Below are 72,089 nucleotides of genomic sequence, written 5' to 3' on the forward strand. Positions count from 1 at the left end.
ACACACACACACGCACGCACGCACGCACGCACGCGCGCGCGCGGCAGGACAGTAAAGCAAGCAGATTTCCTCCGTCCACTGATCCCACCAACCGAAGCCGGAAGGAAAAAGTGAGAAGCACCATCAGAGAAAAAACTATGATGAATATTTGATGTAGGAATGAGAGGGCAATATAGGCAACACCCTTTCTTAACCTGGGGAAGGGGGAGAGTATCAATGTCAGCCCAGATTTTTCGGTCTGCAGAGGACAATATTCGTGCTTGCTATCCCCAGACGATTTTATTCAGCTGGGGATAGACTGTTCGAAGTGGAGGGGTTTGATGCAGCCTCCGTAAACCCCCTCACTGCACGAGTCATCCACCAGAATCTCAATAAAATCGTCTTACGGCGGCAGGAACAATGGCAGTAATACGTCCGCGGGGTGAAGGGGTTGACGGTGTTGCACTACGGATTTGTCCGGTATGGTGTGGATTAAAACAAAGATTATTATTATTATTATTATTATTATTATTATTATTATTATTATTATTATTGCTATTACTATTATTATTATTATTATTATTATTATTATTATTATTATTATTGAGTGTGTGAGGAAGCTATAGTAGCCGCAGCGAGAAATGAACGCTGTGGTGGGGCAGGCGGGATGACCTGGGATTCCCCCACTGTTGCCATATCCACATGTCACCGACCATAGAGGTAGGATGTCACCGACCATCGGCCATCGCTGCAGCCCCGCTCCATGATCCTTACCCTGTGTCTCTGGCTTTCTCTTTCTCTCTCGGTTTCTATATAAAATGGTTTATTTCCGAAACTAATTATGAAATTATTATGACTTTTGTTCCACACCACCACTGAGGTAAAAATCAAGGAGAGTTTTCTGTATAAAGGTTTCCCCCCCCCCTTGTCTGAGGGCAGGTCAGTTCTGGCGAGTGTATAATTATAGGTCAGGCGGAGGTATCGGCAAGGCCGCACTCCCCCGCTCATATGCCACATTTAGGAGGGGGGGGAAACCTTTATACAGAAAACTCTCCTTGATTTTTACCTCAGTGGTGGTGTGGAACAAAAGTCATAATAATTTCATAATTAGGTTCGGAAATACACCAGTTTATATAGAAACCGAGAGAGAAAGAGAAAGCCAGAGACACAGGGTAAGGATCATGGAGTGGGGCTGCAGCGGTGGCCGATGGTCGGTGACATCCTACCTCTATGGTCGGTGACATGTGGATATGGCAACAGTGGGGGAATCCCAGGTCATCCCGCCTGCCCCACCACAGCGTTCATTTCTCGCTGCGGCTACTATAGGCGTGGAGTCTGGTGTGGCTGGGGAACTGACAAGGATAGTATGGCTTTGATAAGATTACATACAGAGGCAAACATGTTAAAAATTTAGCATCCCACCTTTTTTTAGATTGTTACTCGAACTGATTATTATTTGACAGATTTTTGTGAAGCGCAATTAGAATATATATATATATATATATATATATATATATATATATATATATATATATATATATATATATATATACAGTATATTCTTTTTTTTCAGTACAGGTCCCTCGTATCAAACAAAGAAAGCCTTTTTTTAATTTATTATTCCAACCACCAGGCGATTCTGTTGAGCTTGGAGGAAGGGGGAGAGAAGGAGGGAGAGAGGGGAGGCAGGGAGGAGGAGAGGAGGAAGAGGAGAGGGGGGAGGGACCTTAGTATAGCCTGTTTACTCTAACCTGACAAGGCGGGTATTCTCATCGGCTGAGGAAGCTCCGTAACACATCTTCGTAATCAATTTATTTTGCTTAGTACACCTTACGCCCCTCTTCTGTGTAACATAAATCCTTCCAATATCGCCATACTCTGATCAAATAACGTACAAGAGGATATTACCCAGTCACACCCAAAAATAAATCGCGATGGAAGAGGTGTCAGGTAGCCTCCTTCGCCCCTGTGTAGTCAGATTAGAGTTACGAAGCTGTTTATAATTCATCCCGAGGACATTTTATTCACAGTTTATTCTTATGCTGACGAGGAGTGTGTATGAGTGAGGTGGAGGGGGGGAGAGGGAGGGGGAGGCCGAGGATGAGATGGAGGGAAGGGGTGGTTAGGTATATGAGAGAGGGGTGTGTGAGTTGGGAGCAGGGCAATGAAATGGCGGGAGACAGGGCGACGTGGAGGCGATTTGTTTGTGGCCACCCCGTACGGAATTGAGGCGTCTGGCAATAGATAGATAGATTTTTGGGGGGATATATGTAGCAAAATAAATTAAGAAAAAAAAAAAAATAGTCTCCATTAACCCCTTTCACTGCCCAATGTCTTTCCCTCATCTTAGCGAAAACCGCTTGAAAGTAGCAAAAAAAAAATAGCGGGAACAGCTTAAAAGTAGCGAAATTTTTAAAGTACGTCCTCGGGCTGAAGGGGTTTAGAACTTCAACCTATCATGTTTTTTTTTTTCATATTATTGTCCATGTTTTATTTTTTTATTATTTTTTTTTCTTTCTGCCACCAGACGATTTTCTTCAGCGTAGGGCATACCTCAAGTGGTGTAGGAGGGGGAGGGGGTTGAGGGAGCCTGCGTCTAACCCCTCCTGTTCGGAAAATCCCTCTCCTGAGCTGAGTAAAACCGTCTGTAGGTGGCAGGAATGGAGCCACAAAACGCGTCGTCGGATTGAAGGGTTTGATTCCCCGGGGGCCTCCTCTCTCTCTCTCTCTCTCTCTCTCTCTCTCTCTCTCTCTCTCTATCTATCTATCTGTCTATCAATCTATCTATCTGTCTATCTATCCATCCATCTGTCAGTCGATCTATATCTGTGTCTCTCTCTCTCTCTCTCTCTCTCTCTCTCTCTCTCTCTCTCTCTCTCTCTCTCAAACCTCTCGGGGATTCAACTCAACCCCCCTTCACACCTCCTCTTATCCCCTGCCGTTATGCGATTTAAACTGAATTTGAAATCCATCGTAAACCGACACTCGTGACAAATGTGGCCGCGGATGGGTGATTGGATTTAATCGGACGCGTGTGGTGGAGGGTTGGAGGGTTGGGTGGTTGGATGGTTTGTTGGGTGAGTGGATGGTTATATGAGTGGAAGGTTGGATGGTTGAATGGATGGTTGAGTGGCAGGTTAGATGGTTGAGTGGAAGGTTGGATGGTTGGTTTGGTGAGTGGATAATTATATAAGTGGAAGGTTGGATGGTTGGTTGGGTGAGTGGATGGCTATATGAGTTGAATGGTTGGCGGAGCTCTGTCCTCTTCCTTCCACACACATTGTGTGTGTGTGTGTGTGTGTGTGTGTGTGTGTGTGTGTGTGTGTGTGTGTGTGTGTGTAGTGAAAATACAACCACATCCGCACCGCACCCACAGAGAACTTAACCGCACCCTCACTGCATCCATAAGGATGTAAAGGATGTCCGATGTCCCTCAGGTTGCGGTTTACCGCAGCACCGCGGTACTGTGGTGTGGTTGTTCCCGCACAGAGCTCTGATGGTTGGATGGGTGAGTGGATGGTTAGTGAGAGGCTGAGAGGATGGATGGATGGAGGGAGGGAGGGAGGGTTGGTTGGATGGATGGATGCATGGATGGATGGTTATATACTTGAAAAATTTGGTGGATGGAACGTTGTATGGAATGATGGATGGATGGATAGATGGTTGTGTTTGAAAACTGAATGGGAGGATATATGGTTGAGTAGTTCATTAAATGATTAATTTTTTGTTAATGAGTTAATGGATGGTTGGATAGACAGTTGGATGGCTGGCTGGGTGCATGGATGGTTATATAGCAAATTATGTGGTTGGATAGCTGTATGGATGGTTAGGTAGGTGGATGGATGGAAGGATGTAGTTATATGGATGTCTGGCTGAATGGACACGAGCAAATGGTTAGTTGGAATGATGGATGGTTGGATAGATGGATGGATGGATGGTTAGTATGGTTAACTGGGTGAGCAAGTGTGGCCCCAGTGAGGTAATGGGATTGAATTGTACTTGTGTGGGCTTGGGGAGGGAGGGTTGAATGGATGGTTGGTGTGGAGAGGTGGTTGGTTGGCTGGATGGACGATTGGATGGTTGGATGGATGGAATAATAGGATATATGGATGAGTGAGCATAATATGACAACCGTAGGGGAAATTGGACATAAACCAGGGCAAGATGAACAGTACACACACACACACACACACACACACACAGGCACCAGAATCTTATGTACAGTATAAACAAGACGAAGAAAAGAGACTGCAAAAGACAAAAAAGACGAAAGACGCTAAAATAATGAAAAATATTTGGAAAAGTAAAAAAAAAAAAAAAAAGAAGCAGGATATACAACAACGAAGTGAGAGCGGGAAAAACAAAAACAATAATTCTAATAAATATGAAATGCAGTTGTAGTGAAAATAATAATATGAGAAAAAAAGAGGGTGGAAGACGTTAAAATTACAAAAACTTAATAATAATAATAGTAATAATAATAATAATAATAATAATAGTAATAGTAATAATAATAATAATAATAATACACAGACAACAAGGCAGGGCGTAAAAAGAGGAACGGAGTAGGAGAGGAGACGAAAAGAATGAAATTGAAATAAAAGAAATTGATTAGGAAGTAAATAAAGGGACAAAACCGGAATGATCAAGTGTAAGGAATGACAGACAGAAAACAAGACAGGATATAGAGCGAGAAGAGGCGCCATGTTACTCGAAAATAACAAATAAAAAAAGGAAAGAAAATATATAAGGCAGGATGTCCAGAGAGAGGATGAAAAGGTAAGAACGAAGAAAAAATGAGAGATAGGAAAAATAGGTAGAAAAAGACAGAATATAATACGAAACAGTAAGAGCAAGTAAAAGCTACAAAATTACAATACTGCTTATGCTAATTTAGGCTGGCAATATAGAGGAAAGTAGGACGGAAAAAGGAAGAGAAGAAAGAAGTAGTAAGCTGTGAAAATTACAAGGGAAAAAGGGAAGGAAACAAGGGAATATCTAGAATAGAGAGTGGGAGCGAGAAAAGGCGCCGAAACGAGCATTATTTAGGAAGGAGAATGTAAGAGAAGAAAGGCGGGAAAGTTATAAAAAATACAAGAGAAAAGGGAGGTAAACAAGGAAAAGAGAAGAGATGAAAGGAGGGAAAATTATGAAAATACAAGGGAAAAGGGAAGGAAACAAAGGAATATGTAGAAGGGGAATGTGAGAGCGAGAAAAGGCGCCAAAACGAGCATAATTTGTAAGGAGAAATGACGAGAAGAAAGGCGGTAAAGTTACGAAAAACACAAGAGAAATGGGAGGTAAACAAGGAAAAAGGAAGAGATGAAAGGAGACAAAGTTATGAAAACTACAAAGGAAGAGGGAAGGAAACAAGGGAATATGTAGAAGGGGAAAGTGAGAGCGAGAAAAGGCGCCAAAATGAGCATTGTCTGGGCGCGTCGGTCGAACATAATGGTATAAGGGAGTAAACCGTCCCCCGTCCAGGATCCTCCCCCTTCCTCCCCTGGGACTTGCCCGCCGACACCCCGCCAGAATGTGAATCCCGCTCCCAGCTGGACAACGCCGCCTTATGGGATTACATTCCTTTGGAGATGGGATTACATTGGCCCAAGGAACAGTACCGGGGGAAGGATTGGCTTTATTGGCTGCCGCGCCTCAGATACAGTGTCATTTATCTTGTCTTGTTCCTCTGCACTTTTTTCTTTTTTATTTATTTATTTTTGTCATGGAGGGTCAGTTGAGAGCTTGGCACGTTAAGGAAATTCCCTAACACCTCTTCCTTAGCGAGTTATTTTTGGGTACTAGTTAAATAAGTTTGTACGTTATTTATGCAGAGAATGGCGATATTAGGGTTTATATTACACACAGGAGGACAGAAAGTTGTGATGAAATAAATCGCTTAGGAAAATGCGTTGGAGAAAATGCACAACAACTACCACGTTAAATCAGTGCCACCACGTGAAGGCCTCCCTCTCCAATACCATAGCTGCAATGTTGTCTAAGTATCTATCTATCTATCTATCCAATACCATGGCTGCAAGGCTGTTGTTTATATTTGCCATTGAGCCGCATATTGTATTCAGATATTGTAAGAGTAATGGTTTATTAATATTTTGGTGTAATATTATTTTATGGATAGATAGATGGATAGATAGATAGATGGATGGATGGATAGATAGATGGATCGATAGATAGAGATATAGATAGATGGATGGATAGATAGCTAAATAGACAGATAGACGGATGGATAGATAGATAGATGAATGGCTAGATAGATAGCTAAATAGACAGATAGACGGATGGATAGATATATAGCTAGATAGATAGACAGATAGATAGATAGATATAATGAATGACATCCACAGTATAAAAAAGAAGACTAACTTTATATGTCCTTGTTTATATACTTTAGGTACAGTTGTCAAAAAAAAGTAGTTGATGTTCGTCTTTGCATTATACTTTTGTGCCTACCTGTATATGTGCCTATTAGATTCGTTCATTACCTGTATTCCCGAGCATATTCACGTTCGATTCCCTGACCTTTCCTACGGCCGTCATTTAAGTGGGTTTTTGATATTTCGGAATGCCTCTCCCTTAGCGATTTGTTCTGATAATTACACTTGAATATTTTCTTGTATGTTGGGCGATGCAGTCCATGTCGATATTACAAGGATTTAAGAAGAGAGAGAGAGAATGTTAAGGTGTAATGTGGAACGTAAATCGCTAAGGAAGAGGAGTTACGGAATGCATAGAACTGAAAATAGGCTCTTAGATTTATTTATGCAGGAAAGACTAGGGACGTACGGGATTCTACATTCGTCTTGCCTAGTTCATCCTGGAAAAATTCACAGTTACTTAAGGAAATTCTCTCTCCTCTTGTGTCTGAGTCCCCTAACACCTCTTCCTTAGCAATTTATTTTGGGGTATGGTTGGTTAATGTCCTTTAATACTTTTTTTTCTTTTTTTTCTTTTTTAGCAGAGTATGGCAATGCTTGAAGGATTTATACAGCACAAAATGGGACAGTATGGTGTGATAATCAAAATAAGTCGCCTAGGAAGAGGTGTTAGGGAGCTTCACGCGAATCCGACCACCGTTTGATATTCTACGTCGTTAACCTTATTTAAATCCATTTATGCATATGTCAGTAGTATTTATCTTCAACTTGGCAAATTTAGCTGCCTTGCGTAGAGAGAGAGAGAGAGAGGTGGGCGTGGACAAAGGAAACTGGACTGAGGTGTCTATATGGGGTACAATTTAATGATAGTCCTGGAACAAGTAACAAAGGTACTGGTGTCTGATAATACCCTGTACAGAGGAATTAACATCATCAGTTGAGCTGCTCACAGATGCCGTAGTAATTCTTGTCACAGGCATCATCGTTGAAGAGGAAATACTCTTGGTGGGAGAGCTGGACACAATTCTCATCACTTCCTCCATTGGGCTCTTGATGTAGGTCGCCCTTGTGGCAGTATCCGGCCCAGTAAGGTGCGCCCATCTTCACCTCTGTGCCGTCCACCCACCTGAAGCTCCCCTCTACAGCAGTGTCCGCGGCACCGATCCAGTAATTGTGGTCACCTTCACCAAAAAAAAAAAAAAAAAAAAAAAAAAAAAATAGTTCAAGAGTTTTATCGTGTAGTAGGTAAGCAGGGTACACAAATGGCGCGCCCCCTCGTGAATATAACCTTAGAGCAGCGTTTCCCAACCAGGGGGGCATTTGAGATTGCAAGGGGGGGTAATTAAAGTTCAACATAGGGCAAGGCCATTCAAATGCATACAGGGCATTCCCAAATACAGTGTATGAATAAGAAACTTTGACAGGAAAACTTTACAACCGTCATTTCGAGCAACCACATGTAGTGTCGCCATCTAGCATCTTAAGTATCCGTAAGGAACAGATAAAAACATCGTTGTTTAGGCGTCAGAGGGGTGGGGGGGGGCATCATGAATACAGTCCTGACCCAAGGGGGGGCACAGTGCTAAAAAGGTTCAGAACCCGTGCCTTAGAGGGTTGCCTCGATATTGCGTTCCTCACTCCAAACATTTGTGGTTTCCTAGTTATTTGACATTGGGCCATATAAACACCAGGCAGTCACTTGGCATTCTCGTCGGTTAAGGAAGCTTCCTAACACTTTTTCCTGCTTGATTTATTTTCTTGTTATACCTTGCCCCGTCCGTGTTACATATTTCCTTCTAATATCACCATACTCTCCATAAAAAACGAAGAAAAGTATGGTAACGACTGATATCCAAAAATGAGTCGCAAAGGAAGAGGTGCTTGGTAGCCTCCTTATCCGACGAAAATAGAAGCCTTGTCCGCACACTATACAGTATAAATCTTTAAATATTTGCCTGGGTGTGGTGGTGCAGTGCATGTGGGTGACAGGACACAAAACATGGTGGACGTGGTGACTGAGGACTACAGGTGCCAGTAACAGCACACTACTTACCCTGGGCTTTGATGGTGTTGATGAGGTAGTACAAGACATTGGCATCGTCCAGAACAGCCAGGCGACCCCCTACCTGCAGGCACAAGTTGCTGATCTCATACCAAGTGCCTGACTGGCCTGTGTACACGTACAAGCAGCTGCCACCGATGTCCGTGAAGGGACTGCTGCACTGTGCTGCCACACACCAAAACAATACTGCATGTTTATACGTGATTTTTTTTTCTTTTTTTTACTTTTACAAATAACAGTAAGCTCTAAAGAGTTGTTATTTTATCCGTGTACTGGTGGTTTTATATGTAATAACGATTGTCAGGAGATTACAGTGCCCAACACAGTGACTGGGAAGTTTTTTTTTTTTTTTTTTAAGTTCTCGTGCTGTATCACACAGCATTACCACCAATATATATATATATATATATATATATATATATATATATATATATATATATATATATATATATATATATATATATAGAGAGAGAGAGAGAGAGATGAGCAGATGACTTGGAGTGCAAAACTTGGTGACTGGCGATATTTAGTGAAGAAATATGTATAAAACGGAATTTGGAATTGAAGGCAGCGGAGAGTACAGAGTTTGGCCAAGTGGAGAGAATACAGAACGAGAGGCTTACTAGGACAGTGTATGTTAGCGAGGTGGAGGGAGGAGGGGGGCGGGAGACAGAGGATGAAATGAAGGAATGGTGTGGAGAAGGTAGTGTGAGGTGGAGATCAGGCAGCGTGATGGCGTAGGACAAGACATGGAGGCGAATCATTTTAGGCCACCCCTTAAAGATTAGGGAAGTGATCATGGAAGCAGACAAATCGCTGGAAGATACGGAAAGTGATCATGGCTGCAGACAAGGCGCTGGAAAATTAGAAAAGTGACCATGGAAGCAGTGCTGGATGATTAGGAAAGTGGCCATGGAAGCAGACAAGTCGCTGGAAGATTAGGAAAGTGATCATGGAAGCAGAGAAATCGCTGGAAGACAGTAGCGTGATCTCCTTTCGTACATATAAAAGTTGAACGTGGATCTTGCTGGAAGGACGCGAGAGTGATAGGGATGGAAATGAGTTACCTGATAAACGAATGTGGAAGTGTGTGGCGAGGTGGAATGGGGATGTTGTGTTGTGGATGTGGGTGTGCTAGAAGGAGTTAGAGGTATTTTGAGATGGTTTGGCCACATGGAGAGACTGGAGAGTGAGATTTTGACTGTTAAACTGTATGTGATTGAGATGGAGGGAGAGAGGAGAAGTGGGAGACGCAAGGATGAGGAGGGGCGGGTTTGTGGAGAGAAAAATTCAGTTTAAAACGCATAATATTTTACTAGAGACACATGAATACTTGAAGAGAGAGAGAGAGAGAGAGAGAGAGAGAGAGAGAGAGAGAGAGAGAGGAAGCTTACCTCGTACCGCAGAATTGCTCTCGCCAAACACCGTGGCCGTCCCTGCAACACAAAAATCATCTCAATGTACACTCACCGTAATGACCATTTTGGCATTTTGTATTTTTCGTAAACAAGACACACTAAAAAAAAATGAAAAGTGAATAAAGATGCTAAGATTAATATCGCTTAGTTATTCTCCGTCTCACTAACAATATTTGAAACGAAGCTGAATGTGTCATATTAGTGGAAAAGGGAGAGGGAGGCCGGGGATGAGATGGAGGGATGGAGTGATGTATACGAGAGAATGGAGTGTGAGCTGGGGGAGGGCAGGGAAATGGCAGGGGACAGGGTGATGTGGAGGTGATTTGTTTGTGGCCACCCCTTACGGGATTGAAGCGTCTGGGTATAGATAGATAAATAGATAGTCAGAATATCCAAACACAAATGACCTTACCATAACTAGCTGCAAATATAAGTAGAATGATAGTGGCCAGCATCGTGTTTTAAAAGCTGTGTCGTGTGGTGGGTGTGAGAGTGGCAAGAGGAGTTGGTGGTTGCATATATATACATTACTGCCTCTTTCCCGTTTCAAGGCGTTTTATCACTTGAAGCGACCGTTCTCTCTCTCTCTCTCTCTCTCTCTCTCTCTCTCTCTCTCTCCAATAAACACCCATCAACTCGACCTTGTTTCTCACAGCTACGTAATATCATCAATTTTTTACCAGAATAAACACGATCTATAAATGACGCTCTCGTGCTGACAAGGTAAAAGAGAAACATTATTAATTATTCATTATTATCATTATTGAATGTCATTATCATTACTGAATATTCACGTAAAAAAATAAGCTTGACTGCCAAAGTAAATATTCGCTTCTCAGAACAAACTTAACTGCCAAAATAAATATTCGCTTTTCAAAACAAACTTAACCGCCAAAACAAATATTCGCTTTCCAAAACAAACTTAACTGCCAAAACAAATATTCGCTTTTCAAAACAAACTTAACCGCCAAAACAAATATTCGCTTTTCAAAACGAACGACTGCCAAAATAAATATTCGCTTTTCAAAACAAACAACCGCCAAAACAAATATTCGCTTTCCAAAACAAACTTAACTGCCAAAACAAACATTCGCTTTTCATAAACAACCGCCAAAACAAATATTCACTTTCCAAAACAAACTTAACTGCCAAAGCAAATATTCGCTTTTCAAAACAAAACCGCCAAAACAAATATTCGCTTTTCAAAACAACCGCCAAAACAAATATTCGCTTTACAAAACAAACAACCGCCAAGACAAATATTCGCTTTCAAAACAAACTCAACCGCCAAAACAAACAGACAGACAGTTTCTAGAGAAGGGAAAGAAGTTGTATGCGGCTTTCAGTTCGCACACTTGTTGAGTCCCAGGCTGATTAAAATTTCCTCTAACACCTGACTACACAGTTCCCTTTCGCAGCAGTTCAAAGAAAAATCTGCTATTGTTAACGGATTCTAGGAGAGGACGCGACTGAGGGGTGCCAGTTGGTGTCCCGTTTTTGTTTATGTATTTTGAATTTGAACCGCCGCCACAGGATCAACATATAACTGATTTCAGTTACTTTTAAACACCCCATTTATGACGTCACCTCCTTTAATTTGGTGTTATATTTACAAGACGTTTAATATTTATCATTCTGAGTGAAGGGGAAAGGGGATGGAGTGCATGGGAGAGGGGAGATACGTGGAAGGGAAATATGAGATAAGCAGGGCAGATACGGGAGTGTTGGTTGTTGCTGTGTGTGTGTGTGTGTGTGTGTGTGTGTGTGTGTGTGTGTGTGTGTGTTAAGTGTAGTGTTGGGTGTGTGGTTGATGTATATGTTGTTAAGTGTATCTCTCTCTCTCTCTCTCTCTCTCTCTCTCTCTCTCTTGCGGTCGCACCCCCTTCACGCGAGTGGTTGGGGGGCAGCTCAATCTGTTTTAATATATGTCATCGGCTGCCCCTGAGAGAGAGAGAGAGAGAGAGAGAGAGAGGGTGACAGACATAAATATGCAGAGAGACAGACAGACAGATGAAGAGAGAGAGAGACAGACAGACAGGCAGACAGACAAACACAGAGACAGATGGAGAGAGAGAGAGAGAGAGAGAGAGAGAGAGAGAGAATAGAAATTATAGGACTTAACTGAGTGAGAGGAAGGGGGAGGAGAGGGAGGGAGGGAGGATAATTGAACACACAAGGGGAGGGAGGAGGGAGGGAGGGAGAGGGGAGGGAGGAAACTCAGTGAAGGGAGAAATTATGCTACTCATTTCAATTCACTCCTCTCCCATCACTCTCCTCCCCCTCCCCCTCCCTCCAGCCTCCTCCTTTCCCCTCCCTCTCCCCTCCTCCCCTCTCCCTCAACCCTTCCTCTCCCATCGTTAGGTTATTACTATGTGGTGACAGACAATATTACAGCATTTTCAAAGGTGCTCATTATATTGCGTGTGTGTGTGCGTGTGTGTGTGTGTGTGTGTGTGTGTGTGTGTGTGTAACCTTTTCACCCTGAGCACATTTTTTACTTGCTTTTTAATTTAAGTAAAGATTAGTTCGGTGAAGAAAAAAAAAAAAGCATGGAACTGTCTTAGCCTCAACACTAACGTACAGCGGTGAAACGTGGATGGTGCTTGAGGGACAAAATAAGGAGTGAGAGTTGTAATAATAATAATAATAATAATAATAATAATAATACCGGTAATAAAATAATAATAATAATAATAATAATAATAATAATAATAAATACCCCAGAACTGCTTGTGAGGTGACGTGGAGGGACAGACGAACAAATATAAATTTTAGTAAAGAATATGGTGTTAAATAAATAAATAAATAAATAAAATACAGACTGTTTGGTCATGTGGAGTGAATGGAACTTGTGTCCGTATTCTCGTTGGAAGCTACCTAACACCTGTTCCTAAGCGATTTATTTTGCTGACTACACCTTACTGTCCTATTCTGTGTCACGTAAATCCTTCCCACGTCTCCATATTCTGCATAAATAGTGTACGAAAGAATATTAACCAGCCATGTCCAAAAAATAAATCGCTAAGGAAGAGGTGCTAGGGAGATATGCATGAGATGGTTGAAGGAGAGGGAGACCGAGAACGAGGTAGTAAAATGAATACGAGTCCAGGAAAGGATGTAAGGGAAGATGTGTGGTTGGAAGAGAGGTTGTTACTGAATAGGGACGAAAACACCCCTCACAGGATGCGCGTCAGGCGGTGGCTGAATCGGTAGAGAGGCGGCCTGCAGTCCTGATGGACCCATGTTCGAATCCCGGCTGGGGCAAGGAACAGTTTAAGGATTTGAATTTCTTAAAAAAGCAGACTTGCCTGATCTACCAGATGACCCGCCGACATGTCGTAAAAATACCCCCGCTAATACCAGTACACCAGTCCTGTATGAGACAGCCCTAGCATGTGTTCGATATGGACGGTGGGTGTTAGCGCCGAAGTGGTGACATGTGGAGGTGTAGGAGGACTACTGGGCCTTGGGATAGGCTACTGCCCTCGAGATATACCGGTAGGCCCTGAAGCCTTGGCCCAGAATCAGACGCATAAAAAAAAGAAAAAAAAAAAGAAACGGATAACAGATAACTGCGTGTGTGTGTGTTTATGTGTGTGTTTGTATGTATGTATGTGTGTGTTTTTGTATGTATGTATGTGTGTGTTTTTGTATGTGTGTGTGTGTGTGTGTGTGTGTCCGGTTCGACAGTGGATAGGTACGGAAAAGGTCAGATAACTATTTTCGTGGCCCTAGGAGGCTCCCAGGCACATCTTCCCTACCATTGCTAGTATTCCCCTATATATTAGTTTCTGTTCTCGTGGACTTAGTAGGCGCCCAGATACCCCATCCAAACCAGTGTATTTCTGTGTATAGCGCCATAAGATTTGTATGTGTGTGTGAGAGAGAGAGAGAGAGAGAGAGAGAGAGAGAGTTTATACCGTTGCAGATGATACGGAGTTGTGTGTAACTGAATGCTTCTGTATGTACACATGTGTGAATGTGTGTACGTACTGATTGAGATGCAGGACGTGTGTGTACATATATGTATGTATGTATGTATGTAAGTGTATGCAGGGAAGTGACCATTCAAACAGACCCTTGGCCATAACCCCGTGTCCGGACTCTCAGCATGGCCGTGGCTTCCTCTTAACAAAAAAATAAAATATACCCCCTCCCTCCATCCTTATCCACATTTTCTTTAACGCCATCATAAAAAACGTATCATTTTCCTTATATTCTAAATTCAAGGAACTGAAATGTAAACCGCAAAATTAATGGCAAAATAATAATAATAAAGCCGTAAAGGCGATTTGAAACGAGGGCTGATTTCCAACAGATATCAGTGCAAAACAAAAAACAAAAACAAAAAAAGGGAAAAGGAAGAGAAGATGTCCTGGTTCCCGCCTATTTTCCGCGCCGCGAGTCCCATCTCACTGACCAGTCGCTACAAATTCCAGCCAATCAGAACAGACAGACGGATAGAGACAGACGATCAGATCTTTGTTTTTGGCGAGCTGCAAATTTCGGAACTCAAGCCTGCCTGTCTGTCTATCCATCTATCTATCGCCATACGCTATAGTTTCGTAAAGGGTAGCCATTTGTCTTAGGGTTATTTATGATGATGATGATGATTATTATTATTATTATTATTTTTTACGGGGATGGGCACTAACCCTCCACCAACCCACTTGTTGACACGTAGGGAACACGTATGGATTGGCTATATGGTTACCACCCAGTGTTTATAAATGGTTTCTTGGCTTACATGAAACCTTTAGGCTTGTCACTCAATGTAAAGTCACCTGAAAGGAATGAAAAGTAATAAAGTGACAGGAAGGATGGGACAAATATGAAGAGAGGAAGACAGACACAAAAACTGAATGATAAAGGAAGATGGAGGCAGGACTACATCAAGTAGTTGATGATGGTCGCCACAACCTACCACCTGTAGTCAAGTCACCATAATTCTCTCTCTCTCTCTCTCTCTCTCTCTCTCTCTCTCTCTCTCTCTCTCTCTCTCTCTCTCATTACAGGAGTTTAGGTCAGTTTCGGCTGTTAGGGATGGGTTAAGTAAACTTAGCCTGGGTTGAATAAGGTTAACTTGTTAGGGTTAAGGAACAGTCAGTCTAGTTACGTTAGATTAGACCGTTAGAGATGGGTTAGGCTATGTAGCTGAAGTCAATCTATGAAGGTTACATTAGACTGAGAGTTAATTACGTAGGCACTTTGGGGGAGTGGACTTTCTGACCACTACTTGGTGGTGGCCAGAATTAGGAACCAAGTAAGATGGAGGAATAGAAGAAGGGAAAGACGAGAGGAAGGAGTAGTTGCAAGGAGAGTGGAAAGGTTACAAGAGGATGAGAAAAAGGTAGAGTATAAGAGAGAAGTGGAGGAACGATTGGGCAAATATGAATTGGAGCAGATGGGGGACGTGGAAGGTGTGTGCAGGATATTTACAGAAGAAATATGTGCAGCATGTGATGTGGTGTGTGGGAGGAAGAGAAGACGGAGGGGGGTGCAAGGAACAGCGTGGTGGACTGAAGAGGTGAGACAGGCTGTGGCACAAAAGAAGAAAGCATACAATGAATGGATGAGAAATAGGGGCGTGGAAGAAGTTGAGAGGCGGAAGAGAGAGTTATATGTAGAAAGAAAGAGAGAGGTGAAAAGATTAGTAAGAGAGAGTAAGAAGAGAGTGGATGAGGAATTTGGAAGGAATTTCAGTGTAAAGTGGAGGGACTGTAAGAAAATGTTCTGGAACGAGGTGAAAAGAGTAAGAAAGGGTGGAAGTGAGGTTAGCAGGGGAGTGAAAGATAAAAATGGTGGATTACTAGTGGAGAAGGGAGAAAAAGTGAGCAGATGGAGAGAACACTTTAAGGAATTGTTGAACATACAGGATGGAAGTAATGCGAGTATAAGTGGCTGGGGAATGGCTGGGAGAAGGAGGGAGGTGAGAAGACAGGAAGAAATCAGTAGGATAGAAGTTGTGGAAGCAATGAAGAAAGTTAAACCGGGGAAAGCCCCAGGAATTGATGGAGTGTGTGGTGAAATGCTGAAGCATGGGGGAGAGATAGTAGTAGAATGGATGTGGAAGATGTGCAGATTGGCCTGGGAGGAAGGTAGTGTCCCGGAGGATTGGAAGTCAGGTATAATTATTCTCTTGTTCAAAGGAAAAGGGGAAAAAGAAGTGTGTGGTAATCATAGGGGCATTTGTCTTCTTGGTATAATAGGAAAAGTGTATGGTAGGATACTTATTGACAGAGTTAGAGAAAGAACAGAGGAATTAGTTGGAGAAGAACAGGGAGGCTTTAGGAAGGGAAGAGGTTGTGTAGATCAGATATTCATTCTTAGATCTTTAATGGAAAAGTTTCTAGAGAAGGGAAAGAAGTTGTATGTGGCCTTCATGGATTTGGAGAAAGCATATGACAGGGTGGATAGACAAGGATTGTGGAAAGTATTAAGAATACATGGAGTAGATGGGAAGTTGTTGAATGCTGTGAAGAGTATGTATGATGGTGTTAAGGCTGCAGTGTGTGTGGATGGTGAACTAAGTGAATTTTTCTCTTTGAAGGTTGGGTTGAAACAGGGATGTGTCATGTCTCCATGGTTGTTCAATCTGTACATGGATGCGGTACTAAAAGAGGTACAAGATAGGGCAGTGGATGTTGGAGTGGCCCTGATGAGAGAGGATAGTGTTTGGAAACTCCCTTTACTGTTGTTTGCAGATGATACTATGTTGTTGAGTGAAGACGAAGGAGAGCTGCAAGGCTTGATGGATGAGTTTGGGAGAGTGTGTAAGAAACGGAATCTAAAGGTGAATGTAGGGAAGAGTAAAGTGATGGTCTTTGAGAGAGGTGAAGTCAGTGAATGTACAGCGAGGTTGGATGGTGAGGGTGAGGAATTGGAAAATGTGAGTACGTTTAAGTACTTGGGTAGTGTGATGAGTAAGGATGGAGGTTTGGAGGGTGAAGTGCTTGAAAGGGTACAGCAGGGAAGAAAGGTTGCTGGTTCTTTGAAAGCAGTGATAAGAAACAGGGAAGTGAGCATGGAAGTGAAAAAGTTACTATATGACAGTATTGTGATACCAACTCTAACGTATGGAAGTGAAGCTTGGACGTTGTTGGAACGACACAAGTCAAGAGTGAGAGCAGTGGAAATGAGTTATTTAAGAGGAGCCTGTGGAGTCACATGGAGAGACAGGCTGACGAATGAGGGTATAAAGGAGCGTTGTGCTGGGGATGTGGATGTGATAGGAAGCGTTATGAGGAACACACTGAGGTGGTTTGGCCATGTGGATAGGATGGAGGGTGAAAGACTGACGAAGAGAGTTTATGTAAGTGAGGTGGAGGGGGGAAGAGGGAGGGGGAGGCCGAGGATGAGATGGAGGGATGGGGTGGAGAGGTATATGAGAGAGGGGGGTGTGAGTTGTGAGCAGGGCAGTGAAATGGCGGGGGACAGGGCGACGTGGAGGCAATTTGTTTGTGGCCACCCCAAAAGGGATTGAGGCGTCTGGCAATAGATAGATAGACGACAATCCAAGAAAGACAAAACTTAACCCGCCGCGCCGAAATGGATTATGCTTCGACAATACGCTGTCCTTCCCCTCTCAGGCTATCAGAATGGACAAACAGCGCCCTCTGCTTCCTGATTGGCCTGCTCTCCCCCTTGAACAATGCCGGGATGCGATTGTCCGCGTAATGTCATTTTCATACTCGTTTTGTAAGTCTCTGATGACCGATACGATAGCGTTATTACAATTTCGGTAATGTTGTTATGTAAATGGCGCGCGCGTGAGGGGGAAAGTTCGTCTCAGCTTTATTAATATTTTATGAGCAATGTCTGGTTGTGAGGCGCAAAGAATAGTCCAGTGGTAGCAAGAATAAATGCAAAATGTGATGGTAACAAATAGAATTACATGATTTGTGTAAAAAAAAAAAAAAAAGTTTCGTGTGTAATTAATATTTTATGAATAATTTCTGGTTATACGTTAAGTTACCCCATAGAATATCACCCAATGATAAAAATAAATAAGTAAATAAATAAATAAATGCTGCACTGGCAATAAGAATAAAAATAACGTCGGTGGTAACTTCAATAAACAGAAAATGTGAGTGTCCTGCGATGGGATAGTTCGTCTCGTCACTTTTTTTTCCCTAGGCAGTGGCAAGAGTGGAATACAAAGAGAGAGAGAGAGAGAGAGAGAGAGAGAGAGAGAGAGAGAGAGAGAGAGTCAGGGAAGAAAAGAATGTCTCGGCTGAATTAATATTTTAAGATCTTGTCAGGTTATATAGCCGTATTCTCATTGTCTTAGGGGACCTCGTAATGCTGGTTCCTTGACGATTTATTCTTCATGTTGCTGTACACTTTGATATTCTCTTGTACATTATTTACATTTATTTATTCATTTATTATTTCTGTATACTCTGCATCAACAACGTACAATAAAGTGTAAAAAAAAAATAAAAATAAATAGCCTAGGAAGAGGTGTTACGAATTGCAGAATGGTCCACATCTCCACAGAAACTTACGTGATAGCTCAGTCTGCTGATGTGGGCGAGGGTGTGGTATTGGGAGTAGGAAATTAATAAATGATGCAGGGGTATGGACCACTGTGTATGTCAAGAGGAAACACAGTGCACTGGGTTAGGAGATTCGTAACACCTATTATGATGCTGTTTATTTTTCGTATTACACCTTTTCCGCGTCTCTGTTAGTGACGTCATCTGTACCGATATTTAAAAGAAACAGAATACAGGAAAATAGTAATACACGTTTTATTATTATTATTATTATTATTATCGTGGGGCTGGGAGACTGGCACCTCTTCCTTTGCGATTTCTTATTACGCCTGAGCTCTCTCTCTCTCTCTCTCTCTCTCTCTCTCTCTCTCTCTCCAGGGTTCGAAACTGGGCGCGGGCAGCCACCACTACACGGCTCAGGTGTTTGTTGTGGTGATGTTTTGTAGATCAGTTATACATATATTAGACTCGTGGACGAGCGGTTGTTATATGTGAGTAGTTTTGTAAGTAGATAATCTTGGTTCCCTTTTGTCATGCAGTGACAGGAGAGGTAAAGATTAGTATGGGACTATTTTTATTTGTCTTGGAAATATTAACAAAGTCTCCACACAGAGTGAAGTATAAAGTCCCGCGAGCTACCTCCCAGTCTCGCCCTCTCTCTCTTTCTCTCTCGCCCATGTTGCTTTTTTTTTTTTTTTTTTTTTTTTATGTCTCCGACTCTGGGCAAAGGCTTCAGAGCCTATATCTTGGGGGCAGTAGCCTATCGCAAGGTCCAGTAGTCCTCCTACACCTCCACATGTCACCACTTCGGCGCTGACACCCACTGTCCATATTGAATACATGCTAGGGCTGTCTCATACAGGATTGGTGTATTGGTATTAGCGGGGGTATTTTTACGACATGTCGGCGGGTCTTTTGGTAGATCAGGAAAGTCTACTCTTATGAAATTCAAATCCTTAAACTGTTCCCTGCCCCAGCCGGGATTCGAACCTGGGTCCATCAGGACTGCAGGCCGCCTCTTTACCGATTCAGCCACCGCCTCCCCTTCTCCCTACTACCTGCCGGTTCTATGGCCTGTCTCCTGAGCTCTGCTTCCTAAATTCTGGTGTAGCAGGGGTCGTGTCACGTGTGTTACACTGTGGTTGGAAAGTCCTAGAAACCTGTGTGTGAGTATGTGTGTATGTGTGTGTATGGTCACGAGGCGCTGTCGTGTGCCTATAAAGCATTCCTTGAGTTAAGAGTGTGTAAGCATGTTTAGCATTGCTCGATTCTCGCAGACACAATACCTGTCTCATCCTCCGACTTGCTGCTTCTATCTGTCTGTCTATCTATCTATTTATCTATCTATTATGATTTGTAATTATAATATGGAGTCCTGACACATCTACCCTTTGTGGTTTGATAGATAAATATGTATAAATAAATAAATACCCAGAGTAACACTAGGGGAGGTAACTATGGTAACGTGGATGCTGCAGTGGCCTTGTCTCCCTGTGTTGTGTGCGAATAACCCATCACAGGCTCAAAGGTTTAAGTGACGGAGATGAGCACCGTCGACAAGCTCTTCACGGCCTCTACCCCTGACTTTAACTTTTTTTTAATAGTTGGAAGGGGTAGCTTGGGGCGGCCACCATCCACTCACTCGATTAACTACTACCTATCATATAACCCATTGGCGCCTGGTGGCCTAGTGGGTTACGGCGCTCCAATTACGTCACTTACCCTCGTTTCAAAATGCAGAACTAGCCTAGCCCCGGACCCCTACGCGCTACATGGGGCAGAGAATGACTGGATGATGAATGGATGGCCAAATATTAGAGAAAAACAGATACTTTCATGGGAACTTCGTCTGAGCATTTGCCGTAAAAGTATCTGTAAAATAATGCAAGGGAGGCAACATTCCATCTTACTTGCAGGGGAGGTAGTTCATTTGTAATTGCTGGGTTAGTAATTATTCTTATAGTTTTGTTCTGAATTTGGGCCAGTTGTTTTAGTGCAACCTCTCCACACCCACTCCACAAGAGTGAACAGTACTCGCGCTGAGAGAGCACATGATTTGTAATTTATAGCTCACCGCCCGTCAGTAAAGAAGTTACGGGTTCGGTACAATAATCCAAGTTCCTTGAGGCGTTTTTAGAAAAAAGATCTAACATGAGAGGTCCAAATAAAGGTATTGGCGCAACACAGAGAGTTTCAGTACTTTTAGAGATACGAATATTGGTTGCAGCGCTCGTGAGTGGACTGTCACATTACCATATTGCAGAGCATCTGCCTAGCAGAATTCCTTTATTCACCGAACTCCATTTCTTTGCAACTCACTTCCCCAGATAAGTTTCCCCTCAGACTTAACCTACAGCAGTTCAAGTCCAACTGTTACACATTTTTTATGAATGAAGGACGCCTGTAATCTGGTGCATGGATATTTTTTTAGTTTAATTTGTTTTTCCTCCCTCTTCATCTTAAATTTAAAAAAATTATGAAGTACAAAATACGTCATCGGCCTGAAGGGGTAAACATGACGTCTCACTGAAGGGGGTTTTGGATGTTGTTTTCAATCTCTTCACTACCAAAGGTTTTCCCTAAGCTGAGTAAAATCGTCTGGCTTTAGCAGCAGAATACTATCCATATCCAAGAAATTAATGGGTGTGTCGATGGGGGCGAGGGTGTGGGTGCGGGTGGGTGTGGGATGGGGTGTGTGGGTGTGTGTGGGTGTGGGTGTGTGTAGGTGTGAGCGAGCGAGTGAGCGAGACAGTTGATGTGTCGAGGGGACCTATGATAATAAGGTGGGGGTGGTATTCCCTGGAGAGAGAGAGAGAGAGAGAGAGAGAGAGAGAGAGAGAGAGAGAGAGAGAGAGAGAGAGAGAGAGAGAGTACAATGCATCAACGAATACTCTGCCCAGAGAAGTGAGGACAGCAAAGTATGCACACGAAGAAGAAAGTAGCATTGGACTCAAGACAACACAAACATTTCTAGACTTACAACTGCCAGGGAGATAATTACGAAACAGGAAACCACTCACGGAAACCTCGCTGAAGTTGACATGGAAATCTGAAGAAATGTACAAATCTTTCAGTGGAGTGTACATGGACGAAAACACAAGTAGATCAACCCCAGTGCTAGACATACCGTTTCTGTTTACCTATAGCCAGACGCCACAATCCCGTAAGTGGTGGCCGTTTGCCGCTGAGTAAGTTGTTTTACGGGGAGGGGCACTAACCAGCCACCAACCCACTTATTTACACGTAGAGAACACGTTTGGTTTGGTTGTATGGTTATCACCCAGCGTTGTACAATACATGATTTCCCGGCTTAAAGGAAACCATTAGGCTTGTTATTCAGTGTAAAGCCACGTGAAAAAGAAAGAAGAGTAAGAAAATGCGACAGGAAAATGAGAGAAATTGGCGGAGTGCGAGCAGATAAGAAAAAGAATGATAAAGGTGAAGCAAGAAGTAGGCAGCACTACATCAAGTGAGTGGATGATGGTCGTCACCACCTACGACCAGCATCATGTTTCAATGGCCCATAATACAGGACATCGCATTATCCAGAGAGGAGGTGGGAAGACGACTCTGAACTAAACCCCAGCAAGGCACCTGGACCGGATGGGGTGTGTGCGGTAATTTTGAAAGAACGTTCAGACAGCCTGTGCGACCCATTACTTGACATCTTCCGTACATCTGTTGAGGCGGGAGATGCCCCGAGCAGTTACGAGAAAGGCCAACATTTCATTTGTGTACAAGAAGGGCAGCAAGACCGAACCTTTGAACTATAGGCATATGTCCCTAACGAACATAGTGTCAAAGGTGGTGGAGAGCATCATACGGCTGAAACTTGTTAAACATCAAACTGACAGCGGCCTCGCTACTGACTTGCTACATGGATATAAAAAAAAAAAAACAGGAGCTGCCTAACAAATATGCTCTGCTACCTAGATGACCTGGTTAATGACGTGGATAATGGCAACTATGTGGAGATAAATTACCGGGACTGTGAAAAAACCGTCGATAGAGTCCCTCATCAGAGACAAAGCATCAAACTGGAAGGGATGGGAATATGAGGAAGGATCTTGAAGAGGAAAAATAATTTCTTAACAGGAAGGTCTCACAGAAACTCAGTATCGGACTGGCTACCAATGTTAGGCTAAGTGAAATTCTTCAAGGGTCAGTACTGGACTCAATCCTTTTTGGAATTTGCGTCAATGATCTTGTGACCAGCCTGAAATCAGCAGCCAACTTGTTTGCAGATGACGTCAAACTCTACCAAACCATCAGGACAAAGGAAGATACTGAGGCCCTTCAAAGAGATTTGAAAAATTGGACGAATGGAGTGAGAAGTGGCTGATAACTTTCAGTGCTGGCAAGTGAATAACGATGCATGTGGGCCACAACAATCAGCCAGCAGATTACCAGTTGGGAGGGATAACACTGCAGAAATCCACTGTGGAAAAAGTCTTGGTATCATGGTACCAGCAGACCTGAGGTCAGTGACGCATATGCTGCAAGAACTGTGTTGAAGGCGAATAACCGACTCAGTACAATCAAGAGGAACTTTTCCATGCTCGACAAAGATATTCTGGTTGATATTCAGACTCAAAAGAGTGCAACACAGAGTGACAAAGTTGGTACCGGAACTACGACACCAGTCGTAAGAAGAGAGAGGCCGACAACTAAGCCTACAAACACTCATTGATCGAAGAAAGAGGTGACATGATTGAAACGTACAAAGAACAGTGATGCATGGTTACGAAGACATGCCCCACACCAGATTTTTGCAATGGAACTTGAGCAACCTACGAGGACATTCATTGACGTTTTCCAAACCTAACCACAGAACATGCGAGCTTCTGACGAGTGGAATGCTCACCCAGAGAGTGTAGTAACAGCACCAAGTAAAGCCGCCTTTAAATCCCGTCATAACAAACGTATTGGTACATTATTGACTAACACATCTTTTGCACAAGTCCACTTCATGGTTCCCCATTATGTGTTGGTAAGTAAACATTTATAGAGAGGGAGAGGAGGGAGTTACATTGATACAGTACACACACAAACGCCCATTCTTTTTCTTGCATTCTGTCACCCTCAGACACTTCCCTCCCATTCTTCATCTCACTATTTCTCCATTTTTTTTTTTTTTTCCCCACTGTCACCGTCATTCTCCCACTCAGTGTCATTCTGTACTCACTATATCACAGTTTCATACTTATCTCTTATCACTCTTTCTCCAGACTTATAATTGATTGCCAAAATGTCTTAACAGTCAAGCGATTTTATTATTTTATTCAGCAAAGAGGGAAATGTTTGGTGGGTGATCCCGGACGGTCGTTAGTAAGACGTAAGATGCATATGTTTGGGTTCCTGGGTTGCCTCAGTTGAATTTTATTGCAAACTGCAGGAAGGGACACGAAAACGTGATAGTTACCATGCCAGCAATTAAGTTTTCGGAGATTCTTTCATTTTCTAGCGAAGATCCGGTACGTAATCACTTCAATGTGTTAAAATAAGACGGATTAAAAGAGCTGTGACTTGTATCCATCATAACGCGTAGCAACCATAGAGGAAGAAATTGGTCTTATATATGGTGAAGTAATAGAAAACATTCTTTTTACAGATATGCATTTAGTGTTAAACGACTGAATATGCATTAGGTTGATGACCATTTTCCAGATACGCAGTTAATTAAAAAAATAATGGTGTTACCAAGGGTGCAAATGAGAAATAGTTTTTTCCAACAAACGTCAGAAAAGGTTGCTGTAACAGATTAGGAATATTTTCTGGCAGGAATTGTCATTCATGATTGTGTAATTCATGAATGACACCCAAATTCTGCTGAAAGAACAGGTGCGGTATGTTACCAGTACTAAAGTGGTGGCATCCTACAGAGGCCAGTGGGTCAGTTTGGACCTGACACTCATTTGTTCCCTAATTGTTCAGTCATTTAGGTTAAATTAGGTTAATGACAAACAGTTAATGATGGATTGACTTTGGAGCCAAACCAGCCTGAAAGACTGACATGGCAGGTGACCACTTGTCATTGTTTTGTGTAAAACTGATGAGATTGTATAGTTGATATCTTCAAAATTACACAATTCTGCAACTTTTTAAGGCTATTACAATGATAATTATTTTATAGTTTACTGAGAAAAAAATGCATTTGTAAATGCCTGGGAGCTCTCCTGCAGTTTCACCATTTTTTTTGTCTGTCAGGTTGTAAACCTATAAAACAGGGCAGAATTCAGGTTAAGGAAACTTATGGGATTAAAATGTGTACATTTCCAAGAAAGTGTGAGTTTCTTAGACCTCATTTAGCAAACTTAAGTACCCCATACCAAAGCCTAGCTATCTGACCTAACTGATGTTTCATCCTCAGCCTTAAACAGTAGCCTACTTTCCTCTCTCCTCTGTCATGATTTCAAGATCATGGTAAATTTTTGGAATTACACCTAGGTCTTGTAGGTAGAATCCTAAAATTTTCTTTTTCCTATAGTTTTTAGTGTGGATTGTATATTTAATGAGTTTTTGTATGTTTTTAACCTTCTCATTTTCTTCGAAAGTGTGTCAGCTGTGGGTGACTCTTAACACGTTCATGGGAAAAGGATCTGTACTGTACCAGGTTCTGGTAGTAGTAGAGAATTCATTCCCCAAATAATTATCATATTCATTGCATTTGGCATAAGTTAATAGTACACTAGAAGAGTTTTCATGATAGGAAAGTTGAATGTCAGTCATTTTCCTCTATAATGCATACTGATTTGATATGTTTTGTAGTTGTCACTTTTTTATTGGATCCTCCCAACATCTTTCTATTGTGGCATTTTTTATGTAAATTATTATTATTATTATTTTTTTTTTCCAGAAAAAATTATTTGCAAATTTCAGTCAAACATGAAGGATTAGTGATTTACATGAACTCACAAAGTATACGAATAACATGGGCAGGTCCATTTAAAAAAAAAAAAAAAAAAAAAAATCTGTTCTAAGTAACTGGTGGCCAGTCTCTGTAGTTCTGTCTGCCACTGCAATTTTATTCAGTTTTGGAGAGCCCATGTGTAGTAAGAGGGTTAACTCCTTCAGCCTGAGATTTTTTTTTTGGCTATCTGTACATCTTCAGTGTTTTATTTCATTTAGGGGAAACATTTTGGAATTAGGTGGTTATAGGTAGTCATCTTTAACCTTTTCACTACTGGAGATCTCTTCCAAACTTGAATAAAATCATCAGCTGCTAACCTGAAAAGCAACCTGTAATATGAATGTAAGTTATGGTATGTCCTTGGAATGAGGGGATTAATATTGTATGCTGGTTCTCCCATTAACCTTTTGCATCCAAAATCATTCCAGAACCATCCTGCTGACAACCTGCTGCGAGCTGATGCATTCCGGAAGTGGAAATGTGCTGCTGGGTCGTCAGAGAAGCAGGCCACTGTTACCCTAAAGCTTGAGCGCCTCACCTCTATAAACTCCATTGATATCGGCAATGAGGGATCTGCTTTTGTGGAGGTGCTTGTGGCCAGGGAAGGAACAACGGACTTTCAGGTGAAAAAGAAAGAAAGAATGCTTAAAATAATGTCAGTCAGCTTTATGATGGTGATTAAGGACAATCAAATTTAGCCGAATCTTATTGTTCTAGTAGTTGGTTTTCATCCATGTCCCCAGTTCAGGTGAGATTCTTGTGATATGAGAGGTCCTTCCTGCACTGGATATAATTGTTGAGTAGCAGCAAATTGTAGCGAAGGAATTAACGGAGACTGTTTCTCATCCCTTTTACTTCCAGAGGTCTTAAAAGTACTCTACGAGGAAAAAAAGCTAATCCCGTATTACCTTGTTCATGGTGTAGGGCCCACAGGTAGGCTGTAATGGTACAGTACATTTAGTGGTGATGATGACCAGCCTGCTCTTCCCTTCTTAGCATTACATGCTAGACAAACCTTCAGTCACTTCATGTGGAACAAACCTGCATGAGGCTGTCACTCCAATTGAGGCTTTCTAATCACTAGATGCCTTCTCATAGCTGGATAAATTTGTCTAGAGATGGCAAATATAAAAGAGATAAGACACCGTTGTACATGTGAAGAAGCCTACATTGCATTGGAATGTTTGTCATGTAATGATTGTTAGCCTGGTACCTGCCACATGAGATAGAACCTAGGGAAAGAATGAATGCATGCTGGTGAAACTCTGATGGCTTTCACACACTAGTAATCACAGAAGTTTTGTGTATCCACCTCTCCTTCCTGTCTTAACAGCCAAAGCTGATGGAGGTAGGCTATCTCCCCTCCCCCTTGTTGTGATTAGGATGTAGTAGTGAAATGTTTTCAACTAATTAAGTGAGGATGTATTTTGGATAAGTGTAATTTTAAGAGAAAGAGTAATAGCTAAAAGATATATGTACATAGGAAGTGCAAAGTAAGATGGCACAAGAAAGGTAAGTGACTGGTGTAATGGGCATGATACTAAGCAGAGGTCTACATATGAGAACTGCAAGAATATTACATGACGGTGCTTTAGTTCCCATTTAACCTATGAATGTGAGACTTTGTTGTGGCATGAGAATGAAAACTCATGAATAAAAATGGTGGAATTGGCATTATTGAGGAAGGTGAGTGTGTGTGTGTGTGTGGAGTGCAAAGAGGGAGTAAGATAAGAAAAACGTGATTCATCGAAGATGTGAAATAAGAGAGTCTGTTGATAATAGTGTGCTTAGATGGCATGGCTATATGGAGAGAATGAATGTAACAAGGGTGATGAAAAGGGTGTATGTGAGTGAATTTGGAGGCTGGAGGAGATGTGATAGGCCAAGGAGAAGGTGGATGACATGGTAAATGAGTGTGTCAAGAGAGTGAGGTATGGCAGTTAAGGCTAAGCAGGGGATGAGGCTGCCTGTATTAACTGTGTATGGAGCAGTGCCCCCACTTTAGCTTAGTAGCTAACTAATTGACTCAGTTAGATACAATAATGCTATGAAGCACTTTTATAAAGAAAAATTCTTAGATGTATGCATATGGCTAGGCATATGAGGTAGAGTTAGGATTAATGGGGCTTGGTTGGTGAGTGAGTGAGTGTGTAGCCCACTTCACTGAGCATAATGGTGATTAGTTCTCCTCTGTATGGATATAATATAGACTGAAGCTGAAACTCAACACAATTGAAGTTCAACACTGTAGACTTTCAGATGCATATCCAGGGTCCTCTTATTGTTTGTTGCTGGGTGACCCATAAATAACATAAAGTATTGTATTAAGGTCACTCATTTGGTGTTACAAGAAGTTTTCCATCGGTAAAATACTGCAATGTGATTGATACTGGAGTGACATTTGCAGTTAATAGTTGTTGTTGATTAACTCAAATTGATTAACTCCAGTCTCTCTGGATAAGCAGACTCATCAGCTGCAGGAAAGTGACCGCCCCTGTAGGGCCATTCCGTGCAGTGATGTTCCTCCACACCAGACAGTGTCTCACCAAAGCAAGGCACGGGGAGAGATTGGAGGTTTGGTTCCTGATTGGATGTTGCATTTCCATCTCCACTCAGTAAACAGGGGCACCTTTGTAGTCTCCACATTACCTCATTATTTGGTTATATGTTTACCATGCAGCATTGTGAATAGTTTTCTGGGTTACAGGAAACAACAGATAATGTATCAAAGATCTATAATGATTTTGTGGTAGTGTGGTCACCTCCCAGTCAGCATATTCCCTGAGTCTTGGTTTCAGATTCAAGTTGCAGTGGACAGTAAATGTTATGTTCTTTCTTTTAGGAACATATATCTGAGCCCTTTCAGTTCATACCAGTGATATCTCAGACCGACTTACATACAGGTGTGACAATAAGCTTTGCTCTCACTACAGATGCCTTGTCCTTGTTTTTGTTTAGGTCAGCATGAAGAAAGTTTAATTCTGACTCTCTCTCTCTTCCTCCAAGTAGAGGGCCAGGTCCTGCAGCAAATCTCATATGGACTGATAGAGATATAAAGCTAATTAATGCTGTGTTGTTAGTAGCAGAGCAATCCTGGTCTTTTTGACCAAGCAGACCCATCATTCACTGGCAAGCAATTGCCCCAATAGGCCATGGTGCAGGGAAGTGTATAGAGGTTTGGGTCCTAGGTGGATGCTGCATTTTCATCTCTCCATCCAGTTAACAGGGACACTATAGTAGGCTCCACATCACCCCTTTACTGTATTTGCCTATATGGTTACATCTTGATGTTGTGTTCTTACCTACCTAATTGTTCTTACCTAATTGTATCTTTACAGGAATGAGTCAAGCTCGTACTGTCCCGTGTCTTACACCATATTTATCGTACATATCCTTAAATTTGTGAATTGTTTTGGCACACACTATTTCATTCGGTAGTGCATTCCATTGATCAATTGCTCTGTTTGGGAAACTGAATTTCCTTACGTCTTTATCACCTCTCTTCTTATGCAGTTTTTTGCAGTGTCCTCTTGCTGATGCTTCTCCATATGTTAAGTAATCATTTATGTCTATTTTCTCCTTCCCTGATATGCACTTATATAGCATTATCATGTCACCTCTTTTCCTTCTCTCCTGTAGTGTTGGTAGATTCAGTTTATTTAGTCTTTCTTCGTAGCATAGGTCCCTTAAGCTTGGTATCCATCTTGTAGCGGCCCTTTGAACTTTTTCAATCTTGTCTATGTGCTTTTTGAGATGAGGACTCCAGACTACTGATGCATATTCCAGGGTTGGTCTAATGAATGATGTTATTATCCTTCTTAGCATGTCTTCATTTATGTATGTGAATGCTATTCTCATATTTGCAAGCAGTGTATACATGTTCCGTACCTTCTCGCTGATGTGGTCAGCCGGAGATAGTCTGTTATTGATAATCACACCTAGGTCTTTCTCTCTTTCTGATGTGTATAGGGTTTTATTTCCTAACTTATAATCCCAATCAGGTCTTTTTCCACTTTTACCAAACTTGATTACATGACACTTGTCCACATTGAATTCCATTTGCCATGTACTACTCCATTCATGAAGTTTATTTAATTCTTCTTGTAGCTCTTTACAAGAGTCTGTGTTAGTAATTCTCCTTTGTATTTTTGCATCATCTGCAAACATATTCAGATAGCTCTCATTTCCAGTGTTACTGTTTATATCATTTATATACGCTAAAAACACGATTGGTGCCAGCACTGAACCCTGTGGTACTCCACTAGTCACTTCTTTCCATGATGAGTAGTTTCCTCTTAGTACTGTTCTCATTTCTCTTTTTATGAGAAAGTCTTGCATCCAACAAAACAGTTTGCCTCGAATTCCTCCTTGATGGTACAGTTTCCATAAAAGTCTTTGGTGTGGTACTGTGTCAAAAGCTTTCTTGAAATCTAAATAGATACTGTCCACCCATCCTTCCCTTTCCTGTATTGTGTTTGTTACTCTGTCATAGTAGCTCAACAGATTAGTAACACATGATTTTCCTTTTCTGAAACCAAACTGTCTTTCTGTTATCATACTGTGTTCTTCTAGATGATTTACCCAAGCTTTTCTTATAAGCTTTTCTAATACCTTGCTTACAACACTGGTCAGTGATACTGGTCGGTAGTTGAGTGGATTTTGTCTGTTTCCTTTCTTGAATAAGGGGACAATATTTGCTTTTTTCCAAATATCAGGTAGTTTACCTTGACTCAAGGATTTCTTGAAAATTAAAAATAATGGTTTACTTAACTCCTTTGCACATTCTCGTAGTACCCAACATGAAATTTCATCAGGACCACTTGCTTTTCCTCTGTCTAATCTACTTAACTCCTCCTGTATTACTTTTTCTGCTATTTGTATATCTGGTAGTATGTGTGGACATGCATGTTCCACATAGTCCCTCTCAAAAATTTTTTCTTCTGTAAAAACTAATTGGAAATTCTTATTTAGTGCTTCACAAATATCTTTCTCTTGTGTGTAAGTGATTCCCTCGTCCGTAATTGATTGTATTATATCTTTTACTTTAGTTTTGCTTCTGATATAGCTGTAAAACAGCTTTGGTTGATCACTACTTTTATTTATTATATCCTCCTCAAACTGTTTTTGGGCTTCCCTCCTAATTCTTGTATAATCGTTTCTTGCCTGTTTGTAATTATTATACGCCCTTTCACTATTATGTCTTCTGTATCTATTCCACAACAAATCTCTTCTTTCTTTTGATTTTTTACATTCTGTATTGAACCATTTCTGTATTTTCTTAAATGCTTTTTTGTGCTGTGGGATGTACATCTGGACTCCTATTTCATAAAATTCACAGAATTTTTTATATACAGCATTTAAATCTTGTCCTCTAAGCTCATTTTCCCAATCAACTTCTAAGAAATACTTCTTTAGGTCTTGATAATTTCCCATTTTATAGTTTAGGCTCTTTTTGTAACTGTCATTGCTGTTTATTATGTCATATGCTATCCTGAAGTTATAGTTTAGTACTGCATGATCGCTTTTGCCGAGTGGTGGGTGATATATTAAACTGTCAATATCATTTTCTTGCCTAGTAAATATTAGATCTAGCACTGAAGGTACATCAAGTCCTCTTTTTCTGGTGGTTTTCCTCACATGTTGCGTTAGGAAGAACTCTTGTATGAGATCCAGGAGCTTTTGGTCCCAACAGCTTTCTTGGCTAATTATATCTAGAGTATTCCAATTTATATTTGCATTGAAATCCCCAGTTAATATAATTCTTTCTGATTTCTCTTCCATTTTAAGTAGTAATGATCTTAAACTCTGAATTGTACTCTCTGCCAGGTCCTCATATTCATCTCTTTCCCATGTGTTTGATCTGGGTGGCATGTACAAATTGGCTACAATTACTGTACCTTCAGATGTGTTGATCTCTACTGCAATCAGTTCTACTTGTGATGGTATATCTAGTTTTATTTCAATGACTTTTAGATTTTTCTTAGTTAATATTATAATTCCTCCTCCTTTTTTTTAAATTTCTCTCTTCTCCATATATTGTATTCCTCTAAGTTTAGTATGTCATTGGATATCCTTGGTGTTAATTTTGTTTCAGTTAGGCATATTATATGTGGTTCATTTTCTCTGACATAATCGTTCATCTCTAGTAATTTTGTCATAAATGACTTTGTATCATAAAAGACTGTGTGGTTCCTTTGTGGTTGAGTTATATATATATATATATTTTAGACTTGTGGATGAGCGTTTTTTATATCTTGGAGTAGCTTCCCATTTGTCATGTAGTGACAGGAGAGGTAAAGAATAGTATGGGACTATTTTTATTTGTCTTGTCAAATATTAACAAGTCTCTCACACAGAGCGTAAGTATAGAGTCCCGTCCCGCTAGCTATCTCTCTGTCTCGCTCTCTTTGTCTCTCTCCTCTCTCAAATTGCCAAGCCCTTCTCCCTGTGACCTGTCTCTTCTAAGGCCTCTCTCCTTCTCTCTTGCCTGTTCTGTGGCTAACCTCCGTCTGAGCTCTCTTTCCTAAATTCTGGTGTAGCAGGGGTGTGTCACGTGTGTTCCTCGTGGATGGAAAGTTCTAGCAGCCTGTGTGTGAGTATGTGTGTATGTGTGTGTATGGTCACTAGGCGCTGTCGTGTGCCTATAAAGCATTCCTTGAATTAAGAGTGTGTAAGCATGTTTAGCATTGCTCGATTCTCGCAGACACAATACCTTCTCATCATCTGACTCCCTGCTTCTATCTGTCTCTCTATCTATCTATTTATCTATCTATCTATTATGATTTGTAATTATAATATGTAGTCCTGACATCCACATTTGAGTACATCAACTTTATCATCTTGTTTATATACTTATAAACTTATCCTTATACATATATATATATATATATATATATATATATATATATATATATATATATATATATATATTTATATATATACAGTATATATGGAGCCTCTGTGGTACAGTGGTAGAGTGTGCGTTTCGTTCATGGGTGGCCCAGGGTTCGCGCCCCGCCGAGGTAATAAACTTTGAGAGTGTTCACCCGGCCACGTACTGCATTGGCGGACACAAGGGGTGCTGTGGTTGAACCAGTGTCGCTTACTGTAAAGTATGCTTGCACCCAGTCAGCTTGCGTGGTCCGATTACACTTGGTTCACAGACTACACACACATCCAAAGCGACTACAACACTACAGTTACACTTACAAGCACTTCTCACCCTACATACAATCTCTACCAGACAGCCTAAGCCACTTGGTAGAGATACACTGGCTGTATCATCCCGACTTCGGTCGGGATAGGCCGGTCCTGCAGTGGATACTCAAACGGCTGATGATGATGATGATATATATATATATATATATATATATATATATATACACTTCAACTTGATACATAAACAGTTCAACATTAGGTTTTTCCACACCTTCAACACATTGTAACTTTTCCCTTGTTCAGAATCTGAGGCCTTGTGGGGTTTATTCCTGAGGCATCATTTCATCAGGTTAGATGCCTTTTCTTAGCCTGTCTAGAGCATCCTTGAGTCATTTGCAGGTTATAACTCCATCCCCTGCTTCACCTCTGTATCTCTAAGTAATTAAATGTCTTCATTACTGTACAGCAATCTGATTTTGATGTTTGTCTCCAGGTTCTCCTCGTAGCATCCTCCTTCATGACGCCCATTGAGTCTAGGAATGGGACTGACCTCAACCGAGTTCGGATGTTTGGAATGGACAAGTTAAACAAAAATGTGGCCGAGCAGAAGTGGGACCGAGTAAAAGTGATTTGTACACAGCCTTTCAACAAGAAAATTCAGTATGGCCTCTCCTTCATCACTGTTAGGGCACCAGACCAGGTATGTTGTAACAGACAGCACTGACACACACGCATATGGTAAACTAGATTGACTTCAGATAAAGGAGTAAGTGTACGAGATAGCCAAACATTATTCATTTAAAAATTTTTTTAATATCAGAACCATAATATTTTAAGTAATGACATATAACTGAAACCACACTAAACAGTTATATAGCTGTATGAGGAACTCAATTGAGTAACTCTGAGCATGTCAAAATCAAAATGGAAGATAATGGGGGTTAACTATAGTAATGAATTTTTGACACAGCACCTCCACAGTTCCTCCATGGAGTGCCTCATAGTTTTATGACGATGCATCATACAGGGACTCTGGATTAAAAAAAAAAAAAAAAAAAAAAAAAAAAGATCCATTATGTGCCCTCCATTTTCTCAGTTTATTGATTATGGCTCATTTGGAGCTGCTCCACGGATAGCCTTATATTAGGCCTGTCAGTCTATCTGTATCTGTTTATCCATCTGTCTGTTTGTTTATCTCTATCTACCTACCTACCTACCTGTGTGTGTCTACCTGTTTGTCACAAGATGCTTTATTCCTGGAGGGGATGGCCACAAACAGTTTGTTCCCATGTTACCCTACCCTCTGCCATCAGGCTGCCATCCTTCCAATTCACACCATCTCTTTTCCCCATCTTCATTCTCCTTCTCCACCTTATCTTCAGTTTTCCCCTCCACCTCATCCTCAGCCTTCTCATCCACCTCATCCTTATTCTCCCCATTTACCTCATCTTCATTCTCCTTCTTCACCTGACTCATATACATTCTTATAGCTAATCTTTTGTTCATCATTCTCTTCACATGGCCAAACCATCTTATGGCAATTGTAACACTTCCCAGCATATTCACATCAGCACCACATCTCTCCTGAACCTCATCAGATGTCTCTGTCTCTCCACATCACTGCATATAGGCTACTCCTTTTAGATAGGTTATTTCCACTCCTCTTTCTTTGGACACATGCCCAAGCATCACTTCTGTACATAAGAGTGCGAATCACAACACTCTTATGCAACAACATACTGTATTAACTTCCATGCTCATCTCCCTGCCCTTTATCACTTCCTTTAGTTTATATGCAAGATGTACTCATTCCTCTAAACTCTTAAAATAGATGCAGTATTCATCATTGTCATCCTTCCTCTTTTTCTAACCTGCAGGTGGGGTGAGGGAGATTACAGATAGCCAGAAAGAGGAAAAAATACAATACTGGGAGGACAAATCAACAGCATACTCACTGAAATGGATATTCATTCGCTATTCAGTCCCCCAGAATCTGGGCTCCACTTGATAGGTACACCTCTCCACATGACAGGCATTACACTATATCAGTAAAAATTTTAAGTACACATTTACAGGCATAAAACATCAGCGTTGATGGCACAACATCACTCAGATAACGAAGAGGCTTGATTGTTGACATCTGTATTGTAGAAATTATAGTTTCCCAACATATACTCAAGCAAGAACAGCTTTCCTGCATGATGATGGAAGAAGAAAGCACCTAGTCCTGTTGTTAGAAGTAGGTGCTCCTATGTGAACATCACACTGCTAACAGTTAGAGGCACAATTCTTACCTCAGTCAAGTGTAAATGGTACCTTGATATCCCAGGCCACAGTAGATGTCCTGGTACACACTCATCAGTCTCACCCAGTTACAATAGATACACTAGGTCACACTCTTTGCAGAAGGTTCTCACACTGAACACTGCAGGTCACATCTCTGGACACCACAGCCATGCAGGGTGTAAATAACAGTTAATGCCAGTGTTTTTATTTTCTTCACAAAAAGACCTTTTCATATAAGACATTTATCTACAACTGAAGCAGCTATTCATTTTTAATTTAACTCAAACATCTTCAGCAGAATAACAACCTTGATAACATAATCCCCCCTCCTATGTTCATTGCCTTAGGAGATATATTGCTGCTTGAAGTTCAGGAAGAGACATAAGTACCAGCATTACCTAGTGTCTTTGCAGAACTACAGACCTTCCCATCATCATTAAAGAATACCGTATATTTCCCAGAACGGGGACTTGAGTATTCATTTGTGATGTAACTGATAACATTCTGATTCTGTATATGTTTTGGCACATATGTCATACACATATCACAGTACCAGTACACATCATAATATGCACTGTGATGTGTATGACAAAGAGAAAGAGAGAGAGTGAGAGAGAGGCCTAGCAAAATGACTAATATAATGAAAGAGCATAGAAGTACCCAGTAATGAATATATTTGAGGAAGGAAGGTATGATGTGATGATGGTATGTAAGATTAATGTAACAACTGTTGCTGTTGCTCATCCCCAGTCATGCTTGTTAAGGTAAGAGTGAGTCGTGACTGGGAAGAAAGGATATATCCTGGGTCAGTTGCAAGCACTCTTGGCAGATGTAAAGAGGGAGTGATTTTCTGTGAATGATGAATGGATGAGAAGAATGAGGGACATGTAATTTTATATGTTGTACAAGTACTTTTTAAGCCTGATATTGTGAGGATGGCTTGTATGGTTATACGGTACATGCACCATGTTCTAACAAGAGTTTGGAAGAGAACTTGGTTTGATATGAAGAAAGTGACTGAAAATATTGGTCAAAGAAACTCCCATGCTGGGACTGCAAATGATACAGTTGAGGTTAATAATTTCTCAACAGTTGCATGGAGCTCAGTTATACAGCAAGTGCAGAGTCAAAATGTACAAGGCTGAACCAAGCAAACATGGAATATTGCCTTTCAGAATGTATGTACAGTATAGTAAACTGTGTCCAAAAGCAAAGTCCTAGGTGAGATTCTCACATCTTGTGGATCTCATTATACATCACTGATATCCTTTAACATTGTTCATCAATTAATGGGAAATGATATGCTGGTTTTGGTATTTAGTAAAAATTCTCATCTGTAGGAAAACATCTTGTGTACAATAGTCAGCCCAGGTATGAATCATCCTTGAGAGGAAGCACACCAGTATTAAAATGATTCACTGATCAGAATAGTCCACAAAAATCATTGTAAGAAGTTGTTATACAGAGATTTTTTTATGCAGACACTTCATCATGGGGTTGCAAAGTGGAAGTGTCTGACCAACTGGATAGTGTTCTGGAAGGCCTTGGGAACCACTATACAGTATTTAGATAAATGCTGCTGTACGCTGTGTGTGATTCGTTGTCCATAATACAATGATGTAAAGGTATTTGTAGTCAGTATATGAGAGTGAGGGTGTGAGCTGGGAGCAAGGCAGTTAAGTGGCATTGGACAGAGAGACATGGAGGCAATTTGTTTGTGGCCATCCCTTACGGAATTGCGGCGTCTGGCAGTAGATAGATAAATAACATAATCTTGACCAATAATTAGAGCATTTTTTAAAATACAGTTTCTTCGCTGTTCACAGGAAGCCAGTGGCTCTGCAGCTAGTGTTACCAAACTGGGAAGTTTTACTTTGAAAGATGAGGATGCTATGGACCCAATAACTACCGGATCTCTGTTTGCTCGACGCAAGGATAAGGAACCCTCTTCTCCTATGTCTGGTGAGCTGTCATACAATGTTGAACTGTAGGCTGTATAATCCCAGTGTTTTAGGTAGGAATGAGGGTTGGAATGAAGGTGATATAAAAGAGAATGGATTTAGGTAGGGTGGTGAAGCGGGTATATGCAAGTCAGTTGAGAGGTGGAAGAAGCATGGTAGGCCAAGAAGGTGGCTGAATATAGTGAGTGAGTGTGTGATAAAGTGATAATGGAAGTTGATGAGGTTATTGAATTGACTTGGGATCAGGATTGTTGGATCAAATATGCACAGAAAAGCATGAAAATCTTTTTTCTTTTTTTTTTCATTTCTTTAAGAATAACCTGTCTGGCAGATTTACTTGAAGTGCATCTGTCTATATGACTAGTTAATGTAATTCAGTCCTTTAATGCCCAGTCAATAGCGTAGGGGCATAGGGCCCGGCTACTCATTTCAGCCAATTGACCAGGCACTCTTCCTTGCATAGGTATAATGTGAGCAACAAACCCGAACAACCCTTCTGTTGGAAGCCCATGTGGGCGTCACCCATTTGGAGTGCCTTAACCCATTAGACCATCATTGGTCCATGTTACCACCCAGCATAGCAAAATGTTACTGGTTTGTCACAGAACAAAGAGTGACCTAAGTGAAGAAGTACATTAATCCATCCATCCACCTATCCAGTCCAGTTTTGCCCCATCAGGAGTGTAGAGATCTGGTGCTAAGCTACTTGGTTCCAACACATAAGGCAAGAGGGACCAGTCTCATTCATCCCTTAGTTGCATTTTTTTTTTTTTTTTTTTTTTTTTGGGGGGGGGGCATAGGCTTCACAGCCTGCTCCCAAGGCCACAGACAGATGTACAGGCTTCTTCCGGTCAGACTGCCTTAACCTGCTAGACCACCAGCATATTAAATGATATCTTGGGTTACAGGAATCTGTTTGGCTTGTCACTCAGTGTAGTGGCACCTTACAGAGTGAGAGTGAGAGAGAGAGCAATACATTGAAGGGTGGATGATGGGCACCTGCACCTAACAAGAGTTACATTATAAATTAATGTTTTAAAAATATCAGGTGGTGGAGTACTGGATAAAGTTGTCATCCATGTGTAGTCCACTGTCCATTCAGGGGATAGAGAGGGGTTGAGGGACATTTTTATAACGGCAACAGAGCTTTAGTGTTATGATAATGCCACCACATTAAGGCAACCCTCACCAAAACCACCTTCATGTATAGAGTATGTATATATATGTGTGTATGTACTATAATAGTAGTAATAGGTCAACCCGTTTGTCTGGTTTATGTGGTAGGTGGGGGCACTCACCATCCACTCACTCGATGTAGTGTTGTTGTCGGGTGTCTGCCCTTTCCTCTCCTCCATCCTTCTTACCTTCCATCCTCTTCTGTCTTTCTTTCCTTCATTCATTCCTTGTCCTTCTGCCTATGGGTGACTCTACACTGAATGACAAGCTAAATGGTTTCCTGTACACCAGGAAACCATTTACTACACTGGGTGGTAACCATGTAACCAGACTTTGGTGCCTGGTGGTTTAGTCGGTAATTAAGGCGCTCCAATTGGATTGAGCCTGTGAAGGTTTATCCAAGAGGTGGTTGGGGTTGATTGCTCATGTAATGCCACTCAGGGATGAGTGAGGCTGGTCACTCATCTTAAATGTCGGGACCAACTGCCTAGCCCTGTGCTCCTATGCTTCTCATGGGGCAATGTAGGATTGGATGATGGATAGATGTACTGTAATAGTAGTAATAGGTCAACCCATTTGTCTGGTCGAATAGACCCATCAGCTGCAGGGGATATAATATATCAACCTGTCTGTCTGGTCTAGCAGACCACAGGTAAGCTCTCGCCCCTACAGGGCTGACCTGTGCAGTGAACCAATGTTCCCTTGCTATGGACAGTACATCGATGTGGCAAGGCATAGAGAAGTGTGTGAAGGTTTATTTCCAGGATGGACTTTGCATTTGCACATCTCCACCGAGTTAACAGGGGCACCATAGTAGGCTCCACATCACCCTGTTATTTAGTTATATATTTACAACCAAGCATTGTAAAGGTTTCCTGGGTTACAGGAAACCATTAGGCTTGTCATTCAATGTCGAGTCATCAAAAGAAGAAGTAGGCAGCACTACATCAAGTGAATGGATAGTGGTTGCCATCACCTACTACTTGTGTGTGTATGTTGGTTGTGTGCACCAATGTGTGTGAAATGAATCAGGCAAACACAAAATCTTTTTGTCTTGTGTGACAGTAAATGTTTTTGTTCACTGTTGACATTACTGCATAATGAACTAACACACATATTGCCCCCAAGCTTCCATCTGTCTACAGTCACATAACCGGTGGGGCATTGTGTTGCAGGTGCAGCTGCCATACGTGCGGCATCAGCGGCCGCAGCTGCAGCCTCCAGTGCCTCCCCTGCACCACACAGGAGGAAGGCAGAAGACCAGGCTCCTGATAACACATTCTACCAGCTTAAGAAGAAACCCAGCAAAGGTAATTCTCTTTACCATAACCGTCTGTTAACTTACACGTTTTGATTATATGAATCTGATTATCCCAGCATAATAGTGGAGGCACTTAGAATTGAAGAGAGAGAATCTGTAAAAGTTTAATCAGGGTACAGTGGTTCTTTTCCTATCATGTACTATTGAAATCCCACATCATATCTTGTTGGTGTTTTGCGTCTTTACTTTTAAATGGATCATTTAATGAAGTTAACCAGGTGGTGCAGTGGTTTAAATGCCCCAGTCAGTTAATGACAGCTGTGTCTTGTATGTAGTTGTGTAATGTCATCAAATGATGCAGTCTAGATACCTTCCCATAGATCAATTGGACCCAGAATCACTTTTTTTTTTTTTTTTTTTTTTTTTTTAAATAAGAAAAACAGGGAAAGTGAAATCTTCTTGTATCTCATGTTCTTCCAGCAAGTACATCCTTAGTTACAAGAAGAAAATTATCTTAAGCTATATTTTTGTCATTGCTGGCAGGATGAAAGACAGTGCAGAATCTTTCTTTGGATGTTATTCTTCCAGAAAATCAAAATCTGCAGCTCAGTTAGCTAAGTATCCCAAAATAATGGAGAGGTATATGAGGGAGGGGGATGTGAGGTGGGAGCAAGGCAGTGAAGTGGCATTGGACAGGGTGACATGGAGGTGATTTGGTTGGGGCCATCCCTTACGGGATTGAGGCGTCTGGCAATTGATAGAAATATATAATTTGGGGGGAAGGCATAAATTCAGGTTGCTATTGTAATCTGTATATCAAAGACTGCCCTAGAGACTGGTATTATCATCATCATCATCATCATCATCTCATCCGTATTATCCACTTAAGATGAAGTTAGGTAGGATTCAGAAACAAACACAAAAGTAGACCTCTGGTATTAAATATCAGAATGGTCCACACATTCATACATCATTCATCCTTTAGAAGTGGCTTCACCTCACGTGCAGAACCATTTGGCCCTATCATCTTGTGTTTTAGGTGATTCTGTATTTTAAAATTTGATCATTACTGTTATAATTGTTTTAGACTACATTGATTTTTTTTTTTGTGGTAGGTGGGGGCGCTCACCATCCACTCACTCGATGTAGTGGTGCTCTTGGGTGTCTACCCATTCCTCTCCTCCAGCCCTCTTTCCTTCCATCCTCTTCTGTCTTTCTTTCCTTCAGTCTTTCCTCGTTCTTCTGCCTACGGATGACTTTACACTCCCTCTTGTGTCTTTCTTTCCTTCATTCTTTCCTCTTCCTTCTGCCTGTGGGTGACTCTACACTGAGTGACAAGCCAAATGGTTTCCTGTACACCAGGAAACCATTTACTATGCTGGGTGGTGACCATATAACCAAATTTTGGCGCCTGGTGGTTTAGTGGCTAATTACAGAGCTCCAATCGAATTGAGCCTGTGAAGGTTTATATCCAAGGGGTGGTTGGGGTATATTGCTCACGTAATGCCACTCAGGGATGAGTGAGGCTGGTCACTCTCATCTTAAATGTCAGGACCAACTTGCCTAGCCCCGGGTTCCTACCCTCCTCATGGGGCAACGTAGGATTGGATGATAAATGAATGAATATTTTATTTTTTTTTTTCTCTCTCTCTCCAGTATACTGTACAGTATTTTGTTTTTGATATTATTTTTTTTATTATTGTGTTCTTGATGTATTACCACTGTTTGTGTAATGGCTTTTCCATTGTAGCTTTTGTAAAATTTTTGTGTTAAATGTTGTATGTATATTTAGTTTCTTTCCATATGTGTTTAAGTGAGTGTGTCCTTATATGTATATTTTCTGTCTTTTCCAGTGTGTTCTTCTGTTGTGTGTTTTGTTAAAGGGTGTCTTGGCACATTGATTATTTTGATTGGCTGTATTGGGGTTCAGGAAATAGAACCTGTGCTCTTGAAAAAAATAAATAAATAAATAATTCATATATACTGGTACCCATTTATTTTAGATATCAATAAATCAAAGCATAGCTGATATTCAGCTTGTTGTAGTAAGGAAAAATGTCTATTTGTTTGTATTCCTGTCTGTTTGTCTGTCTGTCTCTGTTTTTAACTAGACACTTGAAGTTCAGAAGGGGTGGCCATAAGTGAATCGCCTCCATGTTACTGTGTTGTACATCATCAGGCTGCTCTCTTTTATACTCCTCACTCATGTGCCTCTCCACCCCATCCCTCCATCTCATGTTTGGTCTTCTCCCATCCTTCTCCACCTTAATCATATCCACTCTTGTAGTCAGTCTCTCATTCTCCTTTCTCATAACATGGCCAAACATCTTAAGGCACTTTTAATGCTTTCCAGCACATCCACATCACCATTACAGTACTCCTTTACTTCATTATTTATCTGTCTTTCTCACTACATAACTTCACATGCTCCTCTCATTTCCGTTCCCTTCGCTCTTGGCTTGGGCCCTTCCAACAGAGTCCAAGCGTCACTTCTGCTCGTCTGAGTTGGGATCACAGTATTATACCATCATCTAACCTCGTTCTTACTGTCATGCTCATGGAAACAGAACATATGGTATATTCTTGTATGTGATTTTTGGAGATCTTGAAATGGATGATTTCCACTTTTATCCCGATCAGATGAGAATGGTACCAAGAAAAACCAGGAGAGAGCAAAGGAGAAGAATGACAGCAAAGCAGAAAAAAGAGAAAAGAAAGAGAAGCCAGAGGTGAAAGTAAAGGAGGAAAAGAAGGAGAGAGGAGAGAAAAAGAACAAAGGAGAAACAAGTACCCCAAAGGGAGAGAGGCACAACAGGAGTGAGAAGACAGCAGAGAAGAATGAGAGTCAGAGGAAAAGTCGTCCCTTTACATCGCTAATGGAGGATGTGGTGTTTGTGTTGAGTGGGTATCAGAATCCTGAGCGCTCCCAGCTTCGTGACGCTATGACAGATATGGGTGCCACATACAAGTCTGATTGGGGCCCCACATGCACCCACCTCATGTGAGTTTACCTGTTGGTATTTTGTGTAGTTTTTTATTTATATATATTTATTTATTTGTTTTTCTTTACAGTAGTTTCTCATGTTTGCATTTTTTGGTACCTAAAAAAAAAAAAACACACACACACACACCAGGTTCAATATTCCCAGATTTAGAATCTGTTGTTTTTATTTAAGTTATCCAGTGAAAGTAGAAATATAATATCATTGAGACTTCTGTGTAAGTCATCTGTATTATAAGTCATCTGTATTCACTGGTGTCTGCATTTTTTTTTTTTTTTTTTTTTTTACACAAATGGCTGAAAAAACAAAGAACATGCTAATTCAGTATTTACTAGTGGTCAGCTGAGACTGCAGTGCAAGTGGATTCATCCTTGGTTGAGTTTGGCCAAGTGAATTCTCTTCATAGTACAGTATGTTCATTCATTCTTTCATTTAAAAAGGCTCCAACAAGTTTGCATGTGTCAGTGTAAAGAAAGTGCACATCATAGACAATCCAGCTGTAAAATCATCTCTGGTGACTGTGGTAGTGATAAGTAGATAAAATGTATATTCTTACTGTGAAAGACAGTGTGTGTAATAAAAGCAAAAGTTCATTATAGTGAGGATTTGTGTACGGTACTTTTTTTAATGAACAACTGCAAACTTTTACAGTTTGGAAGAATTATAGAATACCATGTGAGAATTAAGCAACTGGTCACTCTCGCTTTAATTGTCTGAACTAGGTAGCTTAGCCCTGGGTTCATAAGACTCACAGAAAAGGAGGAGTAAAGGCTTGGATAATGGATTGATACAGCATGCCCTCATTTTACAACTGTGATGCATTTTTGGAGTATGATCATATAAAGGATTAAGTGTTGAAGCAATCATATAGTGAGAAATCAGGGATTACAGCAATCTTTTGAGTGAAAAATAATTGTAAAACAAAAAAGTCCTACATTCTTATTGATCATATAAGCAAACAGTTGTTTAGAATGATCATATAATGGAGAAGCATTGTGTGTATGTCTAATAAAAAAATACCTCCCAGAGTTTTAGTAAGCCCACTACACTGGAAGCAGGTCTGTACAATATGTAGAAAAAGGGTTTTGCTGTACACAAGAAGGAACGGAAGAAATGTAGAGTTGCCACTAGTTACAGTATTGTTTGTTGCAGCTGTGCCTTCAAGAACACCCCCAAGTACCAGCAGGTGCGAGGCAAGGGAAGGATTGTGACTGCCAAATGGGTAACACAGTGCCACAAGGATAAGAAGAGATACCCTTGTCGCAGGTAATATACAGGTGCTTCTCTCAGCTTGTAAAATGTAGATTGGAGGCAAGACTCCTGAGGCTTGAATGATGTGCAGGTGATTTTGTGGCCCATCTCACTTTAAATGCTGTTGATAGTCCTCCCACATTTACACTTATTCAGTTTTTGTGTTTGGATCATACTGCACCCATATTACTGTGTATTAGGGACATGAACTGGGATAAAAGAAAAAAAAAATAGCAGTTGCAGATTTTTAGTTGTGAGTTTCCTTGCATCACAAGTGCTGGTAGGTGGGGTTAGCACTTTCATATTTCATTGGAAAGAGGAAAATGTGTGTGTGTGTGTGTGTGTGTATGCCCTTTTTGATTTTTTTTTTTTTTTTTTTTTTTTTAGGGGGGTTGTGGCCTCTCAGGCCCACCCTTTTGGTCACTTCTGATGATATGGGGATTTTTTTTTTTTTTTTATGTGTACCCAGGGATGTGATTAATAGTTAAAGAAGTGATTAAGGTAATGAAAAAAATTTATCACAAAAATTTCTTGAGTAATTGTTACTGTGCTGTATGGTATATATAGCGACATTTCATTTGAAAAGTTTGATGGAGTGGTAGACTGAAATTATTGCAGGTATACAGAATGAGTGGTGTCTGCTGTAATGATCCTTATACTTTATGCCATTGGCCAGATTTTCAGTTGCAAGTTTCATCATTTATTGTAGGTTTGAGCTCGAGAAGAGGCGTGGAGGTGATGAGAGTGAGGAAGAGGTTTGGGCTGATGAACTTCTGCCAAAGAAACCCAAACCAGTGGACAAAGATGTTCCCTCAGCAAGACTCTCACCCAAGCCAGGTAATGGAGAGGCTGTAATGTACATGAGAGAGAGAGAGAGAGAATGTGCATGTGTGTGTGTGTGTGTTTAGGTCCATATGTGGGTGTGGCTGCAGAGTACAGTTACGCATCTCTTAATTGTTGAAAGGCCTGCAGTGGATTCATCCTTTGGAGGGAAAATAAGCCCTGCCCACTGATTCCCCACCCATTACATGATCATCAGCCAGTCACAGGCATTGCCAGCCAGCTACGCCAGCCAAAAGTTCTTGGGTATATTTTAGAAGAGTGAGATGCATCCATTAATAAACCTTCCCCTGTCCAATGTTTTTATTAAATAACATAATTATGTATGTTTTAATAATATGCTGAAAAAGGTAGATATGCAATATATTACTGGCACCTATATTGATTTTGATATGAGCAGTACATTTTTAGAGAGTAGGTAGACAACTTTTTGATACACTTTTCTTAACCTGGATTGATATTAATAACCTCGTTAACTTTTCAGAGCCTGACAAAGATTTATATGGAGAGGACAGAGACACAAGTGATAATGAGAACACAGATGATGAAATTGAAAGGTGAGGGCTAGTTTTCTTTCACCATAACTTGACCAAGATTATCACCTTTTTTGCCTCATATTTCCTGTAGTTCAGTGACAGAAAGACAATTCTATAGCTCTACAAGCTTTCAGTAGCATTTCTTCATAACATTGTGGTTCTGCAGCCTTTCCATAGCATTTCTTCATGCCTAGCACCATATTCTGGTGTTAATCTGTTTGCTGCAACTCACCAATCTGAGTGGAGAGATGGTAATTATAGGCCGAGTTATACTGTACTAAGAGGAGTAAAGAGTGTACTTATGATTGCTTTACCATGTATGACAGGGTTTTGTTCTTTCAGATGCATGTTTTTCACTCTTAATAAGGTTGCTTTGAACTTAGTGTGATTTTTTTTTTTTTTATTATTATTTTTTTTTTATGCGAGGAAGAAGGAACCAAAGGCCAAGAGCCCGCAGTAACAGTTCCCTCCAAGAGAAAAACAAAATACAATAGAGAGCCAAATTCAAGATCCGATCATTTTGAGATGCCTGGACACACTACGTTTGAAAGACTGGAGATCATAGGCAGGAGGAAATACAGACAGAGGGAGACAGTTCCAGAGCTGACCTGTTGCATAAATGAAAGACTGGAAGTAACGGTTAACTCTTGCATTAGAGAGTTGGACAGAAAAGGGATGAGAGTTTGCTGCCAGACGGGTGCTACGCGCCCGTCGTAGAGGTGGAGGAATGCAAGCAGACAGTTCAGAGGAGCAGTGACCATTAAAGTAGCGATAGAAAAGAGATAAAGATGCAACAGTGCAGCGAAGAGACAGAGGTTGAAGGGAGTCAGTAAGAGGAGGAGAGTTAATGAGACGAAAAGCCTTTGACTCCACCCTGTTGAGAAGAGCTGTATGTGGGGAGCCTCCCCACACATGAGAGTTGTACTCCACACAGGGGCGGATAAAACCCCTGTATAGAGTCAACAATTGTGCAGGGGTAAAGAAAGAGTGGAGTCGGCTTAGCACACCCAATCTCTGGGAAGCAGATTTTACAAGAGATGTAATATGATCTTTCCAAGATAAGTCCCGAGTAAATGAAACCCCAAGCATGTTCAAGGATGATGCAGGATTAAGCTGAATATTATTAAACATTAGTGGGTATACCTGTGGAAGATTTTGTCGGGTTGACAGGTGTAAGAACTGAGTCTTAGATGCATTAAAGACAACCATATTATTTTTACCCCAGTCAGAGATATGAGCCAAGTCAGACATTAGGTGTGCCATAGCCTCATCCCTTGTTTGTTGAAGTAACTGTTGAGATGGGCGTTGCGGGAACCGAATGGAAAGGTGAAGGGTGGAGTCATCAGCGTATGAGTGGATAGGGTTAGATGTACAGCTTAGAAGATCATTGATGAATAAGAGGAAGAGAGTTGGTGATAGGACAGAGCCCTGAGGAACACCACTGTTGATAGATCTAGGAGAAGAACGATGGCCGTCTACGACAGCGGCTATAGAACGACCAGAAAGGAAGCTAGCGATGAAGGCACAGATAGAAGGATAGAAACCGTAGGAGGGCAGTTTGGAAATTAAAGATTTATGCCAGACTCGATCGAAAGCCTTTGAGATGTCAAGTGCAATGGCAAAGCTTTCGCCAAAGTCCCGAAAGGAGGATGACCAGGAGTCTGAAAGGTAGGTGAGAAGATCGCCAGTGGAGCGTCCCTGACGGAACCCATACTGACGATCGGAAAGAAGGTTGTGATAGGAAAGATGCCTTAAAATTTTTTTATTAAGAATTGACTCGAAAACTTTTGAAATACAGGACGTTAAAGCAATTGGACGATAGTTGGAGGGTTGGGAGTGGTCACCCTTCTTTGGGACTGGCTGAATGAGAGCAAACTTCCAGCAAGAAGGAAAGGTACAAGTTGACAGACAAAGGCGAAATAGTTTGCCTAGGCAGGGTGTAAGCACAGAAGCACAGTTTTTGAGAACAACAGGAGGGACCCCATCAGGCCCATATGCCTTGTTAGTACTGGAGGCCAGTAATGGCAGAAAATACATCAACTGAAGAAATTTTAATGTCAGCCATGAGGAAGTCAGAGGGGGAAGTGATGGAGGAACAGCACCGGAATCGTCTAAGGTGGAATTGGAGGAGAAAGTCTGTGCGAAGAGATCTGCTTTATCAGTAGAAGAAATAGCTACAGAACCATCAGAGTAGAAAAGAGGAGGGAAGGATGATGAGGTAAAGTTGTTAGGAAGATTTTTGGCAAGGTGCCAGAAGGAGCGGGAAGAATTCGAGTTGGAGAGTTGAGAGCATTTAGTATGGATGAAATTATTTTTAGTAGAGCGAAGAACAGACTTAGCACGATTCCGGGCAGAAACGTAAAGATTATGTGATTCAGGGGTGGGTTGGCTCCGGTACCTTTTGTAGGCCTTCTCCTTGTTGCGGACAGCATTAGAACAAGCGTGATTAAACCAAGGCTTTCTTGCGTAAGTCAAAGGATATGAGAAAGGAATGTATGCTTCCATGCCCGAGAGAATAACCTCCGTAATGCGCAAGGCACACTCAGATGGCTCACGGCCATGGAAGCAATAATCATTCCAGGGAAAATCAAAGAAGTACTGCCTGAGGGCCTCCCAGTCCACAGCTCCAAAATGCCAGAGACGACGTTTCCCTGGAGGGTCCGCAGGCCGTACTGGAGCGATAGGACAGGTTAAGGTAATCAGGTTGTGATCGGAGGAGCCCAACGGAGAGAAAAGATTAACAGAGTAAGCAGAAGGATTAGTTGTGAGGAAGAGGTCAAGTATGTTGGAGCTCTCTCCAAGGCGGTCAGGGATACGGGTAGGGTGCTGTTCAAGCTGCTCTAGGTCATTAAGGATAGAAAAGATGTAGGCTTGTTCACCAGGTGGATCCGTGAAAGGAGAGGAGAGCCAAAGGTGGTGGTGAACATTGAAATCTCCAAGAATGGAGATTTCAGAGAAAGGAGAAATGGACAGAATGTGTTCCATCGTAGAAGTAAGATAGTCGAAGAATTTTTGATAGTCAGTAGAATTAGGGGATAAGTAAACAGCACAGATATATTTAGTCAGAGAATGACAGGAAAGCCGAAGCCAGAGAGTGGAGAATTCAGAAGAATCAAGTTCAGGAACACGAGAGCAAGATAAGTCGTTGCGTATGTATACACAACAGCCACCTTTGGCTTTGAAATGAGTATAGAGAAAGTAGGAGGATACAGAAAAGGGTTTGCTGTCAGTTGCCTCAGACAGCTGAGTCTCCGTTAGAAAAAGAAGGTGAGGTTTAGAGGAGGAGAGGTGGTGCTCAACAGAGCGAAAGTTAGATGAAAGGCCACGAATGTTGCAGAAATGAAGAAGAAGAGAGTCAGACAGTGGTTCCAGGCACCTCGAGTCGTCACCGGGAGAGGGGCAGATGGCGGGGGCATTTATGGTCCCCCCCCCCCCTGGGGACTAAAGTGTATGACCTCAACATTTCATATCCTGTCCAACCAGCATAACCCACATACGTATCTAAACCGTCCAATTTTCACTGCTGTCACTCCTGAATCATTCAGCCAGATCATGCTGTGCCTGCCTAAGCATCAGTCTGAGCATTGTGGAGTTACATGTTAGTGATCATGGAGATTGTGGTGCAGTTTTACACCATGCCTTACCCTTCTTGGAGAGGCAAAGGCATTGCCCACATGTAGAGGACTTTAGTTGCTGAATGAAGGTGAGAGAGGGAATTGGAGCAAGGTGAGGTGCATGGAGAAGAGGGGAGACATAGGAGGGAGTGGGATGCAGGAAGGAGAGAGAAGAAAACGAGAGGGATTAGAGATGGAGACAGTAAAAAGTGAGGAGGGAGGTAGATGGGCATTTAACAGTTTGTGTTCAAGCTCAAATGATGGCAACTTAGGTATTTTGTGTACATGAAAATTTCTTAAAACTGGTAGAAAGGAACCCTTGTTTTTTCTTTTTTGACTTCTTGAGAACCACTTTTTTTTTTTTTTTTTTTTAAATGTGAGGAAGAAGGAACCAAAGGCAACGAGCCTGCAAAACTATTCCGTCCAAGAAAAACATATAAGAGAGAGAGCCAAATTCAAGATCCGATCATTTCCAGATGCCTAGACACACTGCGTTTGAAAAACTGGAGATCATAGGAAGTAGGAAATACAGACAGAGGGAGACAGTTCGAGTTGACCTGTTGCATAAATGAAGAACTGGGAGTAATGGTTAACTCTTGCATTAGAGAGTTGGACAGAAAAGGGATGAGAGTTTGCTTCTAGATGGGTGCTACGCGCCCGTCGTAGGGGTGGAGGAATGCATGCAGACAGTTCAGAGGAGCAGTGACCATTGAAGTAGCGATAGAAAAGAGATAAAGATGCAACAGTGCGGCGAAGAGACAAAGGTTGAAGGGAGTCAGTAAGAGGAGGAGAGTTAATGAGGCGAAAAGCCTTTGACTCCACCCTATTGAGAAGAGCTGTATGTGGGGAGCCTCCCCACACATGGGAGTTGTACTCTACACAGGGGCAGATAAAACCCCTGTATAGAGTCAACAATTGTGCAGGGGTAAAGAAGGAACGGAGTTGGCTTAGCACACCCAATCACTTGGAAGCAGATTTTACAAGAGATGTAATATGATCTTTCCAAGACAAGTCCCGAGTAAATGAAACCCCAAGCATGTTCAAGGGTGATGCAGGATTAAGCTGAATATTATCAAACATTAGTGGGTATACCTGTGGAAGATTTTGTTGGGTTGATAGGTGCAAAAACTGAGTCTTTGATGCATTAAAAACAACAAGATTATTTTTACCCCAGTTAGAGATGTGAGCCAAGTCAGACATTAGGTGTGCCATAGCCTCATCCCTTGTTTGTTGAAGTAACTGCTGAGATGGACGTTGCGGGAATCGAATGGAAAGGTGAAGGGTGGAGTCATCAGCGTATGAGTGGATAGGGTTAGATGTACAGCTTAGAAGGTCATTGATGAATAAAAGGAAGAGAGTTGGTGATAGGACAGAGCCCTGAGGAACACCACTGTTAATAGATCTAGGAGAAGAACGATGGCTGTCTACAACAGCGGTTATAGAACGACCAGAAAGGAAGCTAGAGATGAAGGCACAGATAGAAGGATAGAAACCGTAAGAGGGCAGTTTAGAAATGAAAGATTTATGCCAGACTCGATCGAAAGCCTTAGAGATGTCAAGTGCAATGGCAAAGCTTTCGCCAAAGTCCTGAAAGGAGGATGACCAGGAGTCTGAAAGGTAAGTGAGAAGACTGCCAGTGGAACGTCCTTGACGGAACCCGTACTGACGATCAGAAAGAAGGTTGTGTTAGGAAAGATGCTTTAAAATTTTTCTATTAAGAACAGACTCGAAAACTTTTGAGATACAGGATGTTAAAGCAATTGGACGATAGTTAGAGGGTTGGGAATGGTCACCCTTCTTTGGAACTGGCTGAGTGAGAGCAAACTTTCAGCAAGAAAGAAAGGTACAAGTTGACAGACAAAGGCGAAAGAGTTTGCCTAGGCAGGGTGTAAACACAGAAGCACAGTTCTTGAGAACAACAGGAGGGACTCTGTCAGGCCCATATGCCTTATTAGTACTGTTATTGCCTTGTGTTTGCTAAATAGTATTATGTGTTCTTTAATTTGCCTAGTGGATCTGGACCTGAGTTTGGTATGGTTACCTTTATTATGGAAAATGCAGTTTCGTAATCTGGTCAGCAGAGCAACAACCCCATCATCTCAGGGCTGTATGTTGAAGTCTCCAGCATGGTAAATGAGTTGAGCGACGGTGAGTCCTCCCACTTGCCAATCCACCTTAGACCAGAATCATCAGATGTTGTTTAAACACTAAGAACTAAACGTATGATAATGATGATGAAGGTAATTAAAACACCATGCCATGAGTTTGACTGGCAAAACGACATACTGGTAACAGTTTTTTATCTTTACTGAGATGGCTTATTTGTACAGATATACAAAATAATGATTAATGAGGAGTCCCTTTTAGAGGGTTCTCAAGCTGTAGCCTTAGAAGTAATACACAATATGTCATAGATTTTAGGAAACTTATGCTTGTTAATATAATGTAGGAGGATTTGAGGGTAGCTTCACTGAGTAGGGTAGTTGTGGAGTACCGTACTGTCCGCTCTCTGTCCCATATAGTAACACAGTAGGTTAACTATTAGGTGTTTGATTAGGTCAGGAATGTATTCCAAAATTTCAGTACAATATCCACATAAATGGTATTGTAATGTTTATGCTACAGATTGAAGCCCTGGGCCATGCATGCATGTCATTTTTTTTTTTTTTTTTCCCCTTGCTGTTGACAGTTAACATTAATACTTGGTGACATGTAGCCCCAGCACCACCAGTGTATCAACAGGTAGCTTCCCCCCCTCCCTCCATCACCACCACCACCATCATTTATCTAGGGCCATGATTCTGAATTTGAAGTTTTTCTTGTAGGCCACCAACTACCATCAAAGGCTAATGAGTCCAGTCTGCTGCAAGGAACAGACTAGTTACAAACTGTAGAAGAGAGAGATATATATGTAGTAGTCTGACCTGCAACTTGAATTGTGTGAATGTAGTTGGAAGTGTTATGCATTGCCAGCTACTGGGCTTTTGAACCCACATGACTTCCATGATAACCATCGAGGAACATGGATAACCATCTACCTCCTACTGTGAATTGGGAGAAAAGGATAAATCAGATTTATAAGTAGCATTTTAACTTTAATAGGCAATCTTTCCTTAATATGGTGACCTCTTTTGCACTTGCTGCCGTCAGACAATTTTATTTTACTTTAAGATCCTTCTTTCCTTCCATCCTCTTCTGTCTTTCTTTCTTTCATTCTTTCCATGTCCTTCTGCCTACAGGTGACTTTACACTCCCTCTTCCGTATTTCTTTCCTTCATTCCTTCCTCTTCCTTCTGCCTGTGAGTGACTCTACACTGAGTGACAAGCCAGATGGTTTCCTGGTGTACGGGAAACCATTTACTATGCTGGGTGGTAACCATATAACCAAATTTTGGCGCCTGGTGGTTTAGTGGGTAATTAAGGCGCTCCAATTGGATTGAACTGATGAAGGTTTATATTCAAAGGGTGGTTGGGGTTTATTGCTCACGTAATGCCACTCAGGGATGAGTGAGGCTGGTCACTCTCATCTTAAATGTCAGGACCAACTTGCCTAGCCCAGGGATCGTACGGTCCTCATGGGGCAATGTAGGATTGGATGACGGATGGATGAAAGGGGTTAGAAACAAACTCTGTTAATCCATTTAACAAAGAGAGTTTTTCCCAAATGTGAAGAAAGGAAGCAGACACTTGCAAGAATACGTTAAAATAAGGAAATATCATGAGAGTGAAGAGGTAAATTGCTAAAACAAGAAAAGATGATAAAAATAAAAAGGGGGAAATGTAACAAAGAGTAACTGTACATGCAGTTTGTTACTCTGTATAATTTTTTTTTTTTTTTTCCAGAGCCAAGGCTAGGAAAGCCAAAGACACACTACAGTCACCAAAAGTGAAAAATTCCTCTAAAGCTGCTGAACCACCTAGCAAGAGAAGTACAGACACCAACACCAGTAAGAAGAGGCTGGCTGAGGACAGCGAGGCAAGTCCAAGCTTTAAGAGGAAGCCCAATGCTGTGAAAACTGAGGAGGATACCAGTGCGATGAACGGCATGAACGAACACATTGATGATGATCTTTATGATGCTGACACCGATGTAGATGAAGAGCCCGACCAACATCCAGTATGCATCAGCATATGACCTGTTTTCTTGACTTTGCTGTAGATAGTTCTCCAACTGTTGCACTGCTCCTCCACACACTTTTTAGATATTTCTCCAACTTTTGTGCTCCCCCACACCATCCTAACTTTTTTTTTTTTTTTTTTTTTTTTTTTTTTTTTTTTTAAAGCAAATCAGGTTATAGTGTTTTTTAATGTGTATGCAGTGAGTACAGTAAGAAACAGAAAGACAGTCTTCACTTGAAGATCAGTAATGTATGCAAGCAAAATTCTACTTTTAACAACTTTTAAGTGAGACATGCTGTTGGTGTGACCAAGGGGTCAAGAGCTCAAAAAACACCTATTTCTGGTTTCAGAACCACATTATAATGATTCATGGCTAAATTTAAGTGAAGAAAGGTGTTAATTCATTAGCAGTTTACAAATGAAACAACTATAGTGACTCATGATAGATGTGGTGTAGGGAAGCCTGGTGATAAAAGGGTTGAAGAATTTGTGGGTAGATGATATGGGCACATGGAGTGAATGTTTGTAAAGTGGATAAGGTTGTGCAGCTTGTTTTTGTTGTTATTGTTGTTTGCTAATGTGGGCATGGACCTGGTGGAGTGCAGGCTGATGTTGCCCTTCTGCTGTCTGCTGTCTTTCAGGGGATAGGAAGGAAGTAAAGAGGCATTTTCATAACCGGATAGCTGAGCAACCCGATTTTTTTTATGCTGCCACATGAAGGCATCCCTCTCAGACACAAGTTAGGTTGGGAAAATGGATATGGCTGAGTAAGTTTGAAGGTGAGAGGAGGTGTGCTAGGCCAACAAAAATGAAGAATGAGTTTGTGAGGGAGCTAGGTTTGGAATTTGGTGAAGCTAAAAAACTGACAAGGATCTTGTAGTTATACGAAGAATGTACGGAAATGCACTCTTTTTGTACTTGATAGTCAGTAGAATAGCCTTATTCAACAGATTTTATGAATTGCATCTGAAATATACAAAGGATAAATGCAAGCGTTTGTACTTTCATGGTGGAGCCAGACTTTGTGATTGTATGGCCCATATCACAGTACATGCTGTTAGATAGTACTCTTGCTTCTTGTGTGTTTGGTTTCTTTATTTATGGATTCTACCTCACCTTCTGTCTTAGGTGGGATTTAAGGTTGAGATGATGATTTGACCTTCCTCCTTCATTTTATGGCACCAGTTTGGCCAAATGGCTCAGTTGCCCAGGTATACAAATATCCCACATTTCCCTCTTACTTCCCCCAGAAGGAGGATGGTGGTCTGCAGGAAGGCAGCTTGGGCCTGCAGTCCACTGGGTATACATCCAGATGAGTTGTGTGTGTGTGTGTGTGTGTGTGTGTGTGTGTGTGTGTGTATGAAATTACTAATCATTTGAAGTGTGGGGCAGATATCTTCAGTATTTCAGAGAAATTCCTCCATTTTTAATCATGGCAAGTGCAAAGCAGTATTTTATTGAGTTGCCTTGTAATTCACCGGGTTGGTCAGGATCACTTGATGGTCGTGATCGTCAGTTTTTACCCTCCCGGAAGGAAGCTGACAGCTCATATAGTCCGATCTAAGGGCAAGGCTGTGACCTTCACACACGCACACACCCGTCCCCTTGCTCGAGGGGGACAGTAACCACTCACTTGGTCAGTGAAACTTTTCGCAACCTGAGCGAGGCGCGAACTCCTGTCCACCAGTTGGCAAGCGGGAACGTTACCACTGCACCTGTTGTTGAGGCTGGTCACTCTCATCTTGAGTCAGGACCAACTTGCCTAGCCCTGGGTTCCTATGCTCCTCATGGGGTGACATAGGATGGATGGATGGATGTACAACAATCACAACTACATATCACCTTCACCAAGAAACAAAGGTACACCCAATCAAGGCCACATGAAGTTGAGGGGATCACAATTTATCACTTCAGCACAGTAGCCATCTCACCCTTGCAGCCATCCACCCATCCATCACCTAATCCTACGTTGCCCCGTGAAGAGCGTAGGAGCCTGGGGCTAGGCAAGTTGGTCCTGACATTTAAGATGAGAGTGACCAGCCTCACTCATCCCTGAGTGGCATTACATGAGCAGTAAATGCCAACCATCCCTTGGATATAAACCCACACAGGCTCAATCCAATTGGAGCGCCTTAATTACCGACTAAATCATCAGGCGCCATGATGTGGTTACATGGTTACCACCCAGCATAGTAAATGGTTTCCTGGTGTACAGAACACCAATTGGCTTGTCAATGTAGAGTTACCCCTAGGCAAAAGGAAGAGGAAAGAATGAAGGAAAGACAGACAGAAGAGGGAGTGTCCTTGTGATTGTTGTACATATTGTTAGTATTTGTAGGCCTTGATTCTGTGTTTTCTGAAGTTTTCTCCTGTTTTTGACTTGAGGGACTAGCTGAAGCTCACATACCGGTAATTTAGTGTTGCCTGGATGAGCTGTTTATTGTCTGTTTTCCTTCTCTTGTCCAAAGGTAGTGCCTCTGAGTGTTGCCAAGCATTGTGTTATTGAGAGAGCTTTACGCCACTGTTGGTTGATTGGTGATAGATGTGGCACATACAGTACATTTTTCTTTCATCAGGCACTGCCAGATACATCATCAATACCACTGCCTGCCCTGGGTGACTACTTCAAGGGCAAGACATTCTTTGTGTATGGGAGCCTGGCTGAAAACCAGAAGAAGCTGCTTACTCGTTACATCATCGCTTTTCATGGGTATGTATCTTCAGCCATCTATATGTCTGATACATATACAGTATATATATATATATATATATATGTGTGTGTGTGTGTGTGTGTGTGACCACTGGGTACATTTAAGTGAAGCTACAGCATGAGGTGAAAGTTTTGGGTGTATCACATAGAGCCAGGATTCTGGGGGCTTGAATGGTGAGTAAATAGAAGTGTGGCCCATTGGATTGGGCAAATTTGGGCTGTTTGGACTTTGCTACTCCTCACCCTGCCCTGGGGTGGGAAAGGAGGTCCAGATGATGATGATGATGACGACAACTATTGTATACAGTATTGATTATTTCAGAGAGGTTGAGAGTTACATGAGCGAGAAGGTTCAATTTGTCATCAGTGAAGACATCTGGGATGACAACTTTGATGAGGTTAGTACACACCACAAGTGACCTTTCTTATTACTAATTTATAACTAGTTTCTATTTTCTTCATGCGCTCAGAACCCTAATTCTTCCCAACCTTAAGTGAGAAAAGAGGTTTTGACAATGATGAAGCTAATGATGAAGATGAGGAGGAGGAGGAGGAGGAGGAGGAGAAGGACAAGGACAAGGAGGAGGGTTCTAACTAGATTTTTGGAGTTGTGAGTCATATTGGCATAAAAAAAGCATGTCTTTCTCTTCAGTATAATGATGTTTTTTTCTTCCAGGTTATGATACTTAGAATTGGAGGAGTTTTGAAAAAGCTTCCTTAACCCCTTCAGTATGAGACATTCTTCTATCAGTCTTTAGCCAGACGCATCAATCCCGTAAGAGGTGGCCACAAACAAATCATCTCCATGCCACATTGTCCCTTGCCATTTTGCTGCCCGCCCCCTGGCTCACACCCCACTCTCTCATATACCTCTCCACTCCATCCCTCTATCTCATCCTTGGTCTCCCCCTCCCTCTCCCCCCCTCCACCTCACTCACATACATTCTTCTCATTAGTCTCTCACTCTCCATCCTCTCCACATGGCCAAACCTCCTCATTGTATTTCTTCTAACACTTTTAAGTCTCATCCACATCCACACCACAACACTTCCTCATATGTCAGTCTCTCTCTCCATGTAACTCCTAAAGCTCCTTTCAGGTAACTTATTTCCACTGCTCTCACTCCTATTTGTGTACTTCTAACAAGGTGCAAGCTTCTCTTTTATACGTTAGAGTTGGTATCACATTACTGTCATGCAGCATCTTTTTTTTTCTTGCATGCATGCCTCCCTCTTCCTTATCACTGCTTTCAGAGGACCAGCAGCTTTCATTCCCTATTGTACCCATTCAAGCACGTCATTCTTTTGAACTTCCATCCTCACACATCACTCGACCCAAGTACATAAATACACTTAAATTCATTTCCTCATCATCCAACTTCACTGTGCATCCAGTAAATTATTTTCTCTCGAAGACCACAACTTCACGCTTCCCTACATTCACCTTTAGATTTTGTTTCTAATTCACTCTCCCAAACATATTCACCAAGCCTTGCAGTGTCCTTCCATTCTTACTTGACAATGCAGTATCATCTGCAAACAGCAGAAGAAGAAGTTTCCACATACTGCCCTCTCTCATTAGGGCCACTCCAGCATCCACTGCCCTACCTTGCATCTTGTTTATAACTCCATCCATATACAGATTGAACAATCATGGAGACATTACACAACCTTGTTTCAATCTTACATTCAGATAGAAAAATTCACTCGGTTCTCAATCTTCATGCTCTGCAGCTTATTCACCCTCATACATACTTTTCACAGACCTCACGGCATTCAACAGCTTCCCATTTACTCCATTTATTCGTAATATTTTCCACACATTTTGTCTATTCACTCTGTCATATGCTTTCTCCAAATTCATGAAGGCTGTTTGCTATTTCTTTCCCTTTTCTAGAAACTTTTCCACAAAAGACCTTAGGATGAATATCTGATCTACACAACCTCATTCATTCCTAAAACCTCTCTGTTTTTCTCCAAGTAATTCCTCTGTTATTTCCCTAACACTGTTAGTAAGTGTTTTACCATATACTTTTCCTATCACACTAAGAAGACAAATGCCCCCATGATTATCACACACATCTTTTTCCCCTTTTCCTTTGTACAGGGGAATAATTATACCTGACTTCCAATCCTTGGCAATTCTGTCTTCCTTCTAGGCCAATCTACACATCTTCCTTATCCACCCCACTATTATCTCTCCCCCATGCTTCAGCATTTCACCACACACTCCATCGGGTCTTGGGGCTTTCCCCATTGACTTTCTTCATTGCTTCCACTACTTCTGTCCTACTGATCTCTTCCTCCTTCCAGATTTGAATAATATTTTCTAGGACTTGGAAGATTAAGCTAAATAAGAGCATTTGGAGTTACATGGAGAGAGAGACGGACAAATGAGGAAGTGAAGGAGCATTGTGGTGTGGATGTGGATGTGACAGAAAGGGTTAGGAGAAACACACTGAGGTGGTTTCACCGTGTGGAGAAGATGGAGAGCGAGAGACTAATGACGAAAGTGTATGTGAGTGAGGTGGAAAGGGGAAGAGGGAGGGGGAGGCCAAGGATGAGATGGAGGGATGTAGTGGAGAGAGAGGGGTGTGAGCTGGGAGTAGAATAAAAATAATTAGGCTACAGCTAGAATAAAAGACAGCTTTAAACCATTCCTTGACATGTACACTAACCTGTATATGCTTCTCTCCTAACAGGCTCTGAATGAGAACCCGTCACTTCAGTTTGTGAAGCCTTTGTGGGTGTGGCGGTGTTGTGATAAGAAAAGGCTCCTCCCTCACCAGCCCTACCTCATTGTGCCAAAGGAATAGAGGCGTATAAGCACATCACACTACATTCTGGTTTTACGTTATGAGTAATTCAACATACTGTGCACACTCTTCACTCATGTGGAAATATAAAACATACACATGAATACACTGCCTCTTTTCTTCCATGAGTGTACCAGTAATTCAAAATACTGTGCACACTCTACACTCACATGGATATATGAAACACATACACACAATACACAGCCTCTTTGCTCCCATGAGTGCTTTGCAGTCGTAAAACTACCTTATCACCGAGTTTGGTAGTTTAGAGTTTTTAAATAAACAACGACCATCGTCCATTCACTTGACATAATGTTGCCTACTTCTTCCTTCACCTTTATCAGTCTTTTTCTATGTCTGCCCTCCTCTCTTCCTATTTCTCCCATCTTTCCTGTCACTTTTTATTACTCCTCTTTCTTTTCAGGTGGCTTTACATTGAGTGACAAGCCAAATGGTTTCCTGTAATCCAGGAAACCATTTACAACACTGGGTGGTAACCATATAACCAATCATATGTGTTCCCTGCATGTTAGCAAGTGGGTTGGTGGAGGATTAGTGCCCTTCCTCATAAAACAACAAACTCAGAATTAAACTGTCGCCCTTTACGGAATTATGGCATCTGGCTATAGACAGATTTAACCCTTGTAATACAGTGACACATTTATGTTTTATTACTTCTACCACAAGATGATTTTATTCAACAAAGAATTAGGATAGACTTTTCAAGTTGGACAAGTTAGGTGTATCCTGCATTAACCCTTGCACTAACATTGGGCTTTCCTAATTTGAGTAAGGCTGTCCAGTAACACCAAGAACAAATACTGTATATATATATATATATATATATATATATATATATATATATATATATATATATATATATATATATATATATATATATATATATATTTTCTCTCTCTCTCTCCCCCTATACACGAAGATATATATTTGAAGGTTGGGTTGAAACAGGGATGTGTCATGTCTTCATAGTTGTTCAATCTGTACATGGATGGGGTAATAAAAGAGATGCAAGGTAGGTTAGTGGATGTTGGAGTGGCCCTAGTGAGAGAGGGTAGTGTTTGGAAACTCCCTGTACTGTTGTTTGCAGATTATACTGTGTTGTTAAGTGAAGACGAAGGGGAGCTGCAAAGCTTGGTGGATGAGTTTGGGAGAGTGTGTAAGAAATGGAATCTAAAGGTGAATGAAGGGAAGAGTAAAGTGATGGTCTTTGGGAGAGGTGAAGTCAGTGAATGTACAGTGAGGTTGGATGGTGAGGAAATGGAAAATGTGGGTATGTTTAAGTACTTGAGGAGTGTGATGAGTAAGGATGGTAGTTTGGAGGGTGAAGTGCTTGAAAGGGTACAACAAGGAAGAAAGGTTGCTAGTTCCTTGAAAGCAGTGATACGAAACGGGGAAGTGAGCATGGCAGTGAAAAAGTTACTACATGACAGTATTGTGACACCAACTCTAACGTATGGAAGTGAAACTTGGACAATGTTGGAGGGACACAAAATCAAGAGTGAGAGCAGTGGAAATGAGTTATTTAAGCAGAGCCTGTGGAGTCACATGGAGAGACAAGCTGACAAATGAGGATATAAAGGAGCGTTGTGGTGTGGATGTGATAGGAGGCGTTAGGAGGAACACATTGAGGTGGTTTGGCCATGTGGAGAGGATGGAGGGTGAGAGACTGATGAGGAGAGTGTATGTGAGTGAGGTGGAGGGGGGGAGAGGGAGGGGGAGGCCGAGGATGAGATGCAGTGGAAAGGTATATGATAGAGGGGGGTGTGAGTTGGGAGCAGGGCAGTTAAATGGCAGGGGACAGGGCGACGTGGAGGCGATTTGTTTATGGCCACCCCGTACGAGATTAAGACATCTGGCAATAGATAGATAGATTTTTAGATTGAAAGGGTTAATACTCCTTAGACTTCTTGAACACTTTCACCATTGGAGTTTTCTCTTAAGCTAAATAAAATCATTTGGTGGTAGCAAGAATGTACTAAATGAATGCATCATTGAATTCATGGTTATATTAGCTAAAACCACTGTAAAAAAGGCAGTTTAAAATGAGGGCCTGTTGTATTGTAAATATGACTGTTCAAAGCAGTTTCATCAGTTACACATTTTTTATAGTCTGACACTTGTTGAACAAATGCTTCAGTTTAGGTGGAAGATGCAGTTTTTTCATCCAAGTTTGCTTTTTTAAGGATTAGTGAGTTGGAACTGAGATTATTCATATTCTGAATGAGTGAATGGATGTGTGGACCAATTTACCAAACATTCTGTTGAATGGTTTTCCTGTTTTATGTTTACTTCTTCTGCTTCTGAATCTTGCCCATGCTGTTTATCAGTGGAAAACAGGATTAGGTGGTGATTATGATGATGCGATTGGTATGCTCAACCCATTCAGTGAGGTGTGCTGTATATTACTTCTACAAGTTTTACTAGATGTGAATACTGTGCTAAGTCAGTAAATGTATGTTACTATATTGTTGTTTAAGTAGTATCAGTCTTTGTCCACTGCCTTGTCATTAAGGCAGAGTTTTTACAAGAACATTATATTTTATTCATTGATCATGTAAATTACAAAGAAAATGTACAAATAATCACATGATTATGAAATATTCAGTTGCTAGTTATGTCAATGACTGTATGTGTTGCTTGATAAAAGGTAATTTTTATATGCAGTTATGTATGCACTTCTCAAAACTTGTAGATTTGTGTATAGCAGGGAACCTGTTTACCTCCTGTAGGATGTCATAGAAGCTCCTAAAGTTATTTGGGAAAACTATCACATCAGCTGCCACATGAAGTACACTATCTAGTACTGGGATGATGTGAACAGTGTCACGTTCAACATACATGATCTGAAGGACCCCTGTGCCTGATAAATATTGTAGGAAATTATCTTTTAAATTTTGCAAAGTACAGGGGATAATATGCATAGCAGATGTTGCTGGAGCTGATACTGTTTCAACCCAAGATGGCCTGACACTCGTTTGTTTGTTAACTCACCATTCTGTGGTACTTGGTTTCCTGACCCTATGAGCATGTGCCGTGGGAAAGTAGAGTGGATCATTGGAACCCCTTATGTGGGATGTCAAATTACAGTATTTTAAATCCTACTAAGGAAACAAGTTTTTTGAGACCCGAAAACCCATCTTTCTCTTCCTATTACTGTACTTAAGTTGACTGATTCATTACCAAAGAATACCTGCCAAAGCAGGAAAGGATATTCCACATCAGGATATTTGTGTCTATCTTCTAGGATATTAGGTTCAAAAATAGTCAGGCATTGTAGGAGGGATGAGAACCTTGTTATGTGTAGCCTACACAGAGCTGTGAAGAATGCACCATTTGCTGAGTTGGGATGGTTCCATCACTAGACACTGGCTTGGTGAGGTGATTGCTAGCAACAAGCTTCAGTGCAGAGACAACCAAGTACCTGTACCTATAAGGAGAAAGAAAAAAAATCACTTTTATAGGATAAGTACAAATGAAATTAGTGAAAGTGTGTTGGATGTTTGTTGGTATTTATGTATCATAATGAGGATGCAGTATTGAGTGTCATACTTATGCATGGTACTTGATACTTTCATTAAATATCACAGTTATTCTTTTGTTTTCGTGAGAGTTGGCCCTGATGAGAATCCTGCTACTGTATTTCTGTCCTTAGTAATCCTGTCTCTTGTGCTGCACTACCACTTCAAATACTCTCCCCTACCATACTCTTAGTTTACCTTTCTTCCATTCTCATGTAGGCTTTGTTAAGCCTTTCTCCATTCAATTCATACAAATGAACCTACTCTGGGCAGTTCTCCTTGTTGCTAACTACATCATCCTTCATACCTCATTCCTCATGAATCTGTTTATCAATTTTCAAGCACATCTGAGGTAAATGCAATATTTTTGGTTCCCCTCATTCTTACCCTAAGGCTCAAGGTTTTGTTTAAGCTTTACAGCTGTATGTTAGTGTTAGAACAAGTACAGTATACTGTACTCTAATGATCCTATGTCATGTTAAGTCAGGGCTGGATTAACCCTGCAGTGTCCTGGTAGGCAATGCAGATGGTTGGCCTGCAACATGTAGATCTGTTTTTTCCATCATTTCCAGTGAAATTTTGAGATGACCTATAATGGCCGTTTTTGATAGCCTGATGGGTGATGACCCTTATTTGGACGCCCAGAGTGTATATTTATTCCACTCTGGAAGTCTGGATGGCCTGTGACAGGCTGTGGCCTGGTAGGCAGTTGTCCATTTTTCCTATACCTGGTAATCTGGCCCTGGCTTGACTGCTTCATGCTCTATTGGACAGTTCTCTGATGCATGCAGAGAATGCATGTTGAGAGATCAAGGATGAGCCTTTGTGCTGTGAAGTATCAATTGCAGAGCAGCTGTGGTCTGTTTGGTCGAGAAAACCTATCAACTACAGGCAATCAGTTGCTTCGACAGGGCTGTCCTGTGCAGTAAACCGATGTTCCCTAACAGTGGATAGCATCTTGCCACAGCAGGGTGTGGGGAAACATGGCAGTTTAAGGTCCTGGATGGATGCCACATCTGTCTCACCCAGTTAACAGGGGCACCATGTTAGGCTTTACATACCTTGCTACTGTAAATGACGTCCTGGCTTACAGGGAACCATTAGGCTTGTCATTCAGTGTAGCATCACCCACAGAGAGTTTTCCTTCAGCCACCCATTGAATTCTTCTTGGGACACACACAGTATAAAGAGATCTCCTTGAGGCACAATAAAGAGTTCATTTTGTAGCACATGTACAGAGTTCTTTTTAAGCCTCTCATAACTTGGATTGCTCACTTTTTTTTTTTTTCCAGACTTTTCAAAAAGCAGTTCAGTACAGCCTTCATATTCCCATAAAATACAAGAATTGCTTCCTCATATGAATAAAATTGGTTGGAGGCTTATATTTTCTTGCTGCCTTCAGTTTTGCTGAGCACCCATGCAGTGAATGACATACAGAGGCTGTATACCTGACACCAGCTGTTGAAAAAAGTCTATCCAGAGCTTGATAAAATAGCCTGGTTGTTGTCATTGTTATTGCTTAACTCTAGTCTGTCTGGCCAAGCAGACCCATCAACCACGGGTAAGTAACTTTCTATGGGTCAGTCCCACAGGTACTGTACACCGTAGCATGTACACTGTGTACGGTTCCGACATCTCCCTGTGGCAGACAGCATCTCACCATGACAGGACCAGGGTGCTTCCCCACAGCGAGTTGCAGGGAAAAGGGAAACATTCTCCCTGAGCAAGACCTTATCAGATCACGTAGCCCTGCTGGGTGACAAAGGAATGCTACCACTTCAAGCATGGCAGCTACCGGACAGGGTACCACAACCCCCTGGTCCCGAATCCAAAGCTGTGCCACTGGTCCCAAGTCCAACGCTATGCCACTGAGCCCCCAGAGTTGCAGGGAAATATGAGGAGGGTGGCATTCAAGTGGACGCCACGGCTGCATAGCTCTACCTGGGGGGCACAACACCACCACATGTAGGCTCCTTATCAGTGCCATGAGTGGCTGATGATCTGCTGGTGTCAGTGCATCCTGGTGAACAATTTATAAGAACATAAACGTTTCAGTATTTGGTCATGGCTATTCTAGAAGCACAAAAATAGAGGTAATTGCCATTTTAACATTCAGGCTCCTGTGACTCGGACTAATACTAATAATAACATGGGTTACCAGTGCTGTCCCGACCTATGACTCATCTGCATAAAATTCCCTGGCATTAGCTAGAACAGAATACTAGAGATGCCCCACCATGAGAGGGTTAATAGCTTCAGCTCTCTCTCTCCTATCCTCCTGCTCTTTCATATCTAATAACTTTTCATCACAGCGTGCCAAAAGTTCTCTTTTCATCCTGAATGTTGATGTGTAGCAAAGGAATAAGAATGTAATTAACACTGTCATATGATGTTAGTCACGAAGAATATCTATAAAAGGAATTTAAAAGCAGCGTTGTCTTTCTACAGCAATAAATAGGCAATCGAACTTTACAAATATGACCACCACAGGAATCAGGATATAATCGAGTACACGTTCGCTGTCCCATCACTGAGTAACAGATGAATGAAATCAACTTAATTTCTTGTTATATCAGCAAAAATTTCTCAGTTCAGAAATATGCCAAAAAAGTTTGAATTTCTCGACAGATGAGCAGCAGATGGAGATAGATGGCGGTTTGAAAGTCGAAACTTTACTAGCGTCGAAACACTACTATAATTTCCGCAGTATTATAACAAATCACTTTTAAATTAGAAAACTATCGTGTGAAAATAGTTTTGACATTGTATCAAATACTAGCTGAATAATAATATGCTTCCGTTTTGCCGTAAATACAAGGAGAGTATGATAAAGACCGTCCGTGTATCTCATTAGTTTGAAAAAAAAAATACTTATTATTTTCCAGATTACTTATTATTTTCCAAATTTTATGGCTAAGTCGAATAATAAAATTATAAACCAAGCACTTAAAAATATGTTTAAGCTATTTCCCACGATATTGTTTGTTTTAAAGACGATTTATGCTGATTTAACGAAATTATTGATGTCGATATTTTCAACGATTATAAAAGGCAAGCTGCAGACGAATGTCTTCATTACAGGCTGAGACTTGGTAGAGGTAGGACGGATTTGTGATCTGCCTACCGCCAGTGGTTTGTAAAGGTATATTTTTTGAATTGCTTTGATTATTAGCCTTTGCATCAATACAATAAAATGTCTGAGGTGAAAAAGGAAAGTACTTTCGAGGGCATATCATGGTTTCTTAAATTTTTCTCATCGTATTATCATGTAACTGAACATTATGAAGATGTGGTCTCAAAAGATGAGTTTGATTTACAGTACTTGAGATACTGTCGGCGGCACCACATCAGCAAGGCTCCTGTTGCTTGTTATAGCCAGTACTTAAAGCAGTTAGGCGTAATAGTGAAGACTGGGAACGGTCGTAATGGCTGCGTACACAAGCATTTCCTTGGTCTGAAAATGAGGTGTAGAGTGGTCTTGCGACGCCTGGGGTATGCCACCACACCATCCACACCCAGCACCCACCCTGCCCCATCTCCACCCCATCCTTCCTCAACCCCACCCCCAGCTCCTTCCCCAACCCCACCCCATCCCACCCTGTCTGCCCCCCGCCCTGCCTCACCAACCTCCAACCTAGCGGGTTTAATCGTCCAGTACCCGGATCAAATGATGGCATATCTTAGCGAGGCTGTGGCCTCGTACGAGGCAGGCACCACGCCTTTGCCAGAACCTGCAGGCGCCATCTGCATCGCACCGCCCTTCACTAACGACTTCCTGGCCCCGGCCTCGCCCGAGGACGTCCTGCCGGCGATTATTCCATCCTAGGAGGAGTTGATGGAATTTTTGTCCTCTCAGAACTTGGACGAGTTGGGTGACTGGCCCGACGTGCAGTGAAGGGAGCCCGGTGCTGTGTCTTACAGTGCACCCAGTACTATGTCTTATCTTACAGTGCACCCAGTACTATGTCTTATCTTACAGTGCACCCAGTACTATGTCTTATCTTACAGTGCACCCAGTACTGTCTTATCTTACAGTGCACCCAGTACTATGTCTTATCTTACAGTGCACCCATTACTATGTCTTATCTTACAGTGCACCCAGTACTATGTCTTATCTTACAGTGCACCCAGTATTGTGTTTTATCTTACAGTGCACCCAGTACTATGTCTTATCTTACAGTGCACCCAGTACTATGTCTTATCTTACAGTGCACCCAGTATTGTGTTTTATCTTACAGTGCACCCAGTACTATGTCTTATCTTACAGTGCGCCCAGTACTATGTCTTATCTTACAGTGCGCCCAGTACTATGTCTTATCTTACAGTGCGCCCAGTACTGTCATAGTGCGCCCAGTACCATGTCTTACAGTGCGCCCAGTACTGTCTTATCTTACAGTATACTCAGTACTATGTCTTATTTTACAGTGCACCCAGTACTATGTCTTATCTTACAGTGCACCCAGTACTGTCTTACGGTGAACCCAGTACTATGTCTTATCTTACAGAGTGCCCAGTACTGTCTTATAGTGCGCCCAGTACCATGTCTTACAGTGCGCCCAGTACTGTCTTATCTTACAGTGCACCCAGTATTATGTCTTATCTTACAGTGCCCTGCTGTGATACAGGACACTGATATTGTTGATTTTATTACAATATCTTACCGCGATACTGGGCACTGATATTGATGTCTTCTTACAATGTCTTACCATAGTATTGGACACTGATATTGTTGGTTTTCTCACAACACCTTACCACGATACTGGACACTGATATTGCTGCTTCTATTACTCCTCATTGTCTTATATCACCTTCTCTCCCGTGGCAGCCACCTTGTCGTGGTGGGGGAGCTTACGTGCCCCAGTGGTGCTGGCAGGGTCTGCCGTGCCGCACACCTCGCTACTAGGGGCACAACGAAGAGCTGCCAACCCCTTCGGGAGGGGAAGAAAAAGTACTTCCGAAGTGTTCCTGCCTGTCGTACTGTACGAGGCGATTCACTTGTCTCCCATCTTTCCTTACTGTCCTCGATTTCTCTCTGTTGCACCTCTCTTCTTGATATTTCCGTGTTTCTTCTGGACTTTATTTTCGCTCTGCCCTCACCAAGTTAGGCATTTGGTTCCATGGCATGAATAATTTACTTTCTATTAACGTTAACCTTTTCTTCCTTACACCACTGTCGCGCCAAGACCTCTTCAACGACAGTCTTAGTGCCATAAAGCCATACTTTGGCTTGGTGCTAGTTCTTCATTTTCCTTCCTTACAATACAGTAATAATGAATACAGATTGATATTTTAGGTTATTTGCGTCCATACCGCCATTGACAGACCTGTGTGAACTTTGTGAATCGTGTGCCACAGTTTGGTCCTGTGTTTCATTAAGTAACTCCTTGCTATTACCTGAGTTGTTTCTTCTGTTATTAGGTTCTTGTTGATGTATGGGTCCTTGTGTCCACTCACGAATTTCAGTTCTTTCATCGTGTCTCAGTTTCTTCTGTGTGCCATGGATGACGAGTAAGATTTATTGTCTTGTGTCGTTGAGGCTGAGAAATAAAAATTGTCGGCGCAACCACCAGGCCGGTTAATACCGCTGGACAAGTAAAAAAAAATTAAATACAAAAATAAATGAGATAAAGATAACAAGCAAAAAGACAAGATAATAAAGCCAGACATAAAGAAAAAAAAAACACTAAACATAATACGTCATTCAAGAGAACTCGGATTCTCGTTGGTTAAGGTAGCTCCCAAACACCTATTCCTAGGCGATTTATTTTGTGTATTACGCCTTGTCGACCTCTTCTGTGTTACATACAACCTTCCAATAACGCCATACTCTCTGCAAATAACGTACGAAAGATCTGAACCAGTCATATCCAACCACTGAATGTACAGTGAGGCTGGATGAGGAGGAAATGGAAAATGTATGTGCGTTTAAGTACTTGGGTAGTGTGATATGAGTAAGGATGGAAGTTTAGAGGGTGAATTGCTTGAAAGGGTACAACAGGGAAGAAAGGTTGCTAGTTCTCTGAAAGCAGTGGTAAGCATGGAAGTAAAAAAGTCGCTGCAAGACAGTAGTATGATACCAACCCTTACGTATGGACGTGAAGCCTGGAACGAGTCAAGAGTGAGAGCAGTGGAAATGAGTTATTTGAGAGGAGTATGTGGAATTACGTGGAGAGACGATTGACACATGAGGAAGTGGAGGAGCTTTGTGATATACACTAACCTGTATATGCTTCTCTCCTAACAGGCTCTGAATGAGAACCCGTCACTTCAGTTTGTGAAGCCTTTGTGGGTGTGGCGGTGTTGTGATAAGAAAAGGCTCCTCCCTCACCAGCCCTACCTCATTGTGCCAAAGGAATAGAGGCGTATAAGCACATCACACTACATTCTAGTTTTACGTTATGAGTAATTCAACATACTGTGCATACTCTTCACTCGTGTGGAAATATAAAACACATACATACGAATACACTGCCTCATTTCTTCCATGAGTGTACCAGTAATTCAAAATACTGTACATACTCTACACTCACATGGATGTATAAAACACATACAATACACAGCCTCATTTTTCCCATGAGAGCTTAGCAGTCATAAAACTACCTTATCACCGAGTTTGGTAGTTTAGAGTTTTTTAATAAATAACAACCATCGTCCATTCACTTGACATAATGCTGCCTACTTCTTCCTTCACCTTTATCAGTCTTTTTCTATGTCTGCCCTCCTCTCTTCCTATTTCTCCCATCTTTCCTGTCACTTTTTATTACTCCTCTTTATTTTCAGGTGGCTTTACATTCAGTGACAAGCCAAATGGTGTCCTGTAATCCAGGAAACCATTTACAACACTGGGTGGTAACCATATAACCAATCATATGTGTTCCCTGCATGTTAGCAAGTGGGTTGGTGGAGGATTAGTGCCCTTCCTCATAAAACAACAAACTCAGAATTAAACTGTCGCCCTGTACGCAATTATGGCATCTGGCTGTAGACAGATAGATTTAACCCCTGTAATACAGTGACACATTTATGTTTTATTACTTCTACCACAAGATGATTTTATTCAGCATATGAATTAGGATAGACTTTTCAAGTTGGACGGGTCAGGTGTAGCCTACATTAACCCTTGCACTAACATTGGGCTTTCCTTATTTGAGTAAGGCTGTCCAGTAACAGCAAGAACAAATATTGTATATATATATATCTATATATATATATATATATATATATATATATATATATATATATATCTCTCTCTCTCTCTCTCTCTCTCTCTCTCTCTCTCTCTATATATATATATATATATATATATATATATATATATACACAAGGATATATATTTGAAGGTTGGGTTAAAACAGGGATGAGTCATGTCTCCACGGTTGTTCAATCTGTACATGGATGGGGTAATAAAAGAGATACAAGGTAGGGCAGTGGATGTTGAAATGACCCTGGTGAGAGAGGATAGTGTTTGGAAACTCTCTATACTGTTGTTTGCAAATGATACTGTGTTGTTAAGTGAAGACAAAGGGGAGCTGCAAAGCTTGGTAGATGAGTTTGGAAGAGTGTGTAAGAAATGGAATCTAAAGGTGTATGAAGGGAAGAGTAAAGTGATGGTCTTTGAGAGAGGTGAAGTCAGTGAATGTACAACGAGGTTGGATGGTGAGGAAATGGAAAATGTGAGTATGTTTAAGTACTTGGGGAGTGTGATGAGTAAGGATGGTAGTTTGGAGGGTGAAGTGCTTGAAAGGGTACAGCAAGGAAGAAAGGTTGCTGGTTCCTTGAAAGCAGTGATAAGAAACAGGGAAGTGAACATGGCAGTGAAAAAGTTACTATATGACAGTATTGTGATACCAACTCTAACGTATGGAAGTGAAGCTTGGACATTGCTGGAAGGACTCAAGTCAAGAGTGAGAGCAGTGGAAATGAGTTATTTAAGCGGAGCCTGTGGAGTCACGTGGAGAGACAGGCTGACGAATGAGGATATAAAGGAGCGTTGAGGTGTGGATGTTGATGTCATAGGAAGCTTTAGGAGTAATACGTTGAGGTGGTTCGGCCATGTGGAGAGGATGGAGGGTGAGAGACTGATGAGGAGAGTGTATGTGAGTGACGTGGAGGGGGGGAGAGGGAGGGGGAGCCCGAGGATGAGATGGAGTGGAAAGGTATATGACAGAGGGGGGTGTGAGCTGGAAGCAGGGCAGTGAAATGGCAGGGGACAGGGCGACGTGGAGGCGATTTGTTTGTGGCCACCCCGTACGGGATTAAGGCGTCTGGCAATACATAGATAGATAGTTAGATATACATATATATTTAGACTGAAAGGGTTAATACTCCTTAGACTTCTTGAACACTTTCACCATTGCAGTTTCCTCCTAAGCTAAATAAAATCATCTGTTTGTAGCAAGAATGTACTAAATGAATGCATCATTGCATTCATGGTTATATTAGCTAAAAACCACTGTAAAAAAAAAAAGGCAGTTTAAAATGAGGGTCTGTTGTACTGTAAATATGACTGTTCAAAGCAGTTTCATCAGTTACACATTTTTTATAGTCTGACACTTTTTGAACAAATGCTTCAGTCTGGGTGGAAGATGCAGTTTTTTCATCCAAGTTTGCTTTTTTAAGGATTAGTGAGTTGGAACTGAGATTATTCATATTCTGAATGAGTGAATGGATGTGTGGACCAATTTACCAAACATTCTGTTGAATGGTTTTCCTGTTTTATGTTTACTTCTTCTGCTTCTGAATCTTGCCCATGCTGTTTATCAGTGGAAAACAGGATTAGGTGGTGATTATGATGATGCGATTGGTATGCTCAACCCATTCAGTGAGGTGTGCTGTATATTACTTCTACAAGTTTTACTAGATGTGAATACTGTGCTAAGTCAGTAAATGTATGTTACTATATTGTTGTTTAAGTAGTATCAGTCTTTGTCCACTGCCTTGTCATTAAGGCAGAGTTTTTACAAGAACATTATATTTTATTCATTGATCATGTAAATTACAAAGAAAAGGTACAAATAATCACATGATTATAAAATATTCAGTTGCTAGTTATGTCAGTGACTATCTGTTGCTTGATAAAAGGTAATTTTTATATGCAGTTATGTATGCACTTCTCAAAACTTGTAGATTTGTGTATAGCAGGGAACCTGTTTACCTCCTGTAGGATGTCATAGAAGCTCCTAAAGTTATTTGGGAAAACTATCACATCAGCTGCCACATGAAGTACACTATCTAGTACTGGGATGATGTGAACAGTGTCACGTTCAACATACATGATCTGAAGGACCCCTGTGCCTGATAAATATTGTGGGAAATTATCTTTTAAATTTTGCAAAGTACAGGGGATAATATGCATAGCAGATGTTGCTGGAGCTGATACTGTTTCAACCCAAGATGGCCTGACACTCGTTTGTTTGTTAACTCACCATTCTGTGGTACTTGGTTTCCTGACCCTATGAGCATGTGCCGTGGGAAAGTAGAGTGGATCATTGGAATCCCTTATGTGGGATGTCAAATTACAGTATTTTAAATCCTACTAAGGAAACAAGTTTTTTGAGACCCGAAAACCCATCTTTCTCTTCCTATTACTGTACTTAAGTTGACTGATTCATTACCAAAGAATACCTGCCAAAGCAGGAAAGGATATTCCACATCAGGATATTTGTGTCTATCTTCTAGGATATTAGGTTCAAAAATAGTCAGGCATTGTAGGAGGGATGAGAACCTTGTTATGTGTACACAGAGCTGTGAAGAATGCACCATTTGCTGAGTTGGGAGGGTTCCATCACTAGACACTGGCTTGGTGAGGTGATTGGTAGCAACAAGCTTCAGTGCAGAGACAACCAAGTACCTGTACCTATAAGGAGAAAGAAAAAAAATCACTTTTATAGGATAAGTACAAATGAAATTAGTGAAAGAGTGTTGGATGTTTGTTGGTATTTATGTATCATAATGAGGATGCAGTATTGAGTGTCATACTTATGCATGGTACTTGATACTTTCATTAAATATCACAGTTATTCTTTTGTTTTCGTGAGAGTTGGCCCTGATGAGAATCCTGCTACTGTATTTCTGTCCTTAGTAATCCTGTCTCTTGTGCTGCACTACCACTTCAAATACTCTCCCCTACCATACTCTTAGTTTACCTTTCTTCCATTCTCATGTAGGCTTTGTTAAGCCTTTCTCCATTCAATTCATACAAATGAACCTACTCTGGGCAGTTCTCCTTGTTGCTAACTACATCATCCTTCATACCTCATTCCTCATGAATCTGTTTATCAATTTTCAAGCACATCTGAGGTAAATGCAATATTTTCGGTTCCCCTCATTCTTACCCTAAGGCTCAAGGTTTTGTCTAAGCTTTACAGCTGTATGTTACTGTTAGAACAAGTACAGTATACTGTACTCTAATGATCTTATGTCATGTTAAGTCAGGGCTGGATTAACCCTGCAGTGTCCTGGTAGGCAATGCAGATGGTTGGCCTGCAACATGTAGATCTGTTTTTTCCATCATTTCCAGTGAAATTTTGAGATGACCTATAATGGCCTTTTTTGATAGC

At 41.4% G+C, this 72,089-nt stretch overlaps 2 protein-coding genes across 2 annotated transcripts; one reads left to right on the forward strand and one right to left on the reverse strand.

Annotated features, from left to right (window-relative positions):
• Window positions 1-7,307: 7,307 nt before the first annotated feature.
• On the reverse strand, window positions 7,308-22,909 carry LOC145403577 (C-type lectin domain family 4 member M-like). The gene is made up of 4 exons (XM_080275254.1): window positions 22,828-22,909; window positions 9,831-9,872; window positions 8,428-8,601; window positions 7,308-7,555 (listed from the first exon to the last, which is right to left on the reverse strand). Exons 1-4 carry the CDS (start codon window positions 22,907-22,909, stop codon window positions 7,308-7,310), a joined length of 546 nt encoding a protein of 181 aa, XP_080131380.1.
• Window positions 22,910-23,734: 825 nt separating this feature from the next.
• LOC145403606 (DNA repair protein XRCC1-like) lies at window positions 23,735-58,026 on the forward strand. The gene is made up of 13 exons (XM_080275282.1): window positions 23,735-23,826; window positions 25,691-25,885; window positions 32,914-33,120; window positions 36,533-36,668; window positions 39,019-39,153; window positions 41,745-42,105; window positions 43,259-43,372; window positions 44,067-44,194; window positions 44,682-44,754; window positions 52,191-52,464; window positions 55,043-55,176; window positions 55,499-55,574; window positions 57,878-58,026. Exons 1-13 carry the CDS (start codon window positions 23,776-23,778, stop codon window positions 57,989-57,991), a joined length of 1,998 nt encoding a protein of 665 aa, XP_080131408.1. The 5' UTR covers window positions 23,735-23,775; the 3' UTR covers window positions 57,992-58,026.
• Window positions 58,027-72,089: the final 14,063 nt, after the last annotated feature.

The sequence above is a fragment of the Coenobita brevimanus genome, chromosome 61 (genome assembly GCF_032717465.1).
Source record: "Coenobita brevimanus isolate Jiangsu-jjx chromosome 61, ASM3271746v2, whole genome shotgun sequence".
NCBI lineage: Eukaryota > Metazoa > Arthropoda > Malacostraca > Decapoda > Coenobitidae > Coenobita > Coenobita brevimanus.

Coding starts and splice junctions, on each gene's coding strand:
- LOC145403606 (XM_080275282.1), top strand. CDS start 23,776: ATGCCAGCAATTAAGTTTTCGGAGATTCTTTCATTTTCTAGCGAAGAT. Junction 42,106..43,258: donor CCCACATGCACCCACCTCAT/GTGAGTTTACCT, acceptor TGTTTGTTGCAG/CTGTGCCTTCAAGAACACCC. Junction 44,195..44,681: donor AAGACTCTCACCCAAGCCAG/GTAATGGAGAGG, acceptor TTAACTTTTCAG/AGCCTGACAAAGATTTATAT.
- LOC145403577 (XM_080275254.1), bottom strand. CDS start 22,909: ATGGAAAAGTTCCTCTTGATTGTACTGAGTCGGTTATTCGCCTTCAAC. Junction 8,602..9,830: donor GAGCAATTCTGCGGTACGAG/GTAAGCTTCCTC, acceptor GGTGTGTGGCAG/CACAGTGCAGCAGTCCCTTC. Junction 7,556..8,427: donor CAACACCATCAAAGCCCAGG/GTAAGTAGTGTG, acceptor TTTTTGGTGAAG/GTGACCACAATTACTGGATC.